The sequence below is a fragment of the Struthio camelus genome, chromosome 25 (assembly GCF_040807025.1).
Source record: "Struthio camelus isolate bStrCam1 chromosome 25, bStrCam1.hap1, whole genome shotgun sequence".
NCBI classification, from domain to species: domain Eukaryota; kingdom Metazoa; phylum Chordata; class Aves; order Struthioniformes; family Struthionidae; genus Struthio; species Struthio camelus.
Window position 1 is genome coordinate 1,793,429 of NC_090966.1, and position 71,007 is coordinate 1,864,435.

General features: G+C 57.2%; 3 long non-coding RNA genes across 3 annotated transcripts; all 3 read right to left on the bottom strand.

Moving 5' to 3' along the window:
- Positions 1-12,166: 12,166 nt before the first annotated feature.
- On the bottom strand, positions 12,167-13,676 carry LOC138062212 (uncharacterized). Its single transcript, XR_011136301.1, has 3 exons — positions 13,613-13,676; positions 12,845-12,929; positions 12,167-12,220 (listed from the first exon to the last, which is right to left on the bottom strand). It is a non-coding gene; the product is annotated as an uncharacterized lncRNA (long non-coding RNA).
- An 8,685-nt stretch (positions 13,677-22,361) lies between these two features.
- Positions 22,362-26,724, bottom strand: LOC138062253 (uncharacterized). Its single transcript, XR_011136326.1, has 2 exons — positions 26,467-26,724; positions 22,362-25,962 (listed from the first exon to the last, which is right to left on the bottom strand). It is a non-coding gene; the product is annotated as an uncharacterized lncRNA (long non-coding RNA).
- A 12,247-nt stretch (positions 26,725-38,971) lies between these two features.
- On the bottom strand, positions 38,972-43,384 carry LOC138062250 (uncharacterized). Its single transcript, XR_011136323.1, has 2 exons — positions 43,077-43,384; positions 38,972-42,572 (listed from the first exon to the last, which is right to left on the bottom strand). It is a non-coding gene; the product is annotated as an uncharacterized lncRNA (long non-coding RNA).
- Between the last annotated feature and the right edge of the window lie 27,623 nt (positions 43,385-71,007).

The window sequence follows — 71,007 nt, forward strand, 5'->3', positions numbered from 1 at the left end:
CGCAAGGTTAGCGTCGGCGCCATGCGCTAGCAGAATGGCGACGCAGCCTTCGTGCTGGCACTGCACTGCCTGCCAACCACACGGGAAACAAGGAAACGTTGCCAGCAATTACGCTTCCCTCTGGCAGAATTCCCACAGCTTGCCGACCTCGGACAACAACAACGCGCCCAAACATTAGGCAACGCACGCCTAGCCAGCGCCCAGCGCACCACAAGCTCCACCCAGACCTACCTCCAGAATCACCCAAGAGCTGCATCGCTCAGGGCGCAATTTAGAAGCCCTGCCTACCGCAGCACCCACGTACCTTCATCAGTGGCGATCTCTTGAAGTTGTCACGAGGATTTAGCTTGCACTTCCTCTCTACTAAGTACAAGACAACCTCCGCATGTCCGTTAGCGCAAGCCAGATGCAGAGGTGTCCTAAAAATTGAGCATGTTACCTTAGCGCAGGCCAGACAGCTGAAGAGACCACGCCTGCCCATGTCACGCGGCTGACCGCTGCACACCCAAAGCCCGAGACGCCGGGGCTAGGAAAAAGCCCCTCCCCGCCCCAGCCCCAGCCCCAGCCCCCACTTAGGAAGACAACGTTGCCTCAGCTCCGCGCTCCCTTCCCTGCGCGTGCATCCCTGCGCCCACGCCCCCCATTTCTCCCAGACAGCCTCCGGCTTCCGCTCTGAAACTGCTGCCCTCCGCCCCGGCACCTCCTCCCTGCCTCCAACACCACTACGCACGCAGCCCAGCAAGCAAGAGCAAGGCTTGCGCACCTCCAGCCTACGGCAAGGCAACCTCCACCTGCTGCCAGGACCACTCACGCCACAGCAGCAGGCCGCAGGCCCAGCACGTGCCTTTTATAACACCAGAACATCCCCTCGCTGCTGGCCTTGCCGGGAAGTCGCGCCCTCTGGCCTCTTCCCGGCCTTACTGCTGCAGCAAGCACCAGCACGCGCTCGCTCCCAAGGGCCCTCCACAACACCTACCAAACCCGACAGCAGAAACCTTCCCCCTCGACCCTGTCACGCTCCCAGCAACAAAGTCCCGCTCCGGCCTGGCCACACACGCAACCGGCCTCCGAGCCCCGAGCCCCGAGCCCCGAGCCCACCCCGCGCGCGCAAGGCCGACTGCCCTCCCGCACTCCCTCGCCAGCCCAAGCAAACAGCCCTGCCTTCCCGGCACAAAGGCACTCCTGCCAGCTGCAGGCCAGCTCCAACCCACCAGCCAACGCCCCCGCCGCCCGCCGCCCCCGCCAGCACCGCCGCAGCAGCCCGACCCTCGCCGCCGCCCCTCACGCCGACGCCGCCCCCTCCCCGCGCCGCCCCGCCGCCCCCCCGCCGCCCCTCACCGCTTCGCCTTGTCCCGCCCGTCGAGGCCGACTCTCGGCAGCCACCGCCGCCGCCGCACCCGCGCCAGGTCGCCGCTGGCAGCTGCGCGGTGCAGCTTGCCCAGCTCCTTCTCCCGGAGCTCGTAGGCAGCGCCGACGCAGCGCACGGGTGCGCTGCCGCCGCACGCCCACCGCGACGGCGACGGCGACGGAGAAGGCGGCTGCCCCTGGCCCTGGCCGAAGAGCCCCAAGAGCCTCTTCATGCTGCGGCGGGGACGCGGGCGGCGGACAGCCCCGAGCAGGGGCCGCAGCCCGGGCCAGCTGCTGCGGGGCTGAGCCCCGGCGAGCTCGGAGCCCCCGGGCCGGGGGCAGAGGCGCCGGCCGAGGACAGCGACGCAGCCACGCTGGCAGCGAGGCACACGGCGGCGACAGCACCGAGGACCACCGGCTCCGCAGGCGGTGGCGGGCGCGCCGCGCGTGCGCAACAGCCGCGGCGAGGGCGCGGCGGAGGGGCGTCACAGGGCGGCGGGGTGACGCGTGGAGGGGGCGGTGGCGAGGGGGCGGGGCTGTGCAGTGAGGGAGCGGGGCTGCGGCTGGGGCGGGCCCGGGGGCGGGCCCGGGGCCGGGGGGCGGACCTGGGCCGGGCCCGGCCGGGCGGGGGGCAGCTGCCGCTTCCTTCGCGGCGCTGCCGGGGCGGGGGGGGGGGGGCGGCGGTGGCGGCGGCGGCGGCGGGTGGCTGTGGCCGGCCGAAGGACGTCTTTGTTGGGGGTCCCTCCCCGGCGGCCCCCAGCTCCAGCTCTTACTCTGCTGTGCCGTCATTTCCCTGAAGAATTCATGCTGCTGCTGCTCCAGGTGCGGGACACTGTGCTCCTCGCAAACCTGCGCTCCCACTGTTTCCCTAAGGGCGCGGGCGTCGCGAGCGCTTGGCCGAGCTCGCAGGGCTGAAGTAGCTCGTTGCGCCTGAAGAGACGGCGACTGCTTAGGTTGACCCCCGCAGCTGGCTGCTCTGGCTGCTGCCCGGCCAGGCCGCGAGCGTGCTGGTCCTTCTGGGCTCCCAGCTCTGCGGCTGCGCCGTAGGAAGCCCAAGTGCCGGAGGGAGCCAAAGTGGCCGCGAGTCGCGCTGCGGCGAGGTGAGCGACTCTCACCGAAAGCGGATCGCTCCAGCTGTTAGCAGAGACCACAGCGAGAGGCTGGAGGGCGATTGCTCCCTTTGGCAGAAAGTTATTGTCAAAACGATTAAAACGTGGTTACGATTTCTTTCTCTAACCATTGCTGACTCCTTGCTGCCCACCTGCACCCCCAGGCCTTCCTCTGCCCAGCTGCTTTCCTGGCAGTAGCCCCCAGCCTGCCCCAGGGCACAGGGGCTGTTTGTCCCCAGGTGCAGCCCTGGACAGTTCCCCTTGTCGAACTTGACTAGATGCCCGGTCGCCCGCTTCTCCTGCTTGTCACAGAACCACAGGACGTTTGAGGTTGGAAGGCACCTCTGGAGATCGTCTCGGCCAGCCCCCCTACTCAAGCAGGATCACCTCAAGTAGTTGGCCCAGGACCCTAGCCAGACGGCTTGTGAACATCTCCGAGGACGGAGACTCCACAAGCTCTCTGGGCAACCTCTTCCAGTGCTCAGTCACCCCTCACAGCAAAGAACTTTTTCCTCCTGTTCAGACAGGACGGCCTGTGTTTCAGTTTGTGCCCCTTGCCCCTCGTCCTACCGCTAGGCACCGCTGAGAAGAGTCTGCCTCCGACTTCTTTACACCCTCCCTTCGCATCCTGCCTACACACTGATGCGCGGTCTTCTCTTCTGCAGGCTGAACAATCCCAGCTCTCTCAGCCTTTCCTCGTATGAGAGCTACTCCAGTCCCTTAATCATCTTAGTAGCCCTTCGCTGCACTCGCTCCAGTAGCTCCATCCCTCTCCTCTAGTGCAGGGGCCAGAACAGACGGCACTTTGCCTTGTACCCGCCTTGTAAGCGCTACCAGCTCCTGTCATGCCAGATGCCAGCGCTGAATTTCAGTGCTGCTTCTCCGGCGGCCAAGAACTTTCACCTCTCCCTGACACCCAGCAGGACAGAAGCAGGCAGGGAACCACTGGAAAACAGTTCCTCTCAGAGTTTGGCAACAGGACAACCCAAAGCGAAGGCACTTCAGAGGCGTTCCGCACCTGCTTTTGCTTTGCAGAGAGAAGAGCAAGTGCCCAGCACTGAACAGCGGTTCCGCTTTGCCAGTCATGCTGCAGGGCAGAGAACTTCCATAACCCCTTTGCCCTTTGCAGACTGCAAGCGGATGCAACAGCCTTCCAGACCGGCGGGCTTTGCAACCTTTCCTGGCTACCAGAAGCTCTCGCCCTCCCTTCTGCCCAGACCACAGGAAGCATCGTTCTCAAAGGCAGCAAGAGTCCAGTGCCCCGCTACGAGCGAGACGTGAGGCAACCGGGCACCTTGTCAAGTTCAACAAGGGGAACTGCCAAGGGCTGCACCTGGGCACGATCGAGGCCCCTGTCTTCACACACTCGTGCTTCCAGCCCCCGCTGAGGAAAAACACACAGTCTGCATGCTGGCCCTTGGCCTGGCTGCCAGGATAGGCTGAAGGAGCAGCTGGGAAGCCAGCTGGAGGGAGCAGAGCAGAGCAGAGCTCTCCCTTGGACAAACGGCCTCTCTGCCCTCAGGCCTGGAGCTGTCTGCATAAGTGACTTTTGGCCAGACCAGCGCGAGGCAGAAGGGCTAAGCGCCTGCCCAGGAAGAAAGCCTGGCTAGGCCTTCAGAAACATGACTTCCATCGTCCGTGCTGCCTAGCGCTGAACAACTCCAAGCCTGGGCCAAAACGCAGCCCTCGCCCGCAAGTGCCGCAGCAGGCCAGACTTCCACCAGCATCCACCATTTGGCAGCAATGCAACACGTACTACTCCATAAGAGACACGAGCAGAGGGGACAGGCATATGCGCAGGGCAGGCAAAGTCAGGAAGGGGAACAGAATAAAACGGAGACACCTACTAGATTACAACATTTATTAAATACCCAGTTGGAACACAATACTTGCAGTTAAAGACCGCACGTTATTATTATTGGCTACACCGCACTGTTGCACTCGTACAAAAACAGTGGCAAGGGTTGCTTTTCCTCACAGCCTGGTAACGCAAGTCCCTCTGTCAGGAGGTAGTAGTCTCAGGATAACCACTCTTAGCTCTCTGGAACGGGGCTGTCAAAACATCGCGGCACTCTTGCGTTGCCCTGGAAAGCGGCTCCTGGTCTACGTTTTCTGAAGATCCTTCAGTAGATGCCCAGGGAGAAGCTCCAGCCGATCCAGCCATTCAGCTCAGCCATTGCTGGGGAAGGGGCGGGGCGAGAGCGGGAGGGGAGAAAATGCCCTATGTTAGTGTTGCAGTAGGAAAAGGTCCCCAAAGCAAACAAACCTTATTACTCCCAGGAGACAGGCAACTCCAGTCACAATGCAAACGGATTCAATGCCACGGATTTGTGTCCGTCCTAGCAAACGGAAAGAGCTCTAGCGCAACGGCTGGCCACTCGCTAGGAGAGTAAAGGCTACTGGGACAGAAGAATTCGAATTGCTCTCAGGGGCTACCTGCTTTGCAACAGGCCCAGTCACCGCCAAGCCACAACTCTGGAGAAACAATTATCCTGAAGAGGTGGAATTGCTCGGGGCTCGGGGGCAGGGGCTGAACGTGCGCATAGGACGCTTTTCCTCTCTGTGATCTAAAGGCAACTGCAGACGACTCTGTACGACTGTTATTTGCATAAGCAGCAAGTTGCCTCGCAGAGCTCTAGGTTGGAAAGCTTACTAGTAGAAAACAACTGTGCTTAGCACAGGAGCTTGGCAGCTTTCCAGTAGTTGTGTTCAAAATGGAGGAACCGTCCTCTTCCTTGGTAACACCGCTAACAGATCCTGACAGATTACCTTGCTCAAGTTCTTCAGCGATATTTTTGACCATTCCCGCCGCACCTGCACCTGTACAGACAAGATACCCTTAAGGCCTCAGGAGCTACATTCTTGTAGCATTAGCTTCTCAAGCCAACTGCAACATGGGAATAAACACTGGAAACATCACCCCCAGTACAGAGAAAGTCTTTGTCCACCACGGCCCAGCATTCCCATTACTCTATGGCATTAACTGTCTCACAAAGCAATCCCCAACTCGAGAGCTTCTCCACACCCCCACTCTGTGCAAAGGAGGGGAACGGATCACGGCGTTTTGTGAAGAATCACGTGCTCCCTTGCCCACTCTCGGCATGCCCTTCCCAAACCTCAGGGCACGCTGCTCACCACGCTGTGAGGAACGTGCCGTCACACGGACTGCTAATTCTGGGGCGCGCCCGGACCAGAGCTTTTGCCGAGGTTGCAGCGCTCTGAGGGTCAGCAGGCGTGTTTAGACTCCTAGATTGGGTGCGGTGGAGCTAGGAATGGATGCTCATTTTCAGCTTGAGAATAACAGGTATTCCCAATGCCTTACCTCAGCCATATGAGCTTCCACTCTCTCCGTCACAGAGGAAGCGCTGCCCACCGGGTTCGTTGCCAGAGAGTGGCTTCTGCAGGGCTCATAGCATTGCGCAGCAGCAGCAGCTTCCGCAAGCCTCTCGTTAGCGCTCTCTCACTGCAGGCGTTTTGTGAGAGCCAATTCATATTCTAAATGCCTAACTCTCTGCTGCAGTTGGCCTACTGCGGAAGCTGCAGAAGCGGCTCTTAGTTGTTCCGCTCGGTCCTGGGCGGCTGCCTGTGTCTGAAGCAGATAATGCAGTTTCAACCCCCAGGAAAGAAAAAGAGATCATTCCCCCCAGTCACTTTCACACACCCACTTTGAAGAGCACAACCTCACCCAGGGAGCCAACTGGGCCTCCTCACTGCCCTCTACAATCAAGGGCAAAACCCAAAAGCACCCCATTACATCATCCTTTTGGTTCAGAAAGAAACCGGCTCTCAGCGCAACTTTTTGCTTTGCTTTGTTTTGTTTTGAATCAGAGCTAGTACTAAGCCACCTCTGTCTCTCTAAGACACTAGTCCACTTGCAATTCTCCTCTTTCTTGGCGCTGTTACAGATTCGCCAGTGACCGAGGTGCGTAAAGAAGATTATTCACCACATCTCAGAATGCCTGAGGACAACCATCCAACAAGCTCGCACCCTTCAGCAACCTCCGGAAGCTATAACGAGCCCATGACCCCACAGCACTGACCGGCACAAGCAGAACATACCGAGAAATGACAACAGTAAAGAATGAATGACGAGCCACAAACGGACTGCGCGTACTAGCGGTAAGGGAGCTCACCTGCAGAAAGAGATTGACTTCCTGTAGTTTTTGCCTTAGCTCTTGCCCAGCCTTTTGTTCAATCTCCCTTTTATCCTCTTCTCTGTGCCTCTGATCCCTCATCTTGGCCTCTAAGCGACACCTCAGCGCAACCACCTCTTCTTCCAGCTGCCGCTTGCTCTTCCGCAGTTTGTCACGGCTCCCATGCAGCCAAGCCAACTCTTCTCGCGCACCTTCGTTTGCTTTCTCTAGCTGCCTCGACTTCCTCCGCTCTGCCTCCAGGGAGCGGCACAGCTCACGGACCTGCACACAGGGAAAGGACTCACTCACCTAAGCAGACCCAGAGGTCTAAGCGTACGCAGTTCTGTGACAATCCACCGAGCGTGTCCGTTTGTGCCGGGAGGCCTCCGCAGAACAACCGAACCAGTTGAGAGGCATTTTGCCCTGGTAAGGTAATTCGGCGGGCTCCCGACACTAAACAGGGTCGGCTGGTAGTGTAGGTGTCCCTACTCCTTAGGAATGAGTTTACTATTGTAACAGGTAAGTAACCAAGTTTAATGAACTAATGAACGGGAGCGATAACAACTGTAATCATATTGACAACAATATACAATAATCACAAGGTATTCACTTGTTTACAGTGGTATACCTGAAGCTTCAGGAAAAAGGAAACAGAAATGATTATCTCTTTCTACATACACGCACACACACAGGTTTGAGTTTAGAAGACAATCAACAAAGAAGTGCCAGGGTTTCAGTAGGCCCCAAAGGTCAACTAAAACTCTGCCGCCGTCCTCCTCGTCGTCGTCTTCTCTCTGCAGAAACGCACCTTTTCCACACCTCTCACACCTATGCTTCCAATGTCCTTGCCTTTCATACTGTGGTTAGGCTTATAATGGTCCTACTTACCGGTCTTCCAGAGCACAAATTCATCTGTCAGACCTCAAAGATGCTGCCAGGGCCTCAAGCTTTCAAGCTGGGCTCTCGCCCAGAAAGACCCAGGCTCACAAGTGCCCCGCTATCGCAACGCCTCTTCACTTCCCAAAGGATTACACAGGCTTTTTCAGGGACCGTAAGAGACAGCCGTTCTTTTCAAAACACGGCCACCACATAATTAACACCACAACCCAACAGCCAGGAAAAGAATCTTACAGCTTTCCAAAACAAGCACCACAACAAGCCAACCAAAGCTCACCTTTGTTCTTAATTTAGCAACTTCTCTGCCCCTTCCCGAACACGGGTCCTCCCTTTCGCCTGGGAAATTCATCTGGGACTCTCGCGCCCGCCTCTCGTACGCCCTCACTTTCTTCATAGCTTTCTCCAGAAGCCTCTTCGACCTGCACAGCACATTAGCAAGTAAAGTAGGAAGCCCAAGCACAGTCCGCCTTTACGCATGCGCTTCCCTAAGCACCACGCATACGGTGCGGGGCTTACTTCATTTGCACCATGGCGGACAGACCAGCACTTCCAGAACAAGACACCAAGCCAAAACACCACACCAACCCACCCACCCACATCATTCCCCTCCCACACATCACTTGCCCAGTCAACATTTCATCTGCTCCCATGAAGCTTCTCCCTCTGCCTGACAACAGGCACAAGACACAAGCGACTTCTTCCTGCCCTCCCGCCCTCCCTCTCTTCCCAGGACAACTGCCCTCCTGCCTGCACTTCCACCTACCTAAAACCGCACGCTCCCCTACAGAAGCCACTTGCAAGACCCAACGCAAGCCTTGAGCTCGCTCATCAACAGATACGTACTCGGAGTCGCAGGGGCAAGGTACATAACGCCTGACTCCCCGCTCATTCGACAGCTCTTACAAGTACTCAAAGGCCGTTACCTGTTGCATTCTTTCTGCAGTGCAATGTTTTTCTTCATTTCTTCCTCCAGGCGGGCTTCTGCGGGTTGTTTCCACTCTGCCAGCTCCTTCCCTGGCCTTCTTCCGCTCTCACGCTTTCCGGACAGGAAGAAGAAATGGCACACACGACTCACTCACGGCACCTAGAAGCACTAGGTGCGCACAGCCTTCCTCACAAAGGTGCCGCAGGACATCTCTCTCTGCTAGCCGAGGGCCGGCCCCACAACTCCAGCGGACGGAATCCCACGCCAACTGCAGCACTTCAATATTTCCACCACCCAGGCTAAGACCGAGGGACAGAAACTGGTGCCTGCCACCCCTCTCTCCCCCACACCACCCTCCCCCCTACCCCCACTAAAGCAAAGACCACCCGCTACTAGCGAGGGGCTCACGGGGGCAAAGGTGCCACGCACACTGGAGAACACCTTCCTCAGGCCCTCCGCTAATAGCCAACGGTAATTAGGTATCCCCATCCGGGCAGAGCACAGCTTAATTTAAAGCTCCAGGGGGATCTTCAGCGACCAGCGGGCAATGGAATTCTTGGCACAGCCTGAGGAGGCCACTTAAGACTTGGCAACGACGTGCTTGGCACCAAGGACGTTCCACAAGTTCACTTGCAGAACGCCTTTAAGGCAGCAACAGCTCAAGTGCTGCTGCCACACGGCTTAAGCACCACCACCGGTACAAAGCAGCAACCATTCACACCGGTGCACAAGTGCCAAACCCTTACCTCAAACACTGTTAAGTAAGACTCAGCAGAGGAGCGCACAAAACCAGAAAGCCTGCGAGCGCACCAACAGCAGCCCATCGCCTGCAGCCTGCAGGGAATGATTTCCCCGAGGCTCCCCAGGAAAATCTCTTCCGAAAAACGCCCCCGCATACATACACACACAACTGCGCACAGTAGCTCATGAAACAGGAAGGCTAGGACTAGCTTACAGAGGCAGAGGCGTGCAGCTCTTTCTGAAGAGCTTCGAGTCTAGCTGCCTGCTGCTGCCCTGTGTCTTCCAGCCGGGCGTTTTCCAGTTCAAGTCTTGAAAAGAAACACAGGCCTCGTTATGGAAATCCACAGGAGCACCAACACTGGCACAACAGCGACAAATCACACAGTCCAAAGCAAAAGCCTCTCCCAAAATCGTGTACTGACTTGCTGAGATGCAACAAGGCCATCCTGTTGCTGTTACACCAGCCCACAAAGCAAAGCCTTGCTGCACTGTGCCACTTCCTTACCGTCCCACTCGTTCCTCCAGGTCTTTTAGGCTAACGCCTCCCAAAGAGGCTTCCAGAAGGTCTTGCAGTTGCCGGGAAGAAGCTGTCGCTTCCCTCTGTTTCTCTGCCAGGGCCGTCTTCAAATCCTGAACACAACGCTCAGCCTGAACACGCTGCTCTTCCAACGCCTGCAACTGTAAAACCACAACCAGGACCCACGCTAGTCAGCTTCGCTTTCAGACAGACGACTCCACTGCTTCGACTCTCCAGAACCACGTTGCTCCTTCCGCTTTCATACCGGCCTCTCCCATCCCCATCTCAATTTCCTGCCAGCTGACCAAACGCAGCTGCAACACCAATCCTACTCCTTCCCATGACTCGGGACGCTCCTAGCATCCAGCTCCTTGCTCCCCCATGGGAAGCATTACTGCAAAGGCTCTCCCTTCTCCTGCTGGCACTTCCCAACTCCAGGATAACGACCACAATCACAAAGACTTCTAGTCCAACGCTGCCCAGGCTGCTATACCTTATTCTTACACAACTGGTGGAAAGCCGGTCCCTACACTCCTTCCTTCAACTCCGTACTTGTGTTGGTGGCAGCGGTGGGCGTAGTGAACGGAAAGCAAGTCAGTAGCTCTGAACGCCTCCAAAAACAACTTGGAAGTGAATTAGCATTTCGGGATCCTAATGCTTACTAACTACAGGTTCATCCCCAGGGCCCTGCAGCAACTATAGCACTTTGCGGCACATTTGCATTATGCAGCCACAAGATGGCCAAGATGTTTTCTACAGAAAAAGCTCAGCACTAGGGCCAACCCACAGCCTTCTCCGGGCAGCTAGGTTAGGAGGTCAAGTTCCTCCTACAGTCAGGGAACAGGACAAGTCACAGCACCTGCCTGACATGCTGCTTCCCGTACACAGCGCAAAAACCCCACCTAGCAACCAGCGCTGCGTGTGCGAGCGCAAACCATGAAGAAGGATCGCACCCCTTCAAGAGCTGCACCCCCCCCAGAACACAGACTGTCACCTTCGCAGGCATTTGACCAGCTACAAAGAAGGAACCAAAGCTCTACACACACAGCCAAATATAGACAAAGAGTACAGCTGCCTCCACAGGAAAACACGCAGCACTCTCAGGGCACCCGGAGCTCACCCACTGTCACCTTCAGGTCCACCTCAAAGCTCAGGCGGGTTCGGAGAGACAACAAACTGCTTGGGTCACACCTACCCACCAGGAGGCTGCTCCCAACACACTGCTTGGCCCCTCACGCTTGAAAGGGCAGCTCCCTGACGCGCTTGGTCTGTTTGCCACCATGGGGCAGCGGCGGGAAGAAGGGAAGGCAACAGAAGGGACACCACTGCACTACTACCCTACAGCCTCAACAAGGGCTTTTCCCCATCGTTTACAGGGGAAAAACACCTCCTCACAGTCATGCAGGCCGCTACAGGCTTTGCCTACCTTGGCTTTCACCCTGGCCAGTTCCTCTTGCAACCGCAACTTGTCTCCCTGCAGCTCACCGCAGGAAACCTTTGGAACTTCAAGTGAACCTTCTGGAAGCAACTGCTTTCCAGGAGCATCAGCAACCTCCGCCGGCAGCTCTGCGCCCATCGCCTGAGGAAAGATTGTGCCGTGAGCCTCACAAAAAGGGCAGGAGCATGCACTACCTTCTTCTTTTCACTCACAACAGCCTTCTTCAGAGCGAGCCCCAAGATAATATACATCTAAAGTATATTTCACATCTGCTACTCTCTGCGGTCTTCCGCCTGCGCTCTTTTGGGAATAACACCTCGCTCTAGGCTAACATCTCCACAGCTCTTCAACACAGCTCCTCACCTGTCCGTCACACTGAAAATCAGTCTGTGTTGCAGCAGCCTCGCGTCCTTCACGCTCTCCTCCCTCCTTTGCAGACACCTAGGTGAGCGACAACACAAACAAGCAGAGAGTGGGGCAAGCAATCTCCAGAAACACTTCACCCACAAACTGCATTTCAAATGCAGGACCGCCCAAGCACAACTCGGATTGCCGCTCAAGCATTACCTGCAGATTCACTGCTGCTTCGGGACTCTGGCAGGCCGTCAAGGAACGCAGGCTCTGGAAGTATAACAGCCCTATCAGAGCCCCCAACTGCGCTCCCTCCAAGCCTACGCCCACTCTGCTGCTGTCCTTAGTACTTGGCTGCACGGTCCCAAACACGCTCCTTTCACTGCATAACCTGGCAAAGCAGCAGCAACCCTTCCAAGCACGCACAGAACCAGAACCTTCTCTCTTTCAGTAGCACTCGAGAAATCCAACTCAAAGGCCACTTGCTGCCACACCCACGACATTAGCACACCCCACTTAGGCACAGTCCTCGCCAAACCGCTTGCACGGAGCACAGGCTGCTCCAGTTCACAGGAACAAACCTGTGGCGCAGCCACCACAAGCGGCAACTGAGCCTCATCCCTGCTAGGGCCCACGTCCAAGGCAAGCTCCCGCCCACTTCCCCCCACGGGCAACCCACCGCGCCCCTCACACAAAGCACCTCGGAATCCCAGGGAGAGTCGCTCTCGTCCTCCTGCTCCGCTCCTGCGGCCGACGGAACACCTGCAAAGGAAGCCACAAATGACACACCACTGCTCCTTCTTTCCCTCTCCTGCTCTCCTCCAGCACGCAAGCCCTGCGCCCAGGACACACCAAACGGTTCCACTCCCGAGGAAAAACAAAGCAGCGTCATTTAAGGCCGCCTGCACCCCCAGCCGCACCACCACGCTATCGCCACTTCCTGCCGCCTTCTTGCCAGCACCACATGCCCAAGCCCAGCAGCACAGCTCACGCCCCTACCAAGAACGCCCAACACATGCTCGGCCAGCATCCAAACAAGGCTCTGCCATGCCACAGTCGCCGACTACGCAGCTCTGCCGGCATCTCCCCTCCAAACTGCAGCTCCAGAGTTGGCCCTTCACAATCCCTCGGCACGCTACAGGAGCAACCCGCAAAGCACTAGCCAAACACCCTCCCACCCGCAGGAAGGCACCAAGAAACAACCCTCCTTCCCTAGCACTACCACAAAACATCTCCCTCCAGCTACGTTCCCTTCCCCCCTCCCCGCCATTGCCTGCCCAGCGCCTACCTGCGTGCTCTACCCTCGCACAGGCAGATCGCCATTTCACTTCATTCACCCAGCCCAAAGAGCAAAGAAACAAAGCCCCTCCATGTGTAGAAACTCACCTCTCACACCAGCAGGGGCTCCTGCAGCAGCCGCCACTTGGGCACCACCAGGAGCCTCCTCTCCCTTCCTTTCCGGTGAGTCGTCCTAAAAGAGATCGGCCCGCACGCTTAGAAAGAACAGAAACAAGCAGCCTCCAGGAGAACGTAGTTGAAGGGACGGCAATGCCTAAGCTCACAAACGCCCTGCTCCCTTTCCCTAAAGCCCCTGAGAAGCACTACCCGCACTCCAGCTTCCCCTACACGGCAATACTCAGCAGCACACACATCCTTCCCCCCTCCTCTGCACCAACAAAGACCGACAGCTGCCTGCTTCTCCAACAACCTGAGGCAAACCTCCCCCTGGGCCCTCACTTCCACTCTCCAACCCCCAGCTGCGCTCCCTCCAAGCCTACGCCCACTCTGCTGCTGTCCTTAGTACTTGGCTGCACGGTCCCAAACACGCTCCTTTCACTGCATAACCTGGCAAAGCAGCAGCAACCCTTCCAAGCACGCACAGAACCAGAACCTTCTCTCTTTCAGTAGCACTCGAGAAATCCAACTCAAAGGCCACTTGCTGCCACACCCACGACATTAGCACACCCCACTTAGGCACAGTCCTCGCCAAACCGCTTGCACGGAGCACAGGCTGCTCCAGTTCACAGGAACAAACCTGTGGCGCAGCCACCACAAGCGGCAACTGAGCCTCATCCCTGCTAGGGCCCACGTCCAAGGCAAGCTCCCGCCCACTTCCCCCCACGGGCAACCCACCGCGCCCCTCACACAAAGCACCTCGGAATCCCAGGGAGAGTCGCTCTCGTCCTCCTGCTCCGCTCCTGCGGCCGACGGAACACCTGCAAAGGAAGCCACAAATGACACACCACCGCTCCTTCTTTCCCTCTCCTGCTCTCCTCCAGCACGCAAGCCCTGCGCCCAGGACACACCAAACGGTTCCACTCCCGAGGAAAAACAAAGCAGCGTCATTTAAGGCCGCCTGCACCCCCAGCCGCACCACCACGCTATCGCCACTTCCTGCCGCCTTCTTGCCAGCACCACATGCCCAAGCCCAGCAGCACAGCTCACGCCCCTACCAAGAACGCCCAACACATGCTCGGCCAGCATCCAAACAAGGCTCTGCCATGCCACAGTCGCCGACTACGCAGCTCTGCCGGCATCTCCCCTCCAAACTGCAGCTCCAGAGTTGGCCCTTCACAATCCCTCGGCACGCTACAGGAGCAACCCGCAAAGCACTAGCCAAACACCCTCCCACCCGCAGGAAGGCACCAAGAAACAACCCTCCTTCCCTAGCACTACCACAAAACATCTCCCTCCAGCTACGTTCCCTTCCCCCCTCCCCGCCATTGCCTGCCCAGCGCCTACCTGCGTGCTCTACCCTCGCACAGGCAGATCGCCATTTCACTTCATTCACCCAGCCCAAAGAGCAAAGAAACAAAGCCCCTCCATGTGTAGAAACTCACCTCTCACACCAGCAGGGGCTCCTGCAGCAGCTGCCACTTGGGCACCACCAGGAGCCTCCTCTCCCTTCCTTTCCGGTGAGTCGTCCTAAAAGAGATCGGCCCGCACGCTTAGAAAGAACAGAAACAAGCAGCCTCCAGGAGAACGTAGTTGAAGGGACGGCAATGCCTAAGCTCACAAACGCCCTGCTCCCTTTCCCTAAAGCCCCTGAGAAGCACTACCCGCACTCCAGCTTCCCCTACACGGCAATACTCAGCAGCACACACATCCTTCCCCCCTCCTCTGCACCAACAAAGACCGACAGCTGCCTGCTTCTCCAACAACCTGAGGCAAACCTCCCCCTGGGCCCTCACTTCCACTCTCCAACCCCCAACTGCGCTCCCTCCAAGCCTACGCCCACTCTGCTGCTGTCCTTAGTACTTGGCTGCACGGTCCCAAACACGCTCCTTTCACTGCATAACCTGGCAAAGCAGCAGCAACCCTTCCAAGCACGCACAGAACCAGAACCTTCTCTCTTTCAGTAGCACTCGAGAAATCCAACTCAAAGGCCACTTGCTGCCACACCCACGACAGCAGCCTCTGCCCAGGCCATTCACACTTTGCCAAATACTTCGCCTCTCTCGAGCCACAGAGTGAAACCTTCTCGCTCCTCTTTTACAAGGCCTGCAGATGTCCTTATGGACACAGCAATACCTAATGTCACAAACGTCCTGCTCCCATTCCATAAAGCCCCCCGAGAAGCACTGCCCACACACAGTCAGGCTCTGCCTTCACCTACGTTACCTTATCCAGCAGCACACACACCCTTTCCCCCTCCCTTGGGCTCACGGGACCACCAGCTGCCTGCTTCTCAAACTACCGTAGTCTCACCTCCCCCTCTTTCCTCACTTTCACTCCTCCAACCACCATCACATCTTACTATGCCACACTAGCTCTTCTCACACAACAGCTGCCACAGTCTCTGACAGGCCACTGAGACAAGGGCAACCAGCTTGCAAATAAACATGCCTGCATCTCCAGCACTACGGGGTGCGCTCCTGCACCACACTCGGCTTCTTCAGCTTCTTCATCATGGCACAGCCCCAATGCCACACACCTCAACTGAAAAACAAACCAAAACAAAACAAAAGAAACAAAAGGAAGGGGAAACAGGTGGTGTGAGATCCCATGCAAGACCGCTATGCCATCCCCCAGGAGAAAAAAAGACCCTCTTGAGCCACTCCCCCCGCCCCCAAGCACTCTTCAGCAACCTGGCAAGGACGAAAGAGAGGAGAGCCAGGAGACGAAGCATTTCAGCAGATCTTGAACAGCAAGTGCCCTTTTCCCCATATCAGCCTGAATTCTATCACCAAAGTTACTGGAAACAAAGAGCAAGGCTTGGAGGACAAAAGAACAGGCCATCTAGAGGCTGATCAACTTTGGGACGAGAACTCTGACTCAGGTGAAGAAAACCATGCGGTCGCTTTTCTTGTCCCCTACTGCTCTTCCCACCCGCAACCGCAAGCCTGCTGCATGCTCTGCCACGGACGGCTACAAGGCTTGGAGCAAACAGCTCACCGCAGCTGAAAGACTGGCAGGCAGGAGACCACGGGGCAGGAGAAAACAACCCTGCCTGGACACGCGCTTTTGCCCAAATCTAGACAGCTCTGCCCTGCAAATGAGTCGCTCCACGGGCAGTTCTCCTTCTGCAGGCACTTTACCTTGGCAGCTAAACTGCTTTTTTCTTCCTCAGAAGCAGGACAGCTGTCATCGCTCTCCTCTGCCTCCAACACTCTTCAAAGGCAAAGGCAAAGGCAAAGGCAAAGGCAAAGGCAAGAAGGACCGTCTCGCTCAAATCTCCCCTCTTTTTCGGCAGGTTAAGGTCGTTGGCAAAAGCTACTGCTCGAGTCTCACCTCGTGAAGTATTCGTGGGAAAAGCCACCTCTCACTGTTCAAATATGAATTGACAGGATTAATTCTTAGCATGTCGGACCTTCGACTTTCAGCAATGCAGACAAGCATGTTACACGGACAATTCTACAGGCCATACTAGAGTGAAACAGTCATGCCAGACAGCATGAACGAAAGCATGCCCCAAACCACCAATTTCTCCCATCCTACTCAATTCTCGCTGCCCCCCCCACCCCCCGCAAAATAAAAAAGGACAAGAATTCCACACTGCCCTTGTCTTTCTTTCGAACGTTCCAAACCTCAAACCTGCCATGGCACGAATATGCTATGTGAGCAGGCAGCGAGCAAATGCTGGTAGCGATTGAACAGGACAAGAAGGAAACCAACTGCCGAGCTCTTCATACCACACAGGCAGAGATCGGTCTCTCTCTCGTGCTCTCTTTGCCTCTACCCCCACCCCCGCCAACCTGTGCTTCAAAATGCCAGAGACTACGCTGTATTTCCTGCTCTACCCAGCCTCCCACCCAACACCCCCAAAACCAAAAGACAGCCTCAAAACCAAAGGACTAGCCTCACGGAGGAGGATCACCAGCGCGTCTCTACTCCGTCCCTAGCAAGGGTACTCAACAGGCAAGAGGGACGGAACCCTGCCAAGCTGCAATACAAGCCACCACAAGAAAAGGCCGTAGGCATTCTCCTCCTCAGCTCCTCCACAGTTAAGCCTCCTACCTCCTCTGTCCGCAGCAGGTGTGCCCAACGCAAACGCAGCAGCTCCTGCCTCGCAACGAGTGCTAAGCACTGGCGTGCTTTCTGCGCTGCCTGCAGAAGCTTCTCCCACGTTTTTCTCGGCTGCGCGGTCGGCCAGCTGTTCACTAACACTAGGTAGGTGCGGAAAGAAAGGGAATACTGTCACTATAATCAACTACATCCTTGCATAACACCACTTACCAAACAAGACGATTTGCGGTGGAAGCTTTCCTCAACTCCCCAACTCACACTTGACACAGGGAACGCTACGTCCCGGAAGATTCCACTGAGCCCACCTTCAACAAAGGTCTCCACGCATCATTAAACCTTGCGCCTCTTACCAAACACGTCCGTACACCAACACGGACATTCGGACCGCCTAGCGACTCTCACCGTGACCTAAAGCACTTACCCAGTGTGTCCACACCTCCTAGCATAAGCCTCCGCTGTCCATCCAAGAACGTCTTTCTGGCAAAGGTCAGCACCATAGCCAAGAAGAACTTCTATCATGCTCACGTCCCCAGCAGAGGCAGCAAGCATCAGAGGGGTCCTAAAGCAGCCACAAGACGAGACAAAAGCTATCAGGAGACACCGACGTTTCACTGGCGTTCCTTTCATCCCTATTTGCTCCCAAAACAATTACACCTCCCCCTTTCCTACAGGCAGGAGGAAAGCAAGGCCAACCACACGGAAGCCCACGAGAACTCGGGTTGCAAGGGGCCGCAGCACGTCCCTGGGCCAAACGTCTCCCCCGCTAAGCACCCTCGGCTACCCGGCCAGACCAGGCAAACTTCACCAATGCTCAGGAGACCCACGCCCCGTCTTGACAAACCCTTCACCTTTCCGACTGATCTCGAGCGTGCACGTCGGCTCCTTTGCTAAGCAGGAACTCCACCATCTCTACGTGATGCGCGGACACGGCCAGAGAAAGGGGCGTGTATCCCATCTGAAAGCATAACGCCCCTCTCCAGTTAGAAAAACCCAGAGAAGCAAAGCAACTTTTTCTTCTCAGGAGCGGCCTGACCCAAATTCCACGCTTACCTTATTCTGCGCATCAAGATGGGCGTTGTGCGCCAGTAACTGCCCTGCTAGGCAGGTGTTAGGAGCAAGGGCAGCCAGGTGAAGGGCAGTGTTGCCGTTAGCATCCGCAAGGTTAGCGTCGGCGCCATGCGCTAGCAGAATGGCGACGCAGCCTTCGTGCTGGCACTGCACTGCCTGCCAACCACACGGGAAACAAGGAAACGTTGCCAGCAATTACGCTTCCCTCTGGCAGAATTCCCACAGCTTGCCGACCTCGGACAACAACAACGCGCCCAAACATTAGGCAACGCACGCCTAGCCAGCGCCCAGCGCACCACAAGCTCCACCCAGACCTACCTCCAGAATCACCCAAGAGCTGCATCGCTCAGGGCGCAATTTAGAAGCCCTGCCTACCGCAGCACCCACGTACCTTCATCAGTGGCGATCTCTTGAAGTTGTCACGAGGATTTAGCTTGCACTTCCTCTCTACTAAGTACAAGACAACCTCCGCATGTCCGTTAGCGCAAGCCAGATGCAGAGGTGTCCTAAAAATTGAGCATGTTACCTTAGCGCAGGCCAGACAGCTGAAGAGACCACGCCTGCCCATGTCACGCGGCTGACCGCTGCACACCCAAAGCCCGAGACGCCGGGGCTAGGAAAAAGCCCCTCCCCACCCCAGCCCCAGCCCCAGCCCCCACTTAGGAAGACAACGTTGCCTCAGCTCCGCGCTCCCTTCCCTGCGCGTGCATCCCTGCGCCCACGCCCCCCATTTCTCCCAGACAGCCTCCGGCTTCCGCTCTGAAACTGCTGCCCTCCGCCCCGGCACCTCCTCCCTGCCTCCAACACCACTACGCACGCAGCCCAGCAAGCAAGAGCAAGGCTTGCGCACCTCCAGCCTACGGCAAGGCAACCTCCACCTGCTGCCAGGACCACTCACGCCACAGCAGCAGGCCGCAGGCCCAGCACGTGCCTTTTATAACACCAGAACATCCCCTCGCTGCTGGCCTTGCCGGGAAGTCGCGCCCTCTGGCCTCTTCCCGGCCTTACTGCTGCAGCAAGCACCAGCACGCGCTCGCTCCCAAGGGCCCTCCACAACACCTACCAAACCCGACAGCAGAAACCTTCCCCCTCGACCCTGTCACGCTCCCAGCAACAAAGTCCCGCTCCGGCCTGGCCACACACGCAACCGGCCTCCGAGCCCCGAGCCCCGAGCCCCGAGCCCACCCTGCGCGCACAAGGCCGACTGCCCTCCCGCACTCCCTCGCCAGCCCAAGCAAACGGCCCTGCCTTCCCGGCACAAAGGCGCTCCTGCCAGCTGCAGGCCAGCTCCAACCCACCAGCCAACGCCCCCGCCGCCCGCCGCCCCCGCCAGCACCGCCGCAGCAGCCCAACCCTCGCCGCCGCCCCTCACGCCGACGCCGCCCCCTCCCCGCGCCGCCCCGCCGCCCCCCCGCCGCCCCTCACCGCTTCGCCTTGTCCCGCCCGTCGAGGCCGACTCTCGGCAGCCACCGCCGCCGCCGCACCCGCGCCAGGTCGCCGCTGGCGGCTGCGCGGTGCAGCTTGCCCAGCTCCTTCTCCCGGAGCTCGTAGGCAGCGCCGACGCAGCGCACGGGTGCGCTGCCGCCGCACGCCCACCGCGACGGCGACGGCGAAGGCGGCTGCCCCTGGCCCTGGCCGAAGAGCCCCAAGAGCCTCTTCATGCTGCGGCGGGGACGCGGGCGGCGGACAGCCCCGAGCAGGGGCCGCAGCCCGGGCCAGCTGCTGCGGGGCTGAGCCCCGGCGAGCTCGGAGCCCCCGGGCCGGGGGCAGAGGCGCCGGCCGAGGACAGCGACGCAGCCACGCTGGCAGCGAGGCACACGGCGGCGACAGCACCGAGGACCACCGGCTCCGCAGGCGGTGGCGGGCGCGCCGCGCGTGCGCAACAGCCGCGGCGAGGGCGCGGCGGAGGGGCGTCACAGGGCGGCGGGGTGACGCGTGGAGGGGGCGGTGGCGAGGGGGCGGGGCTGTGCAGTGAGGGAGCGGGGCTGCGGCTGGGGCGGGCCCGGGGGCGGGCCCGGGGCCGGGGGGCGGACCTGGGCCGGGCCCGGCCGGGCGGGGGGCAGCTGCCGCTTCCTTCGCGGCGCTGCCGGGCCGGGGGGGGGGGGCGGCGGTGGCGGCGGCGGCGGCGGGTGGCTGTGGCCGGCCGAAGGACGTCTTTGTTGGGGGTCCCTCCCCGGCGGCCCCCAGCTCCAGCTCTTACTCTGCTGTGCCGTCATTTCCCTGAAGAATTCATGCTGCTGCTGCTCCAGGTGCGGGACACTGTGCTCCTCGCAAACCTGCGCTCCCACTGTTTCCCTAAGGGCACGGGCGTCGCGAGCGCTTGGCCGAGCTCGCAGGGCTGAAGTAGCTCGTTGCGCCTGAAGAGACGGCGACTGCTTAGGTTGACCCCCGCAGCTGGCTGCTCTGGCTGCTGCCCGGCCAGGCCGCGAGCGTGCCGGTCCTTCTGGGCTCCCAGCTCTGCAGCTGCGCCGTAGGAAGCCCAAGTGCCGGAGGGAGCCAAAGTGGCCGCGAGTCGCGCTGCGGCGAGGTGAGCGACTCTCACCGAAAGCGGATCGCTCCAGCTGTTAGCAGAGACCACAGCGAGAGGCTGGAGGGCGATTGCTCCCTTTGGCAGAAAGTTATTGTCAAAACGATTAAAACGTGGTTACGATTTCTTTCTCTAACCATTGCTGACTCCTTGCTGCCCACCTGCACCCCCAGGCCTTCCTCTGCCCAGCTGCTTTCCTGGCAGTAGCCCCCAGCCTGCCCCAGGGCACAGGGGCTGTTTGTCCCCAGGTGCAGCCCTGGACAGTTCCCCTTGTCGAACTTGACTAGATGCCCGGTCGCCCGCTTCTCCTGCTTGTCACAGAACCACAGGACGTTTGAGGTTGGAAGGCACCTCTGGAGATCGTCTCGGCCAGCCCCCCTACTCAAGCAGGATCACCTCAAGTAGTTGGCCCAGGACCCTAGCCAGACGGCTTGTGAACATCTCCGAGGACGGAGACTCCACAAGCTCTCTGGGCAACCTCTTCCAGTGCTCAGTCACCCCTCACAGCAAAGAACTTTTTCCTCCTGTTCAGACAGGACGGCCTGTGTTTCAGTTTGTGCCCCTTGCCCCTCGTCCTACCGCTAGGCACCGCTGAGAAGAGTCTGCCTCCGACTTCTTTACACCCTCCCTTCGCATCCTGCCTACACACTGATGCGCGGTCTTCTCTTCTGCAGGCTGAACAATCCCAGCTCTCTCAGCCTTTCCTCGTATGAGAGCTACTCCAGTCCCTTAATCATCTTAGTAGCCCTTCGCTGCACTCGCTCCAGTAGCTCCATCCCTCTCCTCTAGTGCAGGGGCCAGAACAGACGGCACTTTGCCTTGTACCCGCCTTGTAAGCGCTACCAGCTCCTGTCATGCCAGATGCCAGTGCTGCTTCTCCGGCGGCCAAGAACTTTCACCTCTCCCTGACACCCAGCAGGACAGAAGCAGGCAGGGAACCACTGGAAAACAGTTCCTCTCAGAGTTTGGCAACAGGACAACCCAAAGCGAAGGCACTTCAGAGGCGTTCCGCACCTGCTTTTGCTTTGCAGAGAGAAGAGCAAGTGCCCAGCACTGAACAGCGGTTCCGCTTTGCCAGTCATGCTGCAGGGCAGAGAACTTCCATAACCCCTTTGCCCTTTGCAGACTGCAAGCGGATGCAACAGCCTTCCAGACCGGCAGGCTTTGCAACCTTTCCTGGCTACCAGAAGCTCTCGCCCTCCCTTCTGCCCAGACCACAGGAAGCATCGTTCTCAAAGGCAGCAAGAGTCCAGTGCCCCGCTACGAGCGAGACGTGAGGCAACCGGGCACCTTGTCAAGTTCAACAAGGGGAACCGCCAAGGGCTGCACCTGGGCACGATCGAGGCCCCTGTCTTCACACACTCGTGCTTCCAGCCCCCGCTGAGGAAAAACACACAGTCTGCATGCTGGCCCTTGGCCTGGCTGCCAGGACAGGCTGAAGGAGCAGCTGGGAAGCCAGCTGGAGGGAGCAGAGCAGAGCAGAGCTCTCCCTTGGACAAACGGCCTCTCTGCCCTCAGGCCTGGAGCTGTCTGCATAAGTGACTTTTGGCCAGACCAGCGCGAGGCAGAAGGGCTAAGCGCCTGCCCAGGAAGAAAGCCTGGCTAGGCCTTCAGAAACATGACTTCCATCGTCCGTGCTGCCTAGCGCTGAACAACTCCAAGCCTGGGCCAAAACGCAGCCCTCGCCCGCAAGTGCCGCAGCAGGCCAGACTTCCACCAGCATCCACCATTTGGCAGCAATGCAACACGTACTACTCCATAAGAGACACGAGCAGAGGGGACAGGCATATGCGCAGGGCAGGCAAAGTCAGGAAGGGGAACAGAATAAAACGGAGACACCTACTAGATTACAACATTTATTAAATACCCAGTTGGAACACAATACTTGCAGTTAAAGACCGCACGTTATTATTATTGGCTACACCGCACTGTTGCACTCGTACAAAAACAGTGGCAAGGGTTGCTTTTCCTCACAGCCTGGTAACGCGAGTCCCTCTGTCAGGAGGTAGTAGTCTCAGGATAACCACTCTTAGCTCTCTGGAACGGGGCTGTCAAAACATCGCGGCACTCTTGCGTTGCCCTGGAAAGCGGCTCCTGGTCTACGTTTTCTGAAGATCCTTCAGTAGATGCCCAGGGAGAAGCTCCAGCCGATCCAGCCATTCAGCTCAGCCATTGCTGGGGAAGGGGCGGGGCGAGAGCGGGAGGGGAGAAAATGCCCTATGTTAGTGTTGCAGTAGGAAAAGGTCCCCAAAGCAAACAAACCTTATTACTCCCAGGAGACAGGCAACTCCAGTCACAATGCAAACGGATTCAATGCCACGGATTTGTGTCCGTCCTAGCAAACGGAAAGAGCTCTAGCGCAACGGCTGGCCACTCGCTAGGAGAGTAAAGGCTACTGGGACAGAAGAATTCGAATTGCTCTCAGGGGCTACCTGCTTTGCAACAGGCCCAGTCACCGCCAAGCCACAACTCTGGAGAAACAATTATCCTGAAGAGGTGGAATTGCTCGGGGCTCGGGGGCAGGGGCTGAACGTGCGCATAGGCCGCTTTTCCTCTCTGTGATCTAAAGGCAACTGCAGACGACTCTGTACGACTGTTATTTGCATAAGCAGCAAGTTGCCTCGCAGAGCTCTAGGTTGGAAAGCTTACTAGTAGAAAACAACTGTGCTTAGCACAGGAGCTTGGCAGCTTTCCAGTAGTTGTGTTCAAAATGGAGGAACCGTCCTCTTCCTTGGTAACACCGCTAACAGATCCTGACAGATTACCTTGCTCAAGTTCTTCAGCGATATTTTTGACCATTCCCGCCGCACCTGCAAGTACAGACAAGATACCCTTAAGGCCTCAGGAGCTACATTCTTGTAGCATTAGCTTCTCAAGCCAACTGCAACATGGGAATAAACACTGGAAACATCACCCCCAGTACAGAGAAAGTCTTTGTCCACCACGGCCCAGCATTCCCATTACTCTATGGCATTAACTGTCTCACAAAGCAATCCCCAACTCGAGAGCTTCTCCACACCCCCACTCTGTGCAAAGGAGGGGAACGGATCACGGCGTTTTGTGAAGAATCACGTGCTCCCTTGCCCACTCTCGGCATGCCCTTCCCAAACCTCAGGGCACGCTGCTCACCACGCTGTGAGGAACGTGCCGTCACACGGACTGCTAATTCTGGGGCGCGCCCGGACCAGAGCTTTTGCCGAGGTTGCAGCGCTCTGAGGGTCAGCAGGCGTGTTTAGACTCCTAGATTGGGTGCGGTGGAGCTAGGAATGGATGCTCATTTTCAGCTTGAGAATAACAGGTATTCCCAATGCCTTACCTCAGCCATATGAGCTTCCACTCTCTCCGTCACAGAGGAAGCGCTGCCCACCGGGTTCGTTGCCAGAGAGTGGCTTCTGCAGGGCTCATAGCATTGCGCAGCAGCAGCAGCTTCCGCAAGCCTCTCGTTAGCGCTCTCTCACTGCAGGCGTTTTGTGAGAGCCAATTCATATTCTAAATGCCTAACTCTCTGCTGCAGTCGGCCTACTGCGGAAGCTGCAGAAGCGGCTCTTAGTTGTTCCGCTCGGTCCTGGGCGGCTGCCTGTGTCTGAAGCAGATAATGCAGTTTCAACCCCCAGGAAAGAAAAAGAGATCATTCCCCCCAGTCACTTTCACACACCCACTTTGAAGAGCACAACCTCACCCAGGGAGCCAACTGGGCCTCCTCACTGCCCTCTACAATCAAGGGCAAAACCCAAAAGCACCCCATTACATCATCCTTTTGGTTCAGAAAGAAACCGGCTCTCAGCGCAACTTTTTGCTTTGCTTTGTTTTGTTTTGAATCAGAGCTAGTACTAAGCCACCTCTGTCTCTCTAAGACACTAGTCCACTTGCAATTCTCCTCTTTCTTGGCGCTGTTACAGATTCGCCAGTGACCGAGGTGCGTAAAGAAGATTATTCACCACATCTCAGAATGCCTGAGGACAACCATCCAACAAGCTCGCACCCTTCAGCAACCTCCGGAAGCTATAACGAGCCCATGACCCCACAGCACTGACCGGCACAAGCAGAACATACCGAGAAATGACAACAGTAAAGAATGAATGACGAGCCACAAACGGACTGCGCGTACTAGCGGTAAGGGAGCTCACCTGCAGAAAGAGATTGACTTCCTGTAGTTTTTGCCTTAGCTCTTGCCCAGCCTTTTGTTCAATCTCCCTTTTATCCTCTTCTCTGTGCCTCTGATCCCTCATCTTGGCCTCTAAGCGACACCTCAGCGCAACCACCTCTTCTTCCAGCTGCCGCTTGCTCTTCCGCAGTTTGTCACGGCTCCCATGCAGCCAAGCCAACTCTTCTCGCGCACCTTCGTTTGCTTTCTCTAGCTGCCTCGACTTCCTCCGCTCTGCCTCCAGGGAGCGGCACAGCTCACGGACCTGCACACAGGGAAAGGACTCACTCACCTAAGCAGACCCAGAGGTCTAAGCGTACGCAGTTCTGTGACAATCCACCGAGCGTGTCCGTTTGTGCCGGGAGGCCTCCGCAGAACGACCGAACCAGTTGAGAGGCATTTTGCCCTGGTAAGGTAATTCGGCGGGCTCCCGACACTAAACAGGGTCGGCTGGTAGTGTAGGTGTCCCTACTCCTTAGGAATGAGTTTACTATTGTAACAGGTAAGTAACCAAGTTTAATGAACTAATGAACGGGAGCGATAACAACTGTAATCATATTGACAACAATATACAATAATCACAAGGTATTCACTTGTTTACAGTGGTATACCTGAAGCTTCAGGAAAAAGGAAACAGAAATGATTATCTCTTTCTACATACACGCACACACACAGGTTTGAGTTTAGAAGACAATCAACAAAGAAGTGCCAGGGTTTCAGTAGGCCCCAAAGGTCAACTAAAACTCTGCCGCCGTCCTCCTCGTCGTCGTCTTCTCTCTGCAGAAACGCACCTTTTCCACACCTCTCACACCTATGCTTCCAATGTCCTTGCCTTTCATACTGTGGTTAGGCTTATAATGGTCCTACTTACCGGTCTTCCAGAGCACAAATTCATCTGTCAGACCTCAAAGATGCTGCCAGGGCCTCAAGCTTTCAAGCTGGGCTCTCGCCCAGAAAGACCCAGGCTCACAAGTGCCCCGCTATCGCAACGCCTCTTCACTTCCCAAAGGATTACACAGGCTTTTTCAGGGACCGTAAGAGACAGCCGTTCTTTTCAAAACACGGCCACCACATAATTAACACCACAACCCAACAGCCAGGAAAAGAATCTTACAGCTTTCCAAAACAAGCACCACAACAAGCCAACCAAAGCTCACCTTTGTTCTTAATTTAGCAACTTCTCTGCCCCTTCCCGAACACGGGTCCTCCCTTTCGCCCGGGAAATTCATCTGAGACTCTCGCGCCCGCCTCTCGTACGCCCTCACTTTCTTCATAGCTTTCTCCAGAAGCCTCTTCGACCTGCACAGCACATTAGCAAGTAAAGTAGGAAGCCCAAGCACAGTCCGCCTTTACGCATGCGCTTCCCTAAGCACCACGCATACGGTGCGGGGCTTACTTCATTTGCACCATGGCGGACAGACCAGCACTTCCAGAACAAGACACCAAGCCAAAACACCACACCAACCCACCCACCCACATCATTCCCCTCCCACACATCACTTGCCCAGTCAACATTTCATCTGCTCCCATGAAGCTTCTCCCTCTGCCTGACAACAGGCACAAGACACAAGCGACTTCTTCCTGCCCTCCCGCCCTCCCTCTCTTCCCAGGACAACTGCCCTCCTGCCTGCACTTCCACCTACCTAAAACCGCACGCTCCCCTACAGAAGCCACTTGCAAGACCCAACGCAAGCCTTGAGCTCGCTCACCAACAGATACGTACTCGGAGTCGCAGGGGCAAGGTACATAACGCCTGACTCCCCGCTCATTCGACAGCTCTTACAAGTACTCAAAGGCCGTTACCTGTTGCATTCTTTCTGCAGTGCAATGTTTTTCTTCATTTCTTCCTCCAGGCGGGCTTCTGCGGGTTGTTTCCACTCTGCCAGCTCCTTCCCTGGCCTTCTTCCGCTCTCACGCTTTCCGGACAGGAAGAAGAAATGGCACACACGACTCACTCACGGCACCTAGAAGCACTAGGTGCGCACAGCCTTCCTCACAAAGGTGCCGCAGGACATCTCTCTCTGCTAGCCGAGGGCCGGCCCCACAACTCCAGCGGACAGAATCCCACGCCAACTGCAGCACTTCAATATTTCCACCACCCAGGCTAAGACCGAGGGACAGAAACTGGTGCCTGCCACCCCTCTCTCCCCCACACCACCCTCCCCCCCACCCCCACTAAAGCAAAGACCACCCGCTACTAGCGAGGGGCTCACGGGGGCAAAGGTGCCACGCACACTGGAGAACACCTTCCTCAGGCCCTCCGCTAATAGCCAACGGTAATTAGGTATCCCCATCCGGGCAGAGCACAGCTTAATTTAAAGCTCCAGGGGGATCTTCAGCGACCAGCGGGCAATGGAATTCTTGGCACAGCCTGAGGAGGCCACTTAAGACTTGGCAACGACGTGCTTGGCACCAAGGACGTTCCACAAGTTCACTTGCAGAACGCCTTTAAGGCAGCAACAGCTCAAGTGCTGCTGCCACACGGCTTAAGCACCACCACCGGTACAAAGCAGCAACCATTCACACCGGTGCACAAGTGCCAAACCCTTACCTCAAACACTGTTAAGTAAGACTCAGCAGAGGAGCGCACAAAACCAGAAAGCCTGCGAGCGCACCAACAGCAGCCCATCGCCTGCAGCCTGCAGGGAATGATTTCCCCGAGGCTCCCCAGGAAAATCTCTTCCGAAAAACGCCCCCGCATACATACACACACAACTGCGCACAGTAGCTCATGAAACAGGAAGGCTAGGACTAGCTTACAGAGGCAGAGGCGTGCAGCTCTTTCTGAAGAGCTTCGAGTCTAGCTGCCTGCTGCTGCCCTGTGTCTTCCAGCCGGGCGTTTTCCAGTTCAAGTCTTGAAAAGAAACACAGGCCTCGTTATGGAAATCCACAGGAGCACCAACACTGGCACAACAGCGACAAATCACACAGTCCAAAGCAAAAGCCTCTCCCAAAATCGTGTACTGACTTGCTGAGATGCAACAAGGCCATCCTGTTGCTGTTACACCAGCCCACAAAGCAAAGCCTTGCTGCACTGTGCCACTTCCTTACCGTCCCACTCGTTCCTCCAGGTCTTTTAGGCTAACGCCTCCCAAAGAGGCTTCCAGAAGGTCTTGCAGTTGCCGGGAAGAAGCTGTCGCTTCCCTCTGTTTCTCTGCCAGGGCCGTCTTCAAATCCTGAACACAACGCTCAGCCTGAACACGCTGCTCTTCCAACGCCTGCAACTGTAAAACCACAACCAGGACCCACGCTAGTCAGCTTCGCTTTCAGACAGACGACTCCACTGCTTCGACTCTCCAGAACCACGTTGCTCCTTCCGCTTTCATACCGGCCTCTCCCATCCCCATCTCAATTTCCTGCCAGCTGACCAAACGCAGCTGCAACACCAATCCTACTCCTTCCCATGACTCGGGACGCTCCTAGCATCCAGCTCCTTGCTCCCCCATGGGAAGCATTACTGCAAAGGCTCTCCCTTCTCCTGCTGGCACTTCCCAACTCCAGGATAACGACCACAATCACAAAGACTTCTAGTCCAACGCTGCCCAGGCTGCTATACCTTATTCTTACACAACTGGTGGAAAGCCGGTCCCTACACTCCTTCCTTCAACTCCGTACTTGTGTTGGTGGCAGCGGTGGGCGTAGTGAACGGAAAGCAAGTCAGTAGCTCTGAACGCCTCCAAAAACAACTTGGAAGTGAATTAGCATTTCGGGATCCTAATGCTTACTAACTACAGGTTCATCCCCAGGGCCCTGCAGCAACTATAGCACTTTGCGGCACATTTGCATTATGCAGCCACAAGATGGCCAAGATGTTTTCTACAGAAAAAGCTCAGCACTAGGGCCAACCCACAGCCTTCTCCGGGCAGCTAGGTTAGGAGGTCAAGTTCCTCCTACAGTCAGGGAACAGGACAAGTCACAGCACCTGCCTGACATGCTGCTTCCCGTACACAGCGCAAAAACCCCACCTAGCAACCAGCGCTGCGTGTGCGAGCGCAAACCATGAAGAAGGATCGCACCCCTTCAAGAGCTGCACCCCCCCCAGAACACAGACTGTCACCTTCGCAGGCATTTGACCAGCTACAAAGAAGGAACCAAAGCTCTACACACACAGCCAAATATAGACAAAGAGTACAGCTGCCTCCACAGGAAAACACGCAGCACTCTCAGGGCACCCGGAGCTCACCCACTGTCACCTTCAGGTCCACCTCAAAGCTCAGGCGGGTTCGGAGAGACAACAAACTGCTTGGGTCACACCTACCCACCAGGAGGCTGCTCCCAACACACTGCTTGGCCCCTCACGCTTGAAAGGGCAGCTCCCTGACGCGCTTGGTCTGTTTGCCACCATGGGGCAGCGGCGGGAAGAAGGGAAGGCAACAGAAGGGACACCACTGCACTACTACCCTACAGCCTCAACAAGGGCTTTTCCCCATCGTTTACAGGGGAAAAACACCTCCTCACAGTCATGCAGGCCGCTACAGGCTTTGCCTACCTTGGCTTTCACCCTGGCCAGTTCCTCTTGCAACCGCAACTTGTCTCCCTGCAGCTCACCGCAGGAAACCTTTGGAACTTCAAGTGAACCTTCTGGAAGCAACTGCTTTCCAGGAGCATCAGCAACCTCCGCCGGCAGCTCTGCGCCCATCGCCTGAGGAAAGATTGTGCCGTGAGCCTCACAAAAAGGGCAGGAGCATGCACTACCTTCTTCTTTTCACTCACAACAGCCTTCTTCAGAGCGAGCCCCAAGATAATATACATCTAAAGTATATTTCACATCTGCTACTCTCTGCGGTCTTCCGCCTGCGCTCTTTTGGGAATAACACCTCGCTCTAGGCTAACATCTCCACAGCTCTTCAACACAGCTCCTCACCTGTCCGTCACACTGAAAATCAGTCTGTGTTGCAGCAGCCTCGCGTCCTTCACGCTCTCCTCCCTCCTTTGCAGACACCTAGGTGAGCGACAACACAAACAAGCAGAGAGTGGGGCAAGCAATCTCCAGAAACACTTCACCCACAAACTGCATTTCAAATGCAGGACCGCCCAAGCACAACTCGGATTGCCGCTCAAGCATTACCTGCAGATTCACTGCTGCTTCGGGACTCTGGCAGGCCGTCAAGGAACGCAGGCTCTGGAAGTATAACAGCCCTATCAGAGCCCCCAACTGTGCTCCCTCCAAGCCTACGCCCACTCTGCTGCTGTCCTTAGTACTTGGCTGCACGGTCCCAAACACGCTCCTTTCACTGCATAACCTGGCAAAGCAGCAGCAACCCTTCCAAGCACGCACAGAACCAGAACCTTCTCTCTTTCAGTAGCACTCGAGAAATCCAACTCAAAGGCCACTTGCTGCCACACCCACGACATTAGCACACCCCACTTAGGCACAGTCCTCGCCAAACCGCTTGCACGGAGCACAGGCTGCTCCAGTTCACAGGAACAAACCTGTGGCGCAGCCACCACAAGCGGCAACTGAGCCTCATCCCTGCTAGGGCCCACGTCCAAGGCAAGCTCCCGCCCACTTCCCCCCACGGGCAACCCACCGCGCCCCTCACACAAAGCACCTCGGAATCCCAGGGAGAGTCGCTCTCGTCCTCCTGCTCCGCTCCTGCGGCCGACGGAACACCTGCAAAGGAAGCCACAAATGACACACCACCGCTCCTTCTTTCCCTCTCCTGCTCTCCTCCAGCACGCAAGCCCTGCGCCCAGGACACACCAAACGGTTCCACTCCCGAGGAAAAACAAAGCAGCGTCATTTAAGGCCGCCTGCATCCCCAGCCGCACCACCACGCTATCGCCACTTCCTGCCGCCTTCTTGCCAGCACCACATGCCCAAGCCCAGCAGCACAGCTCACGCCCCTACCAAGAACGCCCAACACATGCTCGGCCAGCATCCAAACAAGGCTCTGCCATGCCACAGTCGCCGACTACGCAGCTCTGCCGGCATCTCCCCTCCAAACTGCAGCTCCAGAGTTGGCCCTTCACAATCCCTCGGCACGCTACAGGAGCAACCCGCAAAGCACTAGCCAAACACCCTCCCACCCGCAGGAAGGCACCAAGAAACAACCCTCCTTCCCTAGCACTACCACAAAACATCTCCCTCCAGCTACGTTCCCTTCCCCCCTCCCCGCCATTGCCTGCCCAGCGCCTACCTGCGTGCTCTACCCTCGCACAGGCAGATCGCCATTTCACTTCATTCACCCAGCCCAAAGAGCAAAGAAACAAAGCCCCTCCATGTGTAGAAACTCACCTCTCACACCAGCAGGGGCTCCTGCAGCAGCCGCCACTTGGGCACCACCAGGAGCCTCCTCTCCCTTCCTTTCCGGTGAGTCGTCCTAAAAGAGATCGGCCCGCACGCTTAGAAAGAACAGAAACAAGCAGCCTCCAGGAGAACGTAGTTGAAGGGACGGCAATGCCTAAGCTCACAAACGCCCTGCTCCCTTTCCCTAAAGCCCCTGAGAAGCACTACCCGCACTCCAGCTTCCCCTACACGGCAATACTCAGCAGCACACACATCCTTCCCCCCTCCTCTGCACCAACAAAGACCGACAGCTGCCTGCTTCTCCAACAACCTGAGGCAAACCTCCCCCTGGGCCCTCACTTCCACTCTCCAACCCCCAACTGCGCTCCCTCCAAGCCTACGCCCACTCTGCTGCTGTCCTTAGTACTTGGCTGCACGGTCCCAAACACGCTCCTTTCACTGCATAACCTGGCAAAGCAGCAGCAACCCTTCCAAGCACGCACAGAACCAGAACCTTCTCTCTTTCAGTAGCACTCGAGAAATCCAACTCAAAGGCCACTTGCTGCCACACCCACGACAGCAGCCTCTGCCCAGGCCATTCACACTTTGCCAAATACTTCGCCTCTCTCGAGCCACAGAGTGAAACCTTCTCGCTCCTCTTTTACAAGGCCTGCAGATGTCCTTATGGACACAGCAATACCTAATGTCACAAACGTCCTGCTCCCATTCCATAAAGCCCCCCGAGAAGCACTGCCCACACACAGTCAGGCTCTGCCTTCACCTACGTTACCTTATCCAGCAGCACACACACCCTTTCCCTCTCCCTTGGGCTCACGGGACCACCAGCTGCCTGCTTCTCAAACTACCGTAGTCTCACCTCCCCCTCTTTCCTCACTTTCACTCCTCCAACCACCATCACATCTTACTATGCCACACTAGCTCTTCTCACACAACAGCTGCCACAGTCTCCGACAGGCCACTGAGACAAGGGCAACCAGCTTGCAAATAAACATGCCTGCATCTCCAGCACTACGGGGTGCGCTCCTGCACCACACTCGGCTTCTTCAGCTTCTTCATCATGGCACAGCCCCAATGCCACACACCTCAACTGAAAAACAAACCAAAACAAAACAAAAGAAACAAAAGGAAGGGGAAACAGGTGGTGTGAGATCCCATGCAAGACCGCTATGCCATCCCCCAGGAGAAAAAAAGACCCTCTTGAGCCACTCCCCCCGCCCCCAAGCACTCTTCAGCAACCTGGCAAGGATGAAAGAGAGGAGAGCCAGGAGACGAAGCATTTCAGCAGATCTTGAACAGCAAGTGCCCTTTTCCCCATATCAGCCTGAATTCTATCACCAAAGTTACTGGAAACAAAGAGCAAGGCTTGGAGGACAAAAGAACAGGCCATCTAGAGGCTGATCAACTTTGGGACGAGAACTCTGACTCAGGTGAAGAAAACCATGCGGTCGCTTTTCTTGTCCCCTACTGCTCTTCCCACCCGCAACCGCAAGCCTGCTGCATGCTCTGCCACGGACGGCTACAAGGCTTGGAGCAAACAGCTCACCGCAGCTGAAAGACTGGCAGGCAGGAGACCACGGGGCAGGAGAAAACAACCCTGCCTGGACACGCGCTTTTGCCCAAATCTAGACAGCTCTGCCCTGCAAATGAGTCGCTCCACGGGCAGTTCTCCTTCTGCAGGCACTTTACCTTGGCAGCTAAACTGCTTTTTTCTTCCTCAGAAGCAGGACAGCTGTCATCGCTCTCCTCTGCCTCCAACACTCTTCAAAGGCAAAGGCAAAGGCAAAGGCAAAGGCAAAGGCAAGAAGGACCGTCTCGCTCAAATCTCCCCTCTTTTTCGGCAGGTTAAGGTCGTTGGCAAAAGCTACTGCTCGAGTCTCACCTCGTGAAGTATTCGTGGGAAAAGCCACCTCTCACTGTTCAAATATGAATTGACAGGATTAATTCTTAGCATGTCGGACCTTCGACTTTCAGCAATGCAGACAAGCATGTTACACGGACAATTCTACAGGCCATACTAGAGTGAAACAGTCATGCCAGACAGCATGAACGAAAGCATGCCCCAAACCACCAATTTCTCCCATCCTACTCAATTCTCGCTGCCCCCCCCACCCCCCGCAAAATAAAAAAGGACAAGAATTCCACACTGCCCTTGTCTTTCTTTCGAACGTTCCAAACCTCAAACCTGCCATGGCACGAATATGCTATGTGAGCAGGCAGCGAGCAAATGCTGGTAGCGATTGAACAGGACAAGAAGGAAACCAACTGCCGAGCTCTTCATACCACACAGGCAGAGATCGGTCTCTCTCTCGTGCTCTCTTTGCCTCTACCCCCACCCCCGCCAACCTGTGCTTCAAAATGCCAGAGACTACGCTGTATTTCCTGCTCTACCCAGCCTCCCACCCAACACCCCCAAAACCAAAAGACAGCCTCAAAACCAAAGGACTAGCCTCACGGAGGAGGATCACCAGCGCGTCTCTACTCCGTCCCTAGCAAGGGTACTCAACAGGCAAGAGGGACGGAACCCTGCCAAGCTTCAATACAAGCCACCACAAGAAAAGGCCGTAGGCATTCTCCTCCTCAGCTCCTCCACAGTTAAGCCTCCTACCTCCTCTGTCCGCAGCAGGTGTGCCCAACGCAAACGCAGCAGCTCCTGCCTCGCAACGAGTGCTAAGCACTGGCGTGCTTTCTGCGCTGCCTGCAGAAGCTTCTCCCACGTTTTTCTCGGCTGCGCGGTCGGCCAGCTGTTCACTAACACTAGGTAGGTGCGGAAAGAAAGGGAATACTGTCACTATAATCAACTACATCCTTGCATAACACCACTTACCAAACAAGACGATTTGCGGTGGAAGCTTTCCTCAACTCCCCAACTCACACTTGACACAGGGAACGCTACGTCCCGGAAGATTCCACTGAGCCCACCTTCAACAAAGGTCTCCACGCATCATTAAACCTTGCGCCTCTTACCAAACACGTCCGTACACCAACACGGACATTCGGACCGCCTAGCGACTCTCACCGTGACCTAAAGCACTTACCCAGTGTGTCCACACCTCCTAGCATAAGCCTCCGCTGTCCATCCAAGAACGTCTTTCTGGCAAAGGTCAGCACCATAGCCAAGAAGAACTTCTATCATGCTCACATCCCCAGCAGAGGCAGCAAGCATCAGAGGGGTCCTAAAGCAGCCACAAGACGAGACAAAAGCTATCAGGAGACACCGACGTTTCACTGGCGTTCCTTTCATCCCTATTTGCTCCCAAAACAATTACACCTCCCCCTTTCCTACAGGCAGGAGGAAAGCAAGGCCAACCACACGGAAGCCCACGAGAACTCGGGTTGCAAGGGGCCGCAGCACGTCCCTGGGCCAAACGTCTCCCCCGCTAAGCACCCTCGGCTACCCGGCCAGACCAGGCAAACTTCACCAATGCTCAGGAGACCCACGCCCCGTCTTGACAAACCCTTCACCTTTCCGACTGATCTCGAGCGTGCACGTCGGCTCCTTTGCTAAGCAGGAACTCCACCATCTCTACGTGATGCGCGGACACGGCCAGAGAAAGGGGCGTGTATCCCATCTGAAAGCATAACGCCCCTCTCCAGTTAGAAAAACCCAGAGAAGCAAAGCAACTTTTTCTTCTCAGGAGCGGCCTGACCCAAATTCCACGCTTACCTTATTCTGCGCATCAAGATGGGCGTTGTGCGCCAGTAACTGCCCTGCTAGGCAGGTGTTAGGAGCAAGGGCAGCCAGGTGAAGGGCAGTGTTGCCGTTAGCATCCGCAAGGTTAGCGTCGGCGCCATGCGCTAGCAGAATGGCGACGCAGCCTTCGTGCTGGCACTGCACTGCCTGCCAACCACACGGGAAACAAGGAAACGTTGCCAGCAATTACGCTTCCCTCTGGCAGAATTCCCACAGCTTGCCGACCTCGGACAACAACAACGCGCCCAAACATTAGGCAACGCACGCCTAGCCAGCGCCCAGCGCACCACAAGCTCCACCCAGACCTACCTCCAGAATCACCCAAGAGCTGCATCGCTCAGGGCGCAATTTAGAAGCCCTGCCTACCGCAGCACCCACGTACCTTCATCAGTGGCGATCTCTTGAAGTTGTCACGAGGATTTAGCTTGCACTTCCTCTCTACTAAGTACAAGACAACCTCCGCATGTCCGTTAGCGCAAGCCAGATGCAGAGGTGTCCTAAAAATTGAGCATGTTACCTTAGCGCAGGTCAGACAGCTGAAGAGACCACGCCTGCCCATGTCACGCGGCTGACCGCTGCACACCCAAAGCCCGAGACGCCGGGGCTAGGAAAAAGCCCCTCCCCACCCCAGCCCCAGCCCCAGCCCCCACTTAGGAAGACAACGTTGCCTCAGCTCCGCGCTCCCTTCCCTGCGCGTGCATCCCTGCGCCCACGCCCCCCATTTCTCCCAGACAGCCTCCGGCTTCCGCTCTGAAACTGCTGCCCTCCGCCCCGGCACCTCCTCCCTGCCTCCAACACCACTACGCACGCAGCCCAGCAAGCAAGAGCAAGGCTTGCGCACCTCCAGCCTACGGCAAGGCAACCTCCACCTGCTGCCAGGACCACTCACGCCACAGCAGCAGGCCGCAGGCCCAGCACGTGCCTTTTATAACACCAGAACATCCCCTCGCTGCTGGCCTTGCCGGGAAGTCGCGCCCTCTGGCCTCTTCCCGGCCTTACTGCTGCAGCAAGCACCAGCATGCGCTCGCTCCCAAGGGCCCTCCACAACACCTACCAAACCCGACAGCAGAAACCTTCCCCCTCGACCCTGTCACGCTCCCAGCAACAAAGTCCCGCTCCGGCCTGGCCACACACGCAACCGGCCTCCGAGCCCCGAGCCCCGAGCCCCGAGCCCACCCTGCGCGCACAAGGCCGACTGCCCTCCCGCACTCCCTCGCCAGCCCAAGCAAACGGCCCTGCCTTCCCGGCACAAAGGCGCTCCTGCCAGCTGCAGGCCAGCTCCAACCCACCAGCCAACGCCCCCGCCGCCCGCCGCCCCCGCCAGCACCGCCGCAGCAGCCCAACCCTCGCCGCCGCCCCTCACGCCAACGCCGCCCCCTCCCCGCGCCGCCCCGCCGCCCCCCCGCCGCCCCTCACCGCTTCGCCTTGTCCCGCCCGTCGAGGCCGACTCTCGGCAGCCACCGCCGCCGCCGCACCCGCGCCAGGTCGCCGCTGGCGGCTGCGCGGTGCAGCTTGCCCAGCTCCTTCTCCCGGAGCTCGTAGGCAGCGCCGACGCAGCGCACGGGTGCGCTGCCGCCGCACGCCCACCGCGACGGCGACGGCGACGGAGAAGGCGGCTGCCCCTGGCCCTGGCCGAAGAGCCCCAAGAGCCTCTTCATGCTGCGGCGGGGACGCGGGCGGCGGACAGCCCCGAGCAGGGGCCGCAGCCCGGGCCAGCTGCTGCGGGGCTGAGCCCCGGCGAGCTCGGAGCCCCCGGGCCGGGGGCAGAGGCGCCGGCCGAGGACAGCGACGCAGCCACGCTGGCAGCGAGGCACACGGCGGCGACAGCACCGAGGACCACCGGCTCCGCAGGCGGTGGCGGGCGCGCCGCGCGTGCGCAACAGCCGCGGCGAGGGCGCGGCGGAGGGGCGTCACAGGGCGGCGGGGTGACGCGTGGAGGGGGCGGTGGCGAGGGGGCGGGGCTGTGCAGTGAGGGAGCGGGGCTGCGGCTGGGGCGGGCCCGGGGGCGGGCCCGGGGCCGGGGGGCGGACCTGGGCCGGGCCCGGCCGGGCGGGGGGCAGCTGCCGCTTCCTTCGCGGCGCTGCCGGGGCGGGGGGGGGGGGGCGGCGGCGGCGGCGGCGGCGGCGGGTGGCTGTGGCCGGCCGAAGGACGTCTTTGTTGGGGGTCCCTCCCCGGCGGCCCCCAGCTCCAGCTCTTACTCTGCTGTGCCGTCATTTCCCTGAAGAATTCATGCTGCTGCTGCTCCAGGTGCGGGACACTGTGCTCCTCGCAAACCTGCGCTCCCACTGTTTCCCTAAGGGCGCGGGCGTCGCGAGCGCTTGGCCGAGCTCGCAGGGCTGAAGTAGCTCGTTGCGCCTGAAGAGATGGCGACTGCTTAGGTTGACCCCCGCAGCTGGCTGCTCTGGCTGCTGCCCGGCCAGGCCGCGAGCGTGCCGGTCCTTCTGGGCTCCCAGCTCTGCGGCTGCGCCGTAGGAAGCCCAAGTGCCGGAGGGAGCCAAAGTGGCCGCGAGTCGCGCTGCGGCGAGGTGAGCGACTCTCACTGAAAGCGGATCGCTCCAGCTGTTAGCAGAGACCACAGCGAGAGGCTGGAGGGCGATTGCTCCCTTTGGCAGAAAGTTATTGTCAAAACGATTAAAACGTGGTTACGATTTCTTTCTCTAACCATTGCTGACTCCTTGCTGCCCACCTGCACCCCCAGGCCTTCCTCTGCCCAGCTGCTTTCCTGGCAGTAGCCCCCAGCCTGCCCCAGGGCACAGGGGCTGTTTGTCCCCAGGTGCAGCCCTGGACAGTTCCCCTTGTCGAACTTGACTAGATGCCCGGTCGCCCGCTTCTCCTGCTTGTCACAGAACCACAGGACGTTTGAGGTTGGAAGGCACCTCTGGAGATCGTCTCGGCCAGCCCCCCTACTCAAGCAGGATCACCTCAAGTAGTTGGCCCAGGACCCTAGCCAGACGGCTTGTGAACATCTCCGAGGACGGAGACTCCACAAGCTCTCTGGGCAACCTCTTCCAGGGCTCAGTCACCCCTCACAGCAAAGAACTTTTTCCTCCTGTTCAGACAGGACGGCCTGTGTTTCAGTTTGTGCCCCTTGCCCCTCGTCCTACCGCTAGGCACCGCTGAGAAGAGTCTGCCTCCGACTTCTTTACACCCTCCCTTCGCATCCTGCCTACACACTGATGCGCGGTCTTCTCTTCTGCAGGCTGAACAATCCCAGCTCTCTCAGCCTTTCCTCGTATGAGAGCTACTCCAGTCCCTTAATCATCTTAGTAGCCCTTCGCTGCACTCGCTCCAGTAGCTCCATCCCTCTCCTCTAGTGCAGGGGCCAGAACAGACGGCACTTTGCCTTGTACCCGCCTTGTAAGCGCTACCAGCTCCTGTCATGCCAGATGCCAGTGCTGCTTCTCCGGCGGCCAAGAACTTTCACCTCTCCCTGACACCCAGCAGGACAGAAGCAGGCAGGGAACCACTGGAAAACAGTTCCTCTCAGAGTTTGGCAACAGGACAACCCAAAGCGAAGGCACTTCAGAGGCGTTCCGCACCTGCTTTTGCTTTGCAGAGAGAAGAGCAAGTGCCCAGCACTGAACAGCGGTTCCGCTTTGCCAGTCATGCTGCAGGGCAGAGAACTTCCATAACCCCTTTGCCCTTTGCAGACTGCAAGCGGATGCAACAGCCTTCCAGACCGGCGGGCTTTGCAACCTTTCCTGGCTACCAGAAGCTCTCGCCCTCCCTTCTGCCCAGACCACAGGAAGCATCGTTCTCAAAGGCAGCAAGAGTCCAGTGCCCCGCTACGAGCGAGACGTGAGGCAACCGGGCACCTTGTCAAGTTCAACAAGGGGAACCGCCAAGGGCTGCACCTGGGCACGATCGAGGCCCCTGTCTTCACACACTCGTGCTTCCAGCCCCCGCTGAGGAAAAACACACAGTCTGCATGCTGGCCCTTGGCCTGGCTGCCAGGACAGGCTGAAGGAGCAGCTGGGAAGCCAGCTGGAGGGAGCAGAGCAGAGCAGAGCTCTCCCTTGGACAAACGGCCTCTCTGCCCTCAGGCCTGGAGCTGTCTGCATAAGTGACTTTTGGTCAGACCAGCGCGAGGCAGAAGGGCTAAGCGCCTGCCCAGGAAGAAAGCCTGGCTAGGCCTTCAGAAACATGACTTCCATCGTCCGTGCTGCCTAGCGCTGAACAACTCCAAGCCTGGGACAAAACGCAGCCCTCGCCCGCAAGTGCCGCAGCAGGCCAGACTTCCACCAGCATCCACCATTTGGCAGCAATGCAACACGTACTACTCCATAAGAGACACGAGCAGAGGGGACAGGCATATGCGCAGGGCAGGCAAAGTCAGGAAGGGGAACAGAATAAAACGGAGACACCTACTAGATTACAACATTTATTAAATACCCAGTTGGAACACAATACTTGCAGTTAAAGACCGCACGTTATTATTATTGGCTACACCGCACTGTTGCACTCGTACAAAAACAGTGGCAAGGGTTGCTTTTCCTCACAGCCTGGTAACGCGAGTCCCTCTGTCAGGAGGTAGTAGTCTCAGGATAACCACTCTTAGCTCTCTGGAACGGGGCTGTCAAAACATCGCGGCACTCTTGCGTTGCCCTGGAAAGCGGCTCCTGGTCTACGTTTTCTGAAGATCCTTCAGTAGATGCCCAGGGAGAAGCTCCAGCCGATCCAGCCATTCAGCTCAGCCATTGCTGGGGAAGGGGCGGGGCGAGAGCGGGAGGGGAGAAAATGCCCTATGTTAGTGTTGCAGTAGGAAAAGGTCCCCAAAGCAAACAAACCTTATTACTCCCAGGAGACAGGCAACTCCAGTCACAATGCAAACGGATTCAATGCCACGGATTTGTGTCCGTCCTAGCAAACGGAAAGAGCTCTAGCGCAACGGCTGGCCACTCGCTAGGAGAGTAAAGGCTACTGGGACAGAAGAATTCGAATTGCTCTCAGGGGCTACCTGCTTTGCAACAGGCCCAGTCACCGCCAAGCCACAACTCTGGAGAAACAATTATCCTGAAGAGGTGGAATTGCTCGGGGCTCGGGGGCAGGGGCTGAACGTGCGCATAGGCCGCTTTTCCTCTCTGTGATCTAAAGGCAACTGCAGACGACTCTGTACGACTGTTATTTGCATAAGCAGCAAGTTGCCTCGCAGAGCTCTAGGTTGGAAAGCTTACTAGTAGAAAACAACTGTGCTTAGCACAGGAGCTTGGCAGCTTTCCAGTAGTTGTGTTCAAAATGGAGGAACCGTCCTCTTCCTTGGTAACACCGCTAACAGATCCTGACAGATTACCTTGCTCAAGTTCTTCAGCGATATTTTTGACCATTCCCGCCGCACCTGCAAGTACAGACAAGATACCCTTAAGGCCTCAGGAGCTACATTCTTGTAGCATTAGCTTCTCAAGCCAACTGCAACATGGGAATAAACACTGGAAACATCACCCCCAGTACAGAGAAAGTCTTTGTCCACCACGGCCCAGCATTCCCATTACTCTATGGCATTAACTGTCTCACAAAGCAATCCCCAACTCGAGAGCTTCTCCACACCCCCACTCTGTGCAAAGGAGGGGAACGGATCACGGCGTTTTGTGAAGAATCACGTGCTCCCTTGCCCACTCTCGGCATGCCCTTCCCAAACCTCAGGGCACGCTGCTCACCACGCTGTGAGGAACGTGCCGTCACACGGACTGCTAATTCTGGGGCGCGCCCGGACCAGAGCTTTTGCCGAGGTTGCAGCGCTCTGAGGGTCAGCAGGCGTGTTTAGACTCCTAGATTGGGTGCGGTGGAGCTAGGAATGGATGCTCATTTTCAGCTTGAGAATAACAGGTATTCCCAATGCCTTACCTCAGCCATATGAGCTTCCACTCTCTCCGTCACAGAGGAAGCGCTGCCCACCGGGTTCGTTGCCAGAGAGTGGCTTCTGCAGGGCTCATAGCATTGCGCAGCAGCAGCAGCTTCCGCAAGCCTCTCGTTAGCGCTCTCTCACTGCAGGCGTTTTGTGAGAGCCAATTCATATTCTAAATGCCTAACTCTCTGCTGCAGTCGGCCTACTGCGGAAGCTGCAGAAGCGGCTCTTAGTTGTTCCGCTCGGTCCTGGGCGGCTGCCTGTGTCTGAAGCAGATAATGCAGTTTCAACCCCCAGGAAAGAAAAAGAGATCATTCCCCCCAGTCACTTTCACACACCCACTTTGAAGAGCACAACCTCACCCAGGGAGCCAACTGGGCCTCCTCACTGCCCTCTACAATCAAGGGCAAAACCCAAAAGCACCCCATTACATCATCCTTTTGGTTCAGAAAGAAACCGGCTCTCAGCGCAACTTTTTGCTTTGCTTTGTTTTGTTTTGAATCAGAGCTAGTACTAAGCCACCTCTGTCTCTCTAAGACACTAGTCCACTTGCAATTCTCCTCTTTCTTGGCGCTGTTACAGATTCGCCAGTGACCGAGGTGCGTAAAGAAGATTATTCACCACATCTCAGAATGCCTGAGGACAACCATCCAACAAGCTCGCACCCTTCAGCAACCTCCGGAAGCTATAACGAGCCCATGACCCCACAGCACTGACCGGCACAAGCAGAACATACCGAGAAATGACAACAGTAAAGAATGAATGACGAGCCACAAACGGACTGCGCGTACTAGCGGTAAGGGAGCTCACCTGCAGAAAGAGATTGACTTCCTGTAGTTTTTGCCTTAGCTCTTGCCCAGCCTTTTGTTCAATCTCCCTTTTATCCTCTTCTCTGTGCCTCTGATCCCTCATCTTGGCCTCTAAGCGACACCTCAGCGCAACCACCTCTTCTTCCAGCTGCCGCTTGCTCTTCCGCAGTTTGTCACGGCTCCCATGCAGCCAAGCCAACTCTTCTCGCGCACCTTCGTTTGCTTTCTCTAGCTGCCTCGACTTCCTCCGCTCTGCCTCCAGGGAGCGGCACAGCTCACGGACCTGCACACAGGGAAAGGACTCACTCACCTAAGCAGACCCAGAGGTCTAAGCGTACGCAGTTCTGTGACAATCCACCGAGCGTGTCCGTTTGTGCCGGGAGGCCTCCGCAGAACGACCGAACCAGTTGAGAGGCATTTTGCCCTGGTAAGGTAATTCGGCGGGCTCCCGACACTAAACAGGGTCGGCTGGTAGTGTAGGTGTCCCTACTCCTTAGGAATGAGTTTACTATTGTAACAGGTAAGTAACCAAGTTTAATGAACTAATGAACGGGAACGATAACAACTGTAATCATATTGACAACAATATACAATAATCACAAGGTATTCACTTGTTTACAGTGGTATACCTGAAGCTTCAGGAAAAAGGAAACAGAAATGATTATCTCTTTCTACATACACGCACACACACAGGTTTGAGTTTAGAAGACAATCAACAAAGAAGTGCCAGGGTTTCAGTAGGCCCCAAAGGTCAACTAAAACTCTGCCGCCGTCCTCCTCGTCGTCGTCTTCTCTCTGCAGAAACGCACCTTTTCCACACCTCTCACACCTATGCTTCCAATGTCCTTGCCTTTCATACTGTGGTTAGGCTTATAATGGTCCTACTTACCGGTCTTCCAGAGCACAAATTCATCTGTCAGACCTCAAAGATGCTGCCAGGGCCTCAAGCTTTCAAGCTGGGCTCTCGCCCAGAAAGACCCAGGCTCACAAGTGCCCCGCTATCGCAACGCCTCTTCACTTCCCAAAGGATTACACAGGCTTTTTCAGGGACCGTAAGAGACAGCCGTTCTTTTCAAAACACGGCCACCACATAATTAACACCACAACCCAACAGCCAGGAAAAGAATCTTACAGCTTTCCAAAACAAGCACCACAACAAGCCAACCAAAGCTCACCTTTGTTCTTAATTTAGCAACTTCTCTGCCCCTTCCCGAACACGGGTCCTCCCTTTCGCCCGGGAAATTCATCTGGGACTCTCGCGCCCGCCTCTCGTACGCCCTCACTTTCTTCATAGCTTTCTCCAGAAGCCTCTTCGACCTGCACAGCACATTAGCAAGTAAAGTAGGAAGCCCAAGCACAGTCCGCCTTTACGCATGCGCTTCCCTAAGCACCACGCATACGGTGCGGGGCTTACTTCATTTGCACCATGGCGGACAGACCAGCACTTCCAGAACAAGACACCAAGCCAAAACACCACACCAACCCACCCACCCACATCATTCCCCTCCCACACATCACTTGCCCAGTCAACATTTCATCTGCTCCCATGAAGCTTCTCCCTCTGCCTGACAACAGGCACAAGACACAAGCGACTTCTTCCTGCCCTCCCGCCCTCCCTCTCTTCCCAGGACAACTGCCCTCCTGCCTGCACTTCCACCTACCTAAAACCGCACGCTCCCCTACAGAAGCCACTTGCAAGACCCAACGCAAGCCTTGAGCTCGCTCACCAACAGATACGTACTCGGAGTCGCAGGGGCAAGGTACATAACGCCTGACTCCCCGCTCATTCGACAGCTCTTACAAGTACTCAAAGGCCGTTACCTGTTGCATTCTTTCTGCAGTGCAATGTTTTTCTTCATTTCTTCCTCCAGGCGGGCTTCTGCGGGTTGTTTCCACTCTGCCAGCTCCTTCCCTGGCCTTCTTCCGCTCTCACGCTTTCCGGACAGGAAGAAGAAATGGCACACACGACTCACTCACGGCACCTAGAAGCACTAGGTGCGCACAGCCTTCCTCACAAAGGTGCCGCAGGACATCTCTCTCTGCTAGCCGAGGGCCGGCCCCACAACTCCAGCGGACGGAATCCCACGCCAACTGCAGCACTTCAATATTTCCACCACCCAGGCTAAGACCGAGGGACAGAAACTGGTGCCTGCCACCCCTCTCTCCCCCACACCACCCTCCCCCCCACCCCCACTAAAGCAAAGACCACCCGCTACTAGTGAGGGGCTCACGGGGGCAAAGGTGAGAACACGCACACTGGAGAACACCTTCCTCAGGCCCTCCGCTAATAGCCAACGGTAATTAGGTATCCCCATCCGGGCAGAGCACAGCTTAATTTAAAGCTCCAGGGGGATCTTCAGCGACCAGCGGGCAATGGAATTCTTGGCACAGCCTGAGGAGGCCACTTAAGACTTGGCAACGACGTGCTTGGCACCAAGGACGTTCCACAAGTTCACTTGCAGAACGCCTTTAAGGCAGCAACAGCTCAAGTGCTGCTGCCACACGGCTTAAGCACCACCACCGGTACAAAGCAGCAACCATTCACACCGGTGCACAAGTGCCAAACCCTTACCTCAAACACTGTTAAGTAAGACTCAGCAGAGGAGCGCACAAAACCAGAAAGCCTGCGAGCGCACCAACAGCAGCCCATCGCCTGCAGCCTGCAGGGAATGATTTCCCCGAGGCTCCCCAGGAAAATCTCTTCCGAAAAACGCCCCCGCATACATACACACACAACTGCGCACAGTAGCTCATGAAACAGGAAGGCTAGGACTAGCTTACAGAGGCAGAGGCGTGCAGCTCTTTCTGAAGAGCTTCGAGTCTAGCTGCCTGCTGCTGCCCTGTGTCTTCCAGCCGGGCGTTTTCCAGTTCAAGTCTTGAAAAGAAACACAGGCCTCGTTATGGAAATCCACAGGAGCACCAACACTGGCACAACAGCGACAAATCACACAGTCCAAAGCAAAAGCCTCTCCCAAAATCGTGTACTGACTTGCTGAGATGCAACAAGGCCATCCTGTTGCTGTTACACCAGCCCACAAAGCAAAGCCTTGCTGCACTGTGCCACTTCCTTACCGTCCCACTCGTTCCTCCAGGTCTTTTAGGCTAACGCCTCCCAAAGAGGCTTCCAGAAGGTCTTGCAGTTGCCGGGAAGAAGCTGTCGCTTCCCTCTGTTTCTCTGCCAGGGCCGTCTTCAAATCCTGAACACAACGCTCAGCCTGAACACGCTGCTCTTCCAACGCCTGCAACTGTAAAACCACAACCAGGACCCACGCTAGTCAGCTTCGCTTTCAGACAGACGACTCCACTGCTTCGACTCTCCAGAACCACGTTGCTCCTTCCGCTTTCATACCGGCCTCTCCCATCCCCATCTCAATTTCCTGCCAGCTGACCAAACGCAGCTGCAACACCAATCCTACTCCTTCCCATGACTCGGGACGCTCCTAGCATCCAGCTCCTTGCTCCCCCATGGGAAGCATTACTGCAAAGGCTCTCCCTTCTCCTGCTGGCACTTCCCAACTCCAGGATAACGACCACAATCACAAAGACTTCTAGTCCAACGCTGCCCAGGCTGCTATACCTTATTCTTACACAACTGGTGGAAAGCCGGTCCCTACACTCCTTCCTTCAACTCCGTACTTGTGTTGGTGGCAGCGGTGGGCGTAGTGAACGGAAAGCAAGTCAGTAGCTCTGAACGCCTCCAAAAACAACTTGGAAGTGAATTAGCATTTCGGGATCCTAATGCTTACTAACTACAGGTTCATCCCCAGGGCCCTGCAGCAACTATAGCACTTTGCGGCACATTTGCATTATGCAGCCACAAGATGGCCAAGATGTTTTCTACAGAAAAAGCTCAGCACTAGGGCCAACCCACAGCCTTCTCCGGGCAGCTAGGTTAGGAGGTCAAGTTCCTCCTACAGTCAGGGAACAGGACAAGTCACAGCACCTGCCTGACATGCTGCTTCCCGTACACAGCGCAAAAACCCCACCTAGCAACCAGCGCTGCGTGTGCGAGCGCAAACCATGAAGAAGGATCGCACCCCTTCAAGAGCTGCACCCCCCCCAGAACACAGACTGTCACCTTCGCAGGCATTTGACCAGCTACAAAGAAGGAACCAAAGCTCTACACACACAGCCAAATATAGACAAAGAGTACAGCTGCCTCCACAGGAAAACACGCAGCACTCTCAGGGCACCCGGAGCTCACCCACTGTCACCTTCAGGTCCACCTCAAAGCTCAGGCGGGTTCGGAGAGACAACAAACTGCTTGGGTCACACCTACCCACCAGGAGGCTGCTCCCAACACACTGCTTGGCCCCTCACGCTTGAAAGGGCAGCTCCCTGACGCGCTTGGTCTGTTTGCCACCATGGGGCAGCGGCGGGAAGAAGGGAAGGCAACAGAAGGGACACCACTGCACTACTACCCTACAGCCTCAACAAGGGCTTTTCCCCATCGTTTACAGGGGAAAAACACCTCCTCACAGTCATGCAGGCCGCTACAGGCTTTGCCTACCTTGGCTTTCACCCTGGCCAGTTCCTCTTGCAACCGCAACTTGTCTCCCTGCAGCTCACCGCAGGAAACCTTTGGAACTTCAAGTGAACCTTCTGGAAGCAACTGCTTTCCAGGAGCATCAGCAACCTCCGCCGGCAGCTCTGCGCCCATCGCCTGAGGAAAGATTGTGCCGTGAGCCTCACAAAAAGGGCAGGAGCATGCACTACCTTCTTCTTTTCACTCACAACAGCCTTCTTCAGAGCGAGCCCCAAGATAATATACATCTAAAGTATATTTCACATCTGCTACTCTCTGCGGTCTTCCGCCTGCGCTCTTTTGGGAATAACACCTCGCTCTAGGCTAACATCTCCACAGCTCTTCAACACAGCTCCTCACCTGTCCGTCACACTGAAAATCAGTCTGTGTTGCAGCAGCCTCGCGTCCTTCACGCTCTCCTCCCTCCTTTGCAGACACCTAGGTGAGCGACAACACAAACAAGCAGAGAGTGGGGCAAGCAATCTCCAGAAACACTTCACCCACAAACTGCATTTCAAATGCAGGACCGCCCAAGCACAACTCGGATTGCCGCTCAAGCATTACCTGCAGATTCACTGCTGCTTCGGGACTCTGGCAGGCCGTCAAGGAACGCAGGCTCTGGAAGTATAACAGCCCTATCAGAGCCCCCAACTGCGCTCCCTCCAAGCCTACGCCCACTCTGCTGCTGTCCTTAGTACTTGGCTGCACGGTCCCAAACACGCTCCTTTCACTGCATAACCTGGCAAAGCAGCAGCAACCCTTCCAAGCACGCACAGAACCAGAACCTTCTCTCTTTCAGTAGCACTCGAGAAATCCAACTCAAAGGCCACTTGCTGCCACACCCACGACATTAGCACACCCCACTTAGGCACAGTCCTCGCCAAACCGCTTGCACGGAGCACAGGCTGCTCCAGTTCACAGGAACAAACCTGTGGCGCAGCCACCACAAGCGGCAACTGAGCCTCATCCCTGCTAGGGCCCACGTCCAAGGCAAGCTCCCGCCCACTTCCCCCCACGGGCAACCCACCGCGCCCCTCACACAAAGCACCTCGGAATCCCAGGGAGAGTCGCTCTCGTCCTCCTGCTCCGCTCCTGCGGCCGACGGAACACCTGCAAAGGAAGCCACAAATGACACACCACCGCTCCTTCTTTCCCTCTCCTGCTCTCCTCCAGCACGCAAGCCCTGCGCCCAGGACACACCAAACGGTTCCACTCCCGAGGAAAAACAAAGCAGCGTCATTTAAGGCCGCCTGCACCCCCAGCCGCACCACCACGCTATCGCCACTTCCTGCCGCCTTCTTGCCAGCACCACATGCCCAAGCCCAGCAGCACAGCTCACGCCCCTACCAAGAACGCCCAACACATGCTCGGCCAGCATCCAAACAAGGCTCTGCCATGCCACAGTCGCCGACTACGCAGCTCTGCCGGCATCTCCCCTCCAAACTGCAGCTCCAGAGTTGGCCCTTCACAATCCCTCGGCACGCTACAGGAGCAACCCGCAAAGCACTAGCCAAACACCCTCCCACCCGCAGGAAGGCACCAAGAAACAACCCTCCTTCCCTAGCACTACCACAAAACATCTCCCTCCAGCTACGTTCCCTTCCCCCCTCCCCGCCATTGCCTGCCCAGCGCCTACCTGCGTGCTCTACCCTCGCACAGGCAGATCGCCATTTCACTTCATTCACCCAGCCCAAAGAGCAAAGAAACAAAGCCCCTCCATGTGTAGAAACTCACCTCTCACACCAGCAGGGGCTCCTGCAGCAGCCGCCACTTGGGCACCACCAGGAGCCTCCTCTCCCTTCCTTTCCGGTGAGTCGTCCTAAAAGAGATCGGCCCGCACGCTTAGAAAGAACAGAAACAAGCAGCCTCCAGGAGAACGTAGTTGAAGGGACGGCAATGCCTAAGCTCACAAACGCCCTGCTCCCTTTCCCTAAAGCCCCTGAGAAGCACTACCCGCACTCCAGCTTCCCCTACACGGCAATACTCAGCAGCACACACATCCTTCCCCCCTCCTCTGCACCAACAAAGACCGACAGCTGCCTGCTTCTCCAACAACCTGAGGCAAACCTCCCCCTGGGCCCTCACTTCCACTCTCCAACCCCCAACTGCGCTCCCTCCAAGCCTACGCCCACTCTGCTGCTGTCCTTAGTACTTGGCTGCACGGTCCCAAACACGCTCCTTTCACTGCATAACCTGGCAAAGCAGCAGCAACCCTTCCAAGCACGCACAGAACCAGAACCTTCTCTCTTTCAGTAGCACTCGAGAAATCCAACTCAAAGGCCACTTGCTGCCACACCCACGACATTAGCACACCCCACTTAGGCACAGTCCTCGCCAAACCGCTTGCACGGAGCACAGGCTGCTCCAGTTCACAGGAACAAACCTGTGGCGCAGCCACCACAAGCGGCAACTGAGCCTCATCCCTGCTAGGGCCCACGTCCAAGGCAAGCTCCCGCCCACTTCCCCCCACGGGCAACCCACCGCGCCCCTCACACAAAGCACCTCGGAATCCCAGGGAGAGTCGCTCTCGTCCTCCTGCTCCGCTCCTGCGGCCGACGGAACACCTGCAGAGGAAGCCACAAATGACACACCACCGCTCCTTCTTTCCCTCTCCTGCTCTCCTCCAGCACGCAAGCCCTGCGCCCAGGACACACCAAACGGTTCCACTCCCGAGGAAAAACAAAGCAGCGTCATTTAAGGCCGCCTGCACCCCCAGCCGCACCACCACGCTATCGCCACTTCCTGCCGCCTTCTTGCCAGCACCACATGCCCAAGCCCAGCAGCACAGCTCACGCCCCTACCAAGAACGCCCAACACATGCTCGGCCAGCATCCAAACAAGGCTCTGCCATGCCACAGTCGCCGACTACGCAGCTCTGCCGGCATCTCCCCTCCAAACTGCAGCTCCAGAGTTGGCCCTTCACAATCCCTCGGCACGCTACAGGAGCAACCCGCAAAGCACTAGCCAAACACCCTCCCACCCGCAGGAAGGCACCAAGAAACAACCCTCCTTCCCTAGCACTACCACAAAACATCTCCCTCCAGCTACGTTCCCTTCCCCCCTCCCCGCCATTGCCTGCCCAGCGCCTACCTGCGTGCTCTACCCTCGCACAGGCAGATCGCCATTTCACTTCATTCACCCAGCCCAAAGAGCAAAGAAACAAAGCCCCTCCATGTGTAGAAACTCACCTCTCACACCAGCAGGGGCTCCTGCAGCAGCCGCCACTTGGGCACCACCAGGAGCCTCCTCTCCCTTCCTTTCCGGTGAGTCGTCCTAAAAGAGATCGGCCCGCACGCTTAGAAAGAACAGAAACAAGCAGCCTCCAGGAGAACGTAGCTGAAGGGACGGCAATGCCTAAGCTCACAAACGCCCTGCTCCCTTTCCCTAAAGCCCCTGAGAAGCACTACCCGCACTCCAGCTTCCCCTACACGGCAATACTCAGCAGCACACACATCCTTCCCCCCTCCTCTGCACCAACAAAGACCGACAGCTGCCTGCTTCTCCAACAACCTGAGGCAAACCTCCCCCTGGGCCCTCACTTCCACTCTCCAACCCCCAACTGCGCTCCCTCCAAGCCTACGCCCACTCTGCTGCTGTCCTTAGTACTTGGCTGCACGGTCCCAAACACGCTCCTTTCACTGCATAACCTGGCAAAGCAGCAGCAACCCTTCCAAGCACGCACAGAACCAGAACCTTCTCTCTTTCAGTAGCACTCGAGAAATCCAACTCAAAGGCCACTTGCTGCCACACCCACGACAGCAGCCTCTGCCCAGGCCATTCACACTTTGCCAAATACTTCGCCTCTCTCGAGCCACAGAGCGAAACCTTCTCGCTCCTCTTTTACAAGGCCTGCAGATGTCCTTATGGACACAGCAATACCTAATGTCACAAACGTCCTGCTCCCATTCCATAAAGCCCCCCGAGAAGCACTGCCCACACACAGTCAGGCTCTGCCTTCACCTACGTTACCTTATCCAGCAGCACACACACCCTTTCCCCCTCCCTTGGGCTCACGGGACCACCAGCTGCCTGCTTCTCAAACTACCGTAGTCTCACCTCCCCCTCTTTCCTCTCTTTCACTCCTCCAACCACCATCACATCTTACTATGCCACACTAGCTCTTCTCACACAACAGCTGCCACAGTCTCCGACAGGCCACTGAGACAAGGGCAACCAGCTTGCAAATAAACATGCCTGCATCTCCAGCACTACGGGGTGCGCTCCTGCACCACACTCGGCTTCTTCAGCTTCTTCATCATGGCACAGCCCCAATGCCACACACCTCAACTGAAAAACAAACCAAAACAAAACAAAAGAAACAAAAGGAAGGGGAAACAGGTGGTGTGAGATCCCATGCAAGACCGCTATGCCATCCCCCAGGAGAAAAAAAGACCCTCTTGAGCCACTCCCCCCGCCCCCAAGCACTCTTCAGCAACCTGGCAAGGACGAAAGAGAGGAGAGCCAGGAGACGAAGCATTTCAGCAGATCTTGAACAGCAAGTGCCCTTTTCCCCATATCAGCCTGAATTCTATCACCAAAGTTACTGGAAACAAAGAGCAAGGCTTGGAGGACAAAAGAACAGGCCATCTAGAGGCTGATCAACTTTGGGACGAGAACTCTGACTCAGGTGAAGAAAACCATGCGGTCGCTTTTCTTGTCCCCTACTGCTCTTCCCACCCGCAACCGCAAGCCTGCTGCATGCTCTGCCACGGACGGCTACAAGGCTTGGAGCAAACAGCTCACCGCAGCTGAAAGACTGGCAGGCAGGAGACCACGGGGCAGGAGAAAACAACCCTGCCTGGACACGCGCTTTTGCCCAAATCTAGACAGCTCTGCCCTGCAAATGAGTCGCTCCACGGGCAGTTCTCCTTCTGCAGGCACTTTACCTTGGCAGCTAAACTGCTTTTTTCTTCCTCAGAAGCAGGACAGCTGTCATCGCTCTCCTCTGCCTCCAACACTCTTCAAAGGCAAAGGCAAAGGCAAAGGCAAAGGCAAAGGCAAAGGCAAAGGCAAGAAGGACCGTCTCGCTCAAATCTCCCCTCTTTTTCGGCAGGTTAAGGTCGTTGGCAAAAGCTACTGCTCGAGTCTCACCTCGTGAAGTATTCGTGGGAAAAGCCACCTCTCACTGTTCAAATATGAATTGACAGGATTAATTCTTAGCATGTCGGACCTTCGACTTTCAGCAATGCAGACAAGCATGTTACACGGACAATTCTACAGGCCATACTAGAGTGAAACAGTCATGCCAGACAGCATGAACGAAAGCATGCCCCAAACCACCAATTTCTCCCATCCTACTCAATTCTCGCTGCCCCCCCCACCCCCCCACCCCCCGCAAAATAAAAAAGGACAAGAATTCCACACTGCCCTTGTCTTTCCTTCGAACGTTCCAAACCTCAAACCTGCCATGGCACGAATATGCTATGTGAGCAGGCAGCGAGCAAATGCTGGTAGCGATTGAACAGGACAAGAAGGAAACCAACTGCCGAGCTCTTCATACCACACAGGCAGAGATCGGTCTCTCTCTCGTGCTCTCTTTGCCTCTACCCCCACCCCCGCCAACCTGTGCTTCAAAATGCCAGAGACTACGCTGTATTTCCTGCTCTACCCAGCCTCCCACCCAACACCCCCAAAACCAAAAGACAGCCTCAAAACCAAAGGACTAGCCTCACGGAGGAGGATCACCAGCGCGTCTCTACTCCGTCCCTAGCAAGGGTACTCAACAGGCAAGAGGGACGGAACCCTGCCAAGCTTCAATACAAGCCACCACAAGAAAAGGCCGTAGGCATTCTCCTCCTCAGCTCCTCCACAGTTAAGCCTCCTACCTCCTCTGTCCGCAGCAGGTGTGCCCAACGCAAACGCAGCAGCTCCTGCCTCGCAACGAGTGCTAAGCACTGGCGTGCTTTCTGCGCTGCCTGCAGAAGCTTCTCCCACGTTTTTCTCGGCTGCGCGGTCGGCCAGCTGTTCACTAACACTAGGTAGGTGCGGAAAGAAAGGGAATACTGTCACTATAATCAACTACATCCTTGCATAACACCACTTACCAAACAAGACGATTTGCGGTGGAAGCTTTCCTCAACTCCCCAACTCACACTTGACACAGGGAACGCTACGTCCCGGAAGATTCCACTGAGCCCACCTTCAACAAAGGTCTCCACGCATCATTAAACCTTGCGCCTCTTACCAAACACGTCCGTACACCAACACGGACATTCGGACCGCCTAGCGACTCTCACCGTGACCTAAAGCACTTACCCAGTGTGTCCACACCTCCTAGCATAAGCCTCCGCTGTCCATCCAAGAACGTCTTTCTGGCAAAGGTCAGCACCATAGCCAAGAAGAACTTCTATCATGCTCACGTCCCCAGCAGAGGCAGCAAGCATCAGAGGGGTCCTAAAGCAGCCACAAGACGAGACAAAAGCTATCAGGAGACACCGACGTTTCACTGGCGTTCCTTTCATCCCTATTTGCTCCCAAAACAATTACACCTCCCCCTTTCCTACAGGCAGGAGGAAAGCAAGGCCAACCACACGGAAGCCCACGAGAACTCGGGTTGCAAGGGGCCGCAGCACGTCCCTGGGCCAAACGTCTCCCCCGCTAAGCACCCTCGGCTACCCGGCCAGACCAGGCAAACTTCACCAATGCTCAGGAGACCCACGCCCCGTCTTGACAAACCCTTCACCTTTCCGACTGATCTCGAGCGTGCACGTCGGCTCCTTTGCTAAGCAGGAACTCCACCATCTCTACGTGATGCGCGGACACGGCCAGAGAAAGGGGCGTGTATCCCATCTGAAAGCATAACGCCCCTCTCCAGTTAGAAAAACCCAGAGAAGCAAAGCAACTTTTTCTTCTCAGGAGCGGCCTGACCCAAATTCCACGCTTACCTTATTCTGCGCATCAAGATGGGCGTTGTGCGCCAGTAACTGCCCTGCTAGGCAGGTGTTAGGAGCAAGGGCAGCCAGGTGAAGGGCAGTGTTGCCGTTAGCATCCGCAAGGTTAGCGTCGGCGCCATGCGCTAGCAGAATGGCGACGCAGCCTTCGTGCTGGCACTGCACTGCCTGCCAACCACACGGGAAACAAGGAAACGTTGCCAGCAATTACGCTTCCCTCTGGCAGAATTCCCACAGCTTGCCGACCTCGGACAACAACAACGCGCCCAAACATTAGGCAACGCACGCCTAGCCAGCGCCCAGCGCACCACAAGCTCCACCCAGACCTACCTCCAGAATCACCCAAGAGCTGCATCGCTCAGGGCGCAATTTAGAAGCCCTGCCTACCGCAGCACCCACGTACCTTCATCAGTGGCGATCTCTTGAAGTTGTCACGAGGATTTAGCTTGCACTTCCTCTCTACTAAGTACAAGACAACCTCCGCATGTCCGTTAGCGCAAGCCAGATGCAGAGGTGTCCTAAAAATTGAGCATGTTACCTTAGCGCAGGCCAGACAGCTGAAGAGACCACGCCTGCCCATGTCACGCGGCTGACCGCTGCACACCCAAAGCCCGAGACGCCGGGGCTAGGAAAAAGCCCCTCCCCGCCCCAGCCCCAGCCCCAGCCCCCACTTAGGAAGACAACGTTGCCTCAGCTCCGCGCTCCCTTCCCTGCGCGTGCATCCCTGCGCCCACGCCCCCCATTTCTCCCAGACAGCCTCCGGCTTTCGCTCTGAAACTGCTGCCCTCCGCCCCGGCACCTCCTCCCTGCCTCCAACACCACTACGCACGCAGCCCAGCAAGCAAGAGCAAGGCTTGCGCACCTCCAGCCTACGGCAAGGCAACCTCCACCTGCTGCCAGGACCACTCACGCCACAGCAGCAGGCCGCAGGCCCAGCACGTGCCTTTTATAACACCAGAACATCCCCTCGCTGCTGGCCTTGCCGGGAAGTCGCGCCCTCTGGCCTCTTCCCGGCCTTACTGCTGCAGCAAGCACCAGCACGCGCTCGCTCCCAAGGGCCCTCCACAACACCTACCAAACCCGACAGCAGAAACCTTCCCCCTCGACCCTGTCACGCTCCCAGCAACAAAGTCCCGCTCCGGCCTGGCCACACACGCAACCGGCCTCCGAGCCCCGAGCCCCGAGCCCCGAGCCCACCCCGCGCGCGCAAGGCCGACTGCCCTCCCGCACTCCCTCGCCAGCCCAAGCAAACGGCCCTGCCTTCCCGGCACAAAGGCGCTCCTGCCAGCTGCAGGCCAGCTCCAACCCACCAGCCAACGCCCCCGCCGCCCGCCGCCCCCGCCAGCACCGCCGCAGCAGCCCGACCCTCGCCGCCGCCCCTCACGCCGACGCCGCCCCCTCCCCACGCCGCCCCGCCGCCCCCCCGCCGCCCCTCACCGCTTCGCCTTGTCCCGCCCGTCGAGGCCGACTCTCGGCAGCCACCGCCGCCGCCGCACCCGCGCCAGGTCGCCGCTGGCGGCTGCGCGGTGCAGCTTGCCCAGCTCCTTCTCCCGGAGCTCGTAGGCAGCGCCGACGCAGCGCACGGGTGCGCTGCCGCCGCACGCCCACCGCGACGGCGACGGCGACGGAGAAGGCGGCTGCCCCTGGCCCTGGCCGAAGAGCCCCAAGAGCCTCTTCATGCTGCGGCGGGGACGCGGGCGGCGGACAGCCCCGAGCAGGGGCCGCAGCCCGGGCCAGCTGCTGCGGGGCTGAGCCCCGGCGAGCTCGGAGCCCCCGGGCCGGGGGCAGAGGCGCCGGCCGAGGACAGCGACGCAGCCACGCTGGCAGCGAGGCACACGGCGGCGACAGCACCGAGGACCACCGGCTCCGCAGGCGGTGGCGGGCGCGCCGCGCGTGCGCAACAGCCGCGGCGAGGGCGCGGCGGAGGGGCGTCACAGGGCGGCGGGGTGACGCGTGGAGGGGGCGGTGGCGAGGGGGCGGGGCTGTGCAGTGAGGGAGCGGGGCTGCGGCTGGGGCGGGCCCGGGGGCGGGCCCGGGGCCGGGGGGCGGACCTGGGCCGGGCCCGGCCGGGCGGGGGGCAGCTGCCGCTTCCTTCGCGGCGCTGCCGGGCCGGGGGGGGGGGCGGCGGCGGCGGCGGGTGGCTGTGGCCGGCCGAAGGACGTCTTTGTTGGGGGTCCCTCCCTGGCGGCCCCCAGCTCCAGCTCTTACTCTGCTGTGCCGTCATTTCCCTGAAGAATTCATGCTGCTGCTGCTCCAGGTGCGGGACACTGTGCTCCTCGCAAACCTGCGCTCCCACTGTTTCCCTAAGGGCGCGGGCGTCGCGAGCGCTTGGCCGAGCTCGCAGGGCTGAAGTAGCTCGTTGCGCCTGAAGAGATGGCGACTGCTTAGGTTGACCCCCGCAGCTGGCTGCTCTGGCTGCTGCCCGGCCAGGCCGCGAGCGTGCCGGTCCTTCTGGGCTCCCAGCTCTGCGGCTGCGCCGTAGGAAGCCCAAGTGCCGGAGGGAGCCAAAGTGGCCGCGAGTCGCGCTGCGGCGAGGTGAGCGACTCTCACCGAAAGCGGATCGCTCCAGCTGTTAGCAGAGACCACAGCGAGAGGCTGGAGGGCGATTGCTCCCTTTGGCAGAAAGTTATTGTCAAAACGATTAAAACGTGGTTACGATTTCTTTCTCTAACCATTGCTGACTCCTTGCTGCCCACCTGCACCCCCAGGCCTTCCTCTGCCCAGCTGCTTTCCTGGCAGTAGCCCCCAGCCTGCCCCAGGGCACAGGGGCTGTTTGTCCCCAGGTGCAGCCCTGGACAGTTCCCCTTGTCGAACTTGACTAGATGCCCGGTCGCCCGCTTCTCCTGCTTGTCACAGAACCACAGGACGTTTGAGGTTGGAAGGCACCTCTGGAGATCGTCTCGGCCAGCCCCCCTACTCAAGCAGGATCACCTCAAGTAGTTGGCCCAGGACCCTAGCCAGACGGCTTGTGAACATCTCCGAGGACGGAGACTCCACAAGCTCTCTGGGCAACCTCTTCCAGTGCTCAGTCACCCCTCACAGCAAAGAACTTTTTCCTCCTGTTCAGACAGGACGGCCTGTGTTTCAGTTTGTGCCCCTTGCCCCTCGTCCTACCGCTAGGCACCGCTGAGAAGAGTCTGCCTCCGACTTCTTTACACCCTCCCTTCGCATCCTGCCTACACACTGATGCGCGGTCTTCTCTTCTGCAGGCTGAACAATCCCAGCTCTCTCAGCCTTTCCTCGTATGAGAGCTACTCCAGTCCCTTAATCATCTTAGTAGCCCTTCGCTGCACTCGCTCCAGTAGCTCCATCCCTCTCCTCTAGTGCAGGGGCCAGAACAGACGGCACTTTGCCTTGTACCCGCCTTGTAAGCGCTACCAGCTCTTGTCATGCCAGATGCCAGCGCTGAATTTCAGTGCTGCTTCTCCGGCGGCCAAGAACTTTCACCTCTCCCTGACACCCAGCAGGACAGAAGCAGGCAGGGAACCACTGGAAAACAGTTCCTCTCAGAGTTTGGCAACAGGACAACCCAAAGCGAAGGCACTTCAGAGGCGTTCCGCACCTGCTTTTGCTTTGCAGAGAGAAGAGCAAGTGCCCAGCACTGAACAGCGGTTCCGCTTTGCCAGTCATGCTGCAGGGCAGAGAACTTCCATAACCCCTTTGCCCTTTGCAGACTGCAAGCGGATGCAACAGCCTTCCAGACCGGCGGGCTTTGCAACCTTTCCTGGCTACCAGAAGCTCTCGCCCTCCCTTCTGCCCAGACCACAGGAAGCATCGTTCTCAAAGGCAGCAAGAGTCCAGTGCCCCGCTACGAGCGAGACGTGAGGCAACCGGGCACCTTGTCAAGTTCAACAAGGGGAACCGCCAAGGGCTGCACCTGGGCACGATCGAGGCCCCTGTCTTCACACACTCGTGCTTCCAGCCCCCGCTGAGGAAAAACACACAGTCTGCATGCTGGCCCTTGGCCTGGCTGCCAGGACAGGCTGAAGGAGCAGCTGGGAAGCCAGCTGGAGGGAGCAGAGCAGAGCAGAGCTCTCCCTTGGACAAACGGCCTCTCTGCCCTCAGGCCTGGAGCTGTCTGCATAAGTGACTTTTGGCCAGACCAGCGCGAGGCAGAAGGGCTAAGCGCCTGCCCAGGAAGAAAGCCTGGCTAGGCCTTCAGAAACATGACTTCCATCGTCCGTGCTGCCTAGCGCTGAACAACTCCAAGCCTGGGACAAAACGCAGCCCTCGCCCGCAAGTGCCGCAGCAGGCCAGACTTCCACCAGCATCCACCATTTGGCAGCAATGCAACACGTACTACTCCATAAGAGACACGAGCAGAGGGGACAGGCATATGCGCAGGGCAGGCAAAGTCAGGAAGGGGAACAGAATAAAACGGAGACACCTACTAGATTACAACATTTATTAAATACCCAGTTGGAACACAATACTTGCAGTTAAAGACCGCACGTTATTATTATTGGCTACACCGCACTGTTGCACTCGTACAAAAACAGTGGCAAGGGTTGCTTTTCCTCACAGCCTGGTAACGCGAGTCCCTCTGTCAGGAGGTAGTAGTCTCAGGATAACCACTCTTAGCTCTCTGGAACGGGGCTGTCAAAACATCGCGGCACTCTTGCGTTGCCCTGGAAAGCGGCTCCTGGTCTACGTTTTCTGAAGATCCTTCAGTAGATGCCCAGGGAGAAGCTCCAGCCGATCCAGCCATTCAGCTCAGCCATTGCTGGGGAAGGGGCGGGGCGAGAGCGGGAGGGGAGAAAATGCCCTATGTTAGTGTTGCAGTAGGAAAAGGTCCCCAAAGCAAACAAACCTTATTACTCCCAGGAGACAGGCAACTCCAGTCACAATGCAAACGGATTCAATGCCACGGATTTGTGTCCGTCCTAGCAAACAGAAAGAGCTCTAGCGCAACGGCTGGCCACTCGCTAGGAGAGTAAAGGCTACTGGGACAGAAGAATTCGAATTGCTCTCAGGGGCTACCTGCTTTGCAACAGGCCCAGTCACCGCCAAGCCACAACTCTGGAGAAACAATTATCCTGAAGAGGTGGAATTGCTCGGGGCTCGGGGGCAGGGGCTGAACGTGCGCATAGGCCGCTTTTCCTCTCTGTGATCTAAAGGCAACTGCAGACGACTCTGTACGACTGTTATTTGCATAAGCAGCAAGTTGCCTCGCAGAGCTCTAGGTTGGAAAGCTTACTAGTAGAAAACAACTGTGCTTAGCACAGGAGCTTGGCAGCTTTCCAGTAGTTGTGTTCAAAATGGAGGAACCGTCCTCTTCCTTGGTAACACCGCTAACAGATCCTGACAGATTACCTTGCTCAAGTTCTTCAGCGATATTTTTGACCATTCCCGCCGCACCTGCAAGTACAGACAAGATACCCTTAAGGCCTCAGGAGCTACATTCTTGTAGCATTAGCTTCTCAAGCCAACTGCAACATGGGAATAAACACTGGAAACATCACCCCCAGTACAGAGAAAGTCTTTGTCCACCACGGCCCAGCATTCCCATTACTCTATGGCATTAACTGTCTCACAAAGCAATCCCCAACTCGAGAGCTTCTCCACACCCCCACTCTGTGCAAAGGAGGGGAACGGATCACGGCGTTTTGTGAAGAATCACGTGCTCCCTTGCCCACTCTCGGCATGCCCTTCCCAAACCTCAGGGCACGCTGCTCACCACGCTGTGAGGAACGTGCCGTCACACGGACTGCTAATTCTGGGGCGCGCCCGGACCAGAGCTTTTGCCGAGGTTGCAGCGCTCTGAGGGTCAGCAGGCGTGTTTAGACTCCTAGATTGGGTGCGGTGGAGCTAGGAATGGATGCTCATTTTCAGCTTGAGAATAACAGGTATTCCCAATGCCTTACCTCAGCCATATGAGCTTCCACTCTCTCCGTCACAGAGGAAGCGCTGCCCACCGGGTTCGTTGCCAGAGAGTGGCTTCTGCAGGGCTCATAGCATTGCGCAGCAGCAGCAGCTTCCGCAAGCCTCTCGTTAGCGCTCTCTCACTGCAGGCGTTTTGTGAGAGCCAATTCATATTCTAAATGCCTAACTCTCTGCTGCAGTCGGCCTACTGCGGAAGCTGCAGAAGCGGCTCTTAGTTGTTCCGCTCGGTCCTGGGCGGCTGCCTGTGTCTGAAGCAGATAATGCAGTTTCAACCCCCAGGAAAGAAAAAGAGATCATTCCCCCCAGTCACTTTCACACACCCACTTTGAAGAGCACAACCTCACCCAGGGAGCCAACTGGGCCTCCTCACTGCCCTCTACAATCAAGGGCAAAACCCAAAAGCACCCCATTACATCATCCTTTTGGTTCAGAAAGAAACCGGCTCTCAGCGCAACTTTTTGCTTTGCTTTGTTTTGTTTTGAATCAGAGCTAGTACTAAGCCACCTCTGTCTCTCTAAGACACTAGTCCACTTGCAATTCTCCTCTTTCTTGGCGCTGTTACAGATTCGCCAGTGACCGAGGTGCGTAAAGAAGATTATTCACCACATCTCAGAATGCCTGAGGACAACCATCCAACAAGCTCGCACCCTTCAGCAACCTCCGGAAGCTATAACGAGCCCATGACCCCACAGCACTGACCGGCACAAGCAGAACATACCGAGAAATGACAACAGTAAAGAATGAATGACGAGCCACAAACGGACTGCGCGTACTAGCGGTAAGGGAGCTCACCTGCAGAAAGAGATTGACTTCCTGTAGTTTTTGCCTTAGCTCTTGCCCAGCCTTTTGTTCAATCTCCCTTTTATCCTCTTCTCTGTGCCTCTGATCCCTCATCTTGGCCTCTAAGCGACACCTCAGCGCAACCACCTCTTCTTCCAGCTGCCGCTTGCTCTTCCGCAGTTTGTCACGGCTCCCATGCAGCCAAGCCAACTCTTCTCGCGCACCTTCGTTTGCTTTCTCTAGCTGCCTCGACTTCCTCCGCTCTGCCTCCAGGGAGCGGCACAGCTCACGGACCTGCACACAGGGAAAGGACTCACTCACCTAAGCAGACCCAGAGGTCTAAGCGTACGCAGTTCTGTGACAATCCACCGAGCGTGTCCGTTTGTGCCGGGAGGCCTCCGCAGAACGACCGAACCAGTTGAGAGGCATTTTGCCCTGGTAAGGTAATTCGGCGGGCTCCCGACACTAAACAGGGTCGGCTGGTAGTGTAGGTGTCCCTACTCCTTAGGAATGAGTTTACTATTGTAACAGGTAAGTAACCAAGTTTAATGAACTAATGAACGGGAACGATAACAACTGTAATCATATTGACAACAATATACAATAATCACAAGGTATTCACTTGTTTACAGTGGTATACCTGAAGCTTCAGGAAAAAGGAAACAGAAATGATTATCTCTTTCTACATACACGCACACACACAGGTTTGAGTTTAGAAGACAATCAACAAAGAAGTGCCAGGGTTTCAGTAGGCCCCAAAGGTCAACTAAAACTCTGCCGCCGTCCTCCTCGTCGTCGTCTTCTCTCTGCAGAAACGCACCTTTTCCACACCTCTCACACCTATGCTTCCAATGTCCTTGCCTTTCATACTGTGGTTAGGCTTATAATGGTCCTACTTACCGGTCTTCCAGAGCACAAATTCATCTGTCAGACCTCAAAGATGCTGCCAGGGCCTCAAGCTTTCAAGCTGGGCTCTCGCCCAGAAAGACCCAGGCTCACAAGTGCCCCGCTATCGCAACGCCTCTTCACTTCCCAAAGGATTACACAGGCTTTTTCAGGGACCGTAAGAGACAGCCGTTCTTTTCAAAACACGGCCACCACATAATTAACACCACAACCCAACAGCCAGGAAAAGAATCTTACAGCTTTCCAAAACAAGCACCACAACAAGCCAACCAAAGCTCACCTTTGTTCTTAATTTAGCAACTTCTCTGCCCCTTCCCGAACACGGGTCCTCCCTTTCGCCCGGGAAATTCATCTGGGACTCTCGCGCCCGCCTCTCGTACGCCCTCACTTTCTTCATAGCTTTCTCCAGAAGCCTCTTCGACCTGCACAGCACATTAGCAAGTAAAGTAGGAAGCCCAAGCACAGTCCGCCTTTACGCATGCGCTTCCCTAAGCACCACGCATACGGTGCGGGGCTTACTTCATTTGCACCATGGCGGACAGACCAGCACTTCCAGAACAAGACACCAAGCCAAAACACCACACCAACCCACCCACCCACATCATTCCCCTCCCACACATCACTTGCCCAGTCAACATTTCATCTGCTCCCATGAAGCTTCTCCCTCTGCCTGACAACAGGCACAAGACACAAGCGACTTCTTCCTGCCCTCCCGCCCTCCCTCTCTTCCCAGGACAACTGCCCTCCTGCCTGCACTTCCACCTACCTAAAACCGCACGCTCCCCTACAGAAGCCACTTGCAAGACCCAACGCAAGCCTTGAGCTCGCTCACCAACAGATACGTACTCGGAGTCGCAGGGGCAAGGTACATAACGCCTGACTCCCCGCTCATTCGACAGCTCTTACAAGTACTCAAAGGCTGTTACCTGTTGCATTCTTTCTGCAGTGCAATGTTTTTCTTCATTTCTTCCTCCAGGCGGGCTTCTGCGGGTTGTTTCCACTCTGCCAGCTCCTTCCCTGGCCTTCTTCCGCTCTCACGCTTTCCGGACAGGAAGAAGAAATGGCACACACGACTCACTCACGGCACCTAGAAGCACTAGGTGCGCACAGCCTTCCTCACAAAGGTGCCGCAGGACATCTCTCTCTGCTAGCCGAGGGCCGGCCCCACAACTCCAGCGGACGGAATCCCACGCAAACTGCAGCACTTCAATATTTCCACCACCCAGGCTAAGACCGAGGGACAGAAACTGGTGCCTGCCACCCCTCTCTCCCCCACACCACCCTCCCCCCCACCCCCACTAAAGCAAAGACCACCCGCTACTAGCGAGGGGCTCACGGGGGCAAAGGTGCCACGCACACTGGAGAACACCTTCCTCAGGCCCTCCGCTAATAGCCAACGGTAATTAGGTATCCCCATCCGGGCAGAGCACAGCTTAATTTAAAGCTCCAGGGGGATCTTCAGCGACCAGCGGGCAATGGAATTCTTGGCACAGCCTGAGGAGGCCACTTAAGACTTGGCAACGACGTGCTTGGCACCAAGGACGTTCCACAAGTTCACTTGCAGAACGCCTTTAAGGCAGCAACAGCTCAAGTGCTGCTGCCACACGGCTTAAGCACCACCACCGGTACAAAGCAGCAACCATTCACACCGGTGCACAAGTGCCAAACCCTTACCTCAAACACTGTTAAGTAAGACTCAGCAGAGGAGCGCACAAAACCAGAAAGCCTGCGAGTGCACCAACAGCAGCCCATCGCCTGCAGCCTGCAGGGAATGATTTCCCCGAGGCTCCCCAGGAAAATCTCTTCCGAAAAACGCCCCCGCATACATACACACACAACTGCGCACAGTAGCTCATGAAACAGGAAGGCTAGGACTAGCTTACAGAGGCAGAGGCGTGCAGCTCTTTCTGAAGAGCTTCGAGTCTAGCTGCCTGCTGCTGCCCTGTGTCTTCCAGCCGGGCGTTTTCCAGTTCAAGTCTTGAAAAGAAACACAGGCCTCGTTATGGAAATCCACAGGAGCACCAACACTGGCACAACAGCGACAAATCACACAGTCCAAAGCAAAAGCCTCTCCCAAAATCGTGTACTGACTTGCTGAGATGCAACAAGGCCATCCTGTTGCTGTTACACCAGCCCACAAAGCAAAGCCTTGCTGCACTGTGCCACTTCCTTACCGTCCCACTCGTTCCTCCAGGTCTTTTAGGCTAACGCCTCCCAAAGAGGCTTCCAGAAGGTCTTGCAGTTGCCGGGAAGAAGCTGTCGCTTCCCTCTGTTTCTCTGCCAGGGCCGTCTTCAAATCCTGAACACAACGCTCAGCCTGAACACGCTGCTCTTCCAACGCCTGCAACTGTAAAACCACAACCAGGACCCACGCTAGTCAGCTTCGCTTTCAGACAGACGACTCCACTGCTTCGACTCTCCAGAACCACGTTGCTCCTTCCGCTTTCATACCGGCCTCTCCCATCCCCATCTCAATTTCCTGCCAGCTGACCAAACGCAGCTGCAACACCAATCCTACTCCTTCCCATGACTCGGGACGCTCCTAGCATCCAGCTCCTTGCTCCCCCATGGGAAGCATTACTGCAAAGGCTCTCCCTTCTCCTGCTGGCACTTCCCAACTCCAGGATAACGACCACAATCACAAAGACTTCTAGTCCAACGCTGCCCAGGCTGCTATACCTTATTCTTACACAACTGGTGGAAAGCCGGTCCCTACACTCCTTCCTTCAACTCCGTACTTGTGTTGGTGGCAGCGGTGGGCGTAGTGAACGGAAAGCAAGTCAGTAGCTCTGAACGCCTCCAAAAACAACTTGGAAGTGAATTAGCATTTCGGGATCCTAATGCTTACTAACTACAGGTTCATCCCCAGGGCCCTGCAGCAACTATAGCACTTTGCGGCACATTTGCATTATGCAGCCACAAGATGGCCAAGATGTTTTCTACAGAAAAAGCTCAGCACTAGGGCCAACCCACAGCCTTCTCCGGGCAGCTAGGTTAGGAGGTCAAGTTCCTCCTACAGTCAGGGAACAGGACAAGTCACAGCACCTGCCTGACATGCTGCTTCCCGTACACAGCGCAAAAACCCCACCTAGCAACCAGCGCTGCGTGTGCGAGCGCAAACCATGAAGAAGGATCGCACCCCTTCAAGAGCTGCACCCCCCCCAGAACACAGACTGTCACCTTCGCAGGCATTTGACCAGCTACAAAGAAGGAACCAAAGCTCTACACACACAGCCAAATATAGACAAAGAGTACAGCTGCCTCCACAGGAAAACACGCAGCACTCTCAGGGCACCCGGAGCTCACCCACTGTCACCTTCAGGTCCACCTCAAAGCTCAGGCGGGTTCGGAGAGACAACAAACTGCTTGGGTCACACCTACCCACCAGGAGGCTGCTCCCAACACACTGCTTGGCCCCTCACGCTTGAAAGGGCAGCTCCCTGACGCGCTTGGTCTGTTTGCCACCATGGGGCAGCGGCGGGAAGAAGGGAAGGCAACAGAAGGGACACCACTGCACTACTACCCTACAGCCTCAACAAGGGCTTTTCCCCATCGTTTACAGGGGAAAAACACCTCCTCACAGTCATGCAGGCCGCTACAGGCTTTGCCTACCTTGGCTTTCACCCTGGCCAGTTCCTCTTGCAACCGCCACTTGTCTCCCTGCAGCTCACCGCAGGAAACCTTTGGAACTTCAAGTGAACCTTCTGGAAGCAACTGCTTTCCAGGAGCATCAGCAACCTCCGCCGGCAGCTCTGCGCCCATCGCCTGAGGAAAGATTGTGCCGTGAGCCTCACAAAAAGGGCAGGAGCATGCACTACCTTCTTCTTTTCACTCACAACAGCCTTCTTCAGAGCGAGCCCCAAGATAATATACATCTAAAGTATATTTCACATCTGCTACTCTCTGCGGTCTTCCGCCTGCGCTCTTTTGGGAATAACACCTCGCTCTAGGCTAACATCTCCACAGCTCTTCAACACAGCTCCTCACCTGTCCGTCACACTGAAAATCAGTCTGTGTTGCAGCAGCCTCGCGTCCTTCACGCTCTCCTCCCTCCTTTGCAGACACCTAGGTGAGCGACAACACAAACAAGCAGAGAGTGGGGCAAGCAATCTCCAGAAACACTTCACCCACAAACTGCATTTCAAATGCAGGACCGCCCAAGCACAACTCGGATTGCCGCTCAAGCATTACCTGCAGATTCACTGCTGCTTCGGGACTCTGGCAGGCCGTCAAGGAACGCAGGCTCTGGAAGTATAACAGCCCTATCAGAGCCCCCAACTGCGCTCCCTCCAAGCCTACGCCCACTCTGCTGCTGTCCTTAGTACTTGGCTGCACGGTCCCAAACACGCTCCTTTCACTGCATAACCTGGCAAAGCAGCAGCAACCCTTCCAAGCACGCACAGAACCAGAACCTTCTCTCTTTCAGTAGCACTCGAGAAATCCAACTCAAAGGCCACTTGCTGCCACACCCACGACATTAGCACACCCCACTTAGGCACAGTCCTCGCCAAACCGCTTGCACGGAGCACAGGCTGCTCCAGTTCACAGGAACAAACCTGTGGCGCAGCCACCACAAGCGGCAACTGAGCCTCATCCCTGCTAGGGCCCACGTCCAAGGCAAGCTCCCGCCCACTTCCCCCCACGGGCAACCCACCGCGCCCCTCACACAAAGCACCTCGGAATCCCAGGGAGAGTCGCTCTCGTCCTCCTGCTCCGCTCCTGCGGCCGACGGAACACCTGCAAAGGAAGCCACAAATGACACACCACCGCTCCTTCTTTCCCTCTCCTGCTCTCCTCCAGCACGCAAGCCCTGCGCCCAGGACACACCAAACGGTTCCACTCCCGAGGAAAAACAAAGCAGCGTCATTTAAGGCCGCCTGCACCCCCAGCCGCACCACCACGCTATCGCCACTTCCTGCCGCCTTCTTGCCAGCACCACATGCCCAAGCCCAGCAGCACAGCTCACGCCCCTACCAAGAACGCCCAACACATGCTCGGCCAGCATCCAAACAAGGCTCTGCCATGCCACAGTCGCCGACTACGCAGCTCTGCCGGCATCTCCCCTCCAAACTGCAGCTCCAGAGTTGGCCCTTCACAATCCCTCGGCACGCTACAGGAGCAACCCGCAAAGCACTAGCCAAACACCCTCCCACCCGCAGGAAGGCACCAAGAAACAACCCTCCTTCCCTAGCACTACCACAAAACATCTCCCTCCAGCTACGTTCCCTTCCCCCCTCCCCGCCATTGCCTGCCCAGCGCCTACCTGCGTGCTCTACCCTCGCACAGGCAGATCGCCATTTCACTTCATTCACCCAGCCCAAAGAGCAAAGAAACAAAGCCCCTCCATGTGTAGAAACTCACCTCTCACACCAGCAGGGGCTCCTGCAGCAGCCGCCACTTGGGCACCACCAGGAGCCTCCTCTCCCTTCCTTTCCGGTGAGTCGTCCTAAAAGAGATCGGCCCGCACGCTTAGAAAGAACAGAAACAAGCAGCCTCCAGGAGAACGTAGTTGAAGGGACGGCAATGCCTAAGCTCACAAACGCCCTGCTCCCTTTCCCTAAAGCCCCTGAGAAGCACTACCCGCACTCCAGCTTCCCCTACACGGCAATACTCAGCAGCACACACATCCTTCCCCCCTCCTCTGCACCAACAAAGACCGACAGCTGCCTGCTTCTCCAACAACCTGAGGCAAACCTCCCCCTGGGCCCTCACTTCCACTCTCCAACCCCCAACTGCGCTCCCTCCAAGCCTACGCCCACTCTGCTGCTGTCCTTAGTACTTGGCTGCACGGTCCCAAACACGCTCCTTTCACTGCATAACCTGGCAAAGCAGCAGCAACCCTTCCAAGCACGCACAGAACCAGAACCTTCTCTCTTTCAGTAGCACTCGAGAAATCCAACTCAAAGGCCACTTGCTGCCACACCCACGACATTAGCACACCCCACTTAGGCACAGTCCTCGCCAAACCGCTTGCACGGAGCACAGGCTGCTCCAGTTCACAGGAACAAACCTGTGGCGCAGCCACCACAAGCGGCAACTGAGCCTCATCCCTGCTAGGGCCCACGTCCAAGGCAAGCTCCCGCCCACTTCCCCCCACGGGCAACCCACCGCGCCCCTCACACAAAGCACCTCGGAATCCCAGGGAGAGTCGCTCTCGTCCTCCTGCTCCGCTCCTGCGGCCGACGGAACACCTGCAAAGGAAGCCACAAATGACACACCACCGCTCCTTCTTTCCCTCTCCTGCTCTCCTCCAGCACGCAAGCCCTGCGCCCAGGACACACCAAACGGTTCCACTCCCGAGGAAAAACAAAGCAGCGTCATTTAAGGCCGCCTGCACCCCCAGCCGCACCACCACGCTATCGCCACTTCCTGCCGCCTTCTTGCCAGCACCACATGCCCAAGCCCAGCAGCACAGCTCACGCCCCTACCAAGAACGCCCAACACATGCTCGGCCAGCATCCAAACAAGGCTCTGCCATGCCACAGTCGCCGACTACGCAGCTCTGCCGGCATCTCCCCTCCAAACTGCAGCTCCAGAGTTGGCCCTTCACAATCCCTCGGCACGCTACAGGAGCAACCCGCAAAGCACTAGCCAAACACCCTCCCACCCGCAGGAAGGCACCAAGAAACAACCCTCCTTCCCTAGCACTACCACAAAACATCTCCCTCCAGCTACGTTCCCTTCCCCCCTCCCCGCCATTGCCTGCCCAGCGCCTACCTGCGTGCTCTACCCTCGCACAGGCAGATCGCCATTTCACTTCATTCACCCAGCCCAAAGAGCAAAGAAACAAAGCCCCTCCATGTGTAGAAACTCACCTCTCACACCAGCAGGGGCTCCTGCAGCAGCCGCCACTTGGGCACCACCAGGAGCCTCCTCTCCCTTCCTTTCCGGTGAGTCGTCCTAAAAGAGATCGGCCCGCACGCTTAGAAAGAACAGAAACAAGCAGCCTCCAGGAGAACGTAGTTGAAGGGACGGCAATGCCTAAGCTCACAAACGCCCTGCTCCCTTTCCCTAAAGCCCCTGAGAAGCACTACCCGCACTCCAGCTTCCCCTACACGGCAATACTCAGCAGCACACACATCCTTCCCCCCTCCTCTGCACCAACAAAGACCGACAGCTGCCTGCTTCTCCAACAACCTGAGGCAAACCTCCCCCTGGGCCCTCACTTCCACTCTCCAACCCCCAACTGCGCTCCCTCCAAGCCTACGCCCACTCTGCTGCTGTCCTTAGTACTTGGCTGCACGGTCCCAAACACGCTCCTTTCACTGCATAACCTGGCAAAGCAGCAGCAACCCTTCCAAGCACGCACAGAACCAGAACCTTCTCTCTTTCAGTAGCACTCGAGAAATCCAACTCAAAGGCCACTTGCTGCCACACCCACGACATTAGCACACCCCACTTAGGCACAGTCCTCGCCAAACCGCTTGCACGGAGCACAGGCTGCTCCAGTTCACAGGAACAAACCTGTGGCGCAGCCACCACAAGCGGCAACTGAGCCTCATCCCTGCTAGGGCCCACGTCCAAGGCAAGCTCCCGCCCACTTCCCCCCACGGGCAACCCACCGCGCCCCTCACACAAAGCACCTCGGAATCCCAGGGAGAGTCGCTCTCGTCCTCCTGCTCCGCTCCTGCGGCCGACGGAACACCTGCAGAGGAAGCCACAAATGACACACCACCGCTCCTTCTTTCCCTCTCCTGCTCTCCTCCAGCACGCAAGCCCTGCGCCCAGGACACACCAAACGGTTCCACTCCCGAGGAAAAACAAAGCAGCGTCATTTAAGGCCGCCTGCACCCCCAGCCGCACCACCACGCTATCGCCACTTCCTGCCGCCTTCTTGCCAGCACCGCATGCCCAAGCCCAGCAGCACAGCTCACGCCCCTACCAAGAACGCCCAACACATGCTCGGCCAGCATCCAAACAAGGCTCTGCCATGCCACAGTCGCCGACTACGCAGCTCTGCCGGCATCTCCCCTCCAAACTGCAGCTCCAGAGTTGGCCCTTCACAATCCCTCGGCACGCTACAGGAGCAACCCGCAAAGCACTAGCCAAACACCCTCCCACCCGCAGGAAGGCACCAAGAAACAACCCTCCTTCCCTAGCACTACCACAAAACATCTCCCTCCAGCTACGTTCCCTTCCCCCCTCCCCGCCATTGCCTGCCCAGCGCCTACCTGCGTGCTCTACCCTCGCACAGGCAGATCGCCATTTCACTTCATTCACCCAGCCCAAAGAGCAAAGAAACAAAGCCCCTCCATGTGTAGAAACTCACCTCTCACACCAGCAGGGGCTCCTGCAGCAGCCGCCACTTGGGCACCACCAGGAGCCTCCTCTCCCTTCCTTTCCGGTGAGTCGTCCTAAAAGAGATCGGCCCGCACGCTTAGAAAGAACAGAAACAAGCAGCCTCCAGGAGAACGTAGTTGAAGGGACGGCAATGCCTAAGCTCACAAACGCCCTGCTCCCTTTCCCTAAAGCCCCTGAGAAGCACTACCCGCACTCCAGCTTCCCCTACACGGCAATACTCAGCAGCACACACATCCTTCCCCCCTCCTCTGCACCAACAAAGACCGACAGCTGCCTGCTTCTCCAACAACCTGAGGCAAACCTCCCCCTGGGCCCTCACTTCCACTCTCCAACCCCCAACTGCGCTCCCTCCAAGCCTACGCCCACTCTGCTGCTGTCCTTAGTACTTGGCTGCACGGTCCCAAACACGCTCCTTTCACTGCATAACCTGGCAAAGCAGCAGCAACCCTTCCAAGCACGCACAGAACCAGAACCTTCTCTCTTTCAGTAGCACTCGAGAAATCCAACTCAAAGGCCACTTGCTGCCACACCCACGACATTAGCACACCCCACTTAGGCACAGTCCTCGCCAAACCGCTTGCACGGAGCACAGGCTGCTCCAGTTCACAGGAACAAACCTGTGGCGCAGCCACCACAAGCGGCAACTGAGCCTCATCCCTGCTAGGGCCCACGTCCAAGGCAAGCTCCCGCCCACTTCCCCCCACGGGCAACCCACCGCGCCCCTCACACAAAGCACCTCGGAATCCCAGGGAGAGTCGCTCTCGTCCTCCTGCTCCGCTCCTGCGGCCGACGGAACACCTGCAGAGGAAGCCACAAATGACACACCACCGCTCCTTCTTTCCCTCTCCTGCTCTCCTCCAGCACGCAAGCCCTGCGCCCAGGACACACCAAACGGTTCCACTCCCGAGGAAAAACAAAGCAGCGTCATTTAAGGCCGCCTGCACCCCCAGCCGCACCACCACGCTATCGCCACTTCCTGCCGCCTTCTTGCCAGCACCGCATGCCCAAGCCCAGCAGCACAGCTCACGCCCCTACCAAGAACGCCCAACACATGCTCGGCCAGCATCCAAACAAGGCTCTGCCATGCCACAGTCGCCGACTACGCAGCTCTGCCGGCATCTCCCCTCCAAACTGCAGCTCCAGAGTTGGCCCTTCACAATCCCTCGGCACGCTACAGGAGCAACCCGCAAAGCACTAGCCAAACACCCTCCCACCCGCAGGAAGGCACCAAGAAACAACCCTCCTTCCCTAGCACTACCACAAAACATCTCCCTCCAGCTACGTTCCCTTCCCCCCTCCCCGCCATTGCCTGCCCAGCGCCTACCTGCGTGCTCTACCCTCGCACAGGCAGATCGCCATTTCACTTCATTCACCCAGCCCAAAGAGCAAAGAAACAAAGCCCCTCCATGTGTAGAAACTCACCTCTCACACCAGCAGGGGCTCCTGCAGCAGCCGCCACTTGGGCACCACCAGGAGCCTCCTCTCCCTTCCTTTCCGGTGAGTCGTCCTAAAAGAGATCGGCCCGCACGCTTAGAAAGAACAGAAACAAGCAGCCTCCAGGAGAACGTAGTTGAAGGGACGGCAATGCCTAAGCTCACAAACGCCCTGCTCCCTTTCCCTAAAGCCCCTGAGAAGCACTACCCGCACTCCAGCTTCCCCTACACGGCAATACTCAGCAGCACACACATCCTTCCCCCCTCCTCTGCACCAACAAAGACCGACAGCTGCCTGCTTCTCCAACAACCTGAGGCAAACCTCCCCCTGGGCCCTCACTTCCACTCTCCAACCCCCAACTGCGCTCCCTCCAAGCCTACGCCCACTCTGCTGCTGTCCTTAGTACTTGGCTGCACGGTCCCAAACACGCTCCTTTCACTGCATAACCTGGCAAAGCAGCAGCAACCCTTCCAAGCACGCACAGAACCAGAACCTTCTCTCTTTCAGTAGCACTCGAGAAATCCAACTCAAAGGCCACTTGCTGCCACACCCACGACAGCAGCCTCTGCCCAGGCCATTCACACTTTGCCAAATACTTCGCCTCTCTCGAGCCACAGAGTGAAACCTTCTCGCTCCTCTTTTACAAGGCCTGCAGATGTCCTTCTGGACACAGCAATACCTAATGTCACAAACGTCCTGCTCCCATTCCATAAAGCCCCCCGAGAAGCACTGCCCACACACAGTCAGGCTCTGCCTTCACCTACGTTACCTTATCCAGCAGCACACACACCCTTTCCCCCTCCCTTGGGCTCACGGGACCACCAGCTGCCTGCTTCTCAAACTACCGTAGTCTCACCTCCCCCTCTTTCCTCTCTTTCACTCCTCCAACCACCATCACATCTTACTATGCCACACTAGCTCTTCTCACACAACAGCTGCCACAGTCTCCGACAGGCCACTGAGACAAGGGCAACCAGCTTGCAAATAAACATGCCTGCATCTCCAGCACTACGGGGTGCGCTCCTGCACCACA